Below are 72,089 nucleotides of genomic sequence, written 5' to 3' on the forward strand. Positions count from 1 at the left end.
TAATTATATATTCAAGATGGGAGACGCTGTCCTACAGGAAGCAACAACTGAAAGGGATTAAGGAGTTTATGTTGACAATGTTTTTACCTTTTTAGCAATGTGCAGAAGGAAATAAAATGTCAGATTATACTGTTAAAAATACTGAATAAAAAATCAAGGGAAGCCATGCTCAGACTATGTAACGCAGTAATGAGACAACATCTTGTATACTGTGTGCAGTTCTGGCCACCATGCTACAAGAAAGACATAGCAGCACTTGAAGCTGTGCAGATTTGAGCAATCAAGTGCATTCCAACACTTTAAGACAAGCCAGGCTGTGACATACTTGGAGAGTAAAACCTGCTTATTCTGAACTGAGGAGATCGTGTGGGTATCTCATCCAGGTTTTCAAAATTCTCAAAGGCATCAATAAAGCATATCCAGCAGAATATTAACAACTCACACGTGGGCATCATGGAAATTAAGCAGATTAGAATTCAAGACTGAAGCACTTCTTTAGGCAAAGGGTTATGTGAATTTGGAAGAAACTACCAAGATGTGGAGTTGAAGCTGAAACCTTGACAACCTTTAAGAAGTATCTGGATAGCATACAGTATTGGGACAGCTTAGCTATGAGCTATAAAAACGAGCTTGATGGACTAAATGTTAATTGATGACTTTCTAAAAAAAATGACAAACTAGAGGAGACCAAACTATAATTTGGAATTCTGTTACTAAATTCACTTTGTAGATCAAGGATTTTACAAGTAAAACGAAGAGGTTTTATTACATTATTATACTTACTTTTTGTATAACAAAACAGGATATCCTAAGTCTGTTTATTTTGCTATTCTTTTTTCTGGGACATTCTTCGATAAAGCACGCCAAAATTTTTGGAACATATATACAATTACATAAAACATAGATAGATAGATACTTTATTAATCCCAGGGGGAAATTCACGTTGTAACACATTCAATATTTTCACCACAAACATGCATACATTTAATATAATAACGGATATTTTTTTAACATTTTAAAAATAACCTATATGATACGCCTGAACTAGGAATACTCACAAACGTAGGCACACCGAGAAGACAGCAGTTTAGAGTGAACTAGCCTAATACGATCGTCATCGAGGTCTGAGAGAGAACTATGGCTACATCGCCTAGGCGGCACCATTTCATTTTACCCAAAATACGACTTCAAACACTCGAGAAATGGTTAAGTGAACTAATTAAATGGATTACTGGAAAAAATCCCCTAAGATTTAATAAGAAAACATATGTAAGAATATGATTTGGTACCGACATATTATTTTTTTTCCAAGTTAAAACAAATAGACAGAGGAATCAAGTTAAATAAAAACGTTTCGACATATTATTAGCAACCGAACAAACGCCCGTCCACAGCACGGAAATGATGTCAGAACAAAGCGTCCTTGCGCGCGCCATTTGAGCGTCATCACCCTTACACGTGATCTTTAACAGCTTCCGTCTGTTCACATGACAGGCGCCACTTCTCTTCTCTAATTTCCACAGCCGAGAAAATGGCTGCATTTTTGCAGTGGAGACGCTTTGTCTTTTTTGACAAAGAGGCGATAAAGGATCCTGCAGACAGTGGGAAGTCCTTCAGCTTACCACAAGGGATTTCCGCCAGTGACTCCGGTCGGGGGCATATCGTTTTTGGAGATATCCTTTTTTCTGATTGTCTGCATCATATTGCGGCGTAAGGCGCTATATATTGTTTCTTTTTGACAGGACGTGTAGTTAGCGTATTTCGAAGGCGGTTACGACGCACTACACAGAAGTGATGGCAAATGCTATTGATAATACAGCTAAATGTTTAACAGGCAGGAAAACGACTGTTGACTAAGGTATGCAATGAAGAAACCAAATTATATTTATGTAGAAAGTGGAACTCGTCATATTATTACGGAAAAAGTAAGGTATTAGTTGTCCAGAGAGTGCTATAAGGCAAACTTGATCTAACTGTTCCGGTTTACTTTAAAAGCTCAGGGAGTCATATACTAAATATTACGGGTAAAGCAGTTCCAGGTTCTTGTATGTCATTTGTAATAAATACATTGGCGTCTTTATTCAAACGTAGTAATTAGTAAAAGAGGGAAATAAACCAACAATAAAAAGGGGACAGCTTCTAGTTTAAATTGAGCATCTCGTTTGATCAGATGGCTGTGAGGGCTTATTGCTTAGTTGACGTTTTTATCCAAAGCGACTTACAGAAGAGGTCAACGTAAGCGAGCAAACATCAGTTTGGGTGAATATTTAGGAACAAGTGTGACACAGTACTAAAACTGACCATCACAAGTGAAGAAAAATACACGCTCATTACATTTTTTACTTTACAAGAACTTTGGTTAGACAGACATTCACCAAACAAGAAAGTCTCCAAAAGCTTAAACACTTTGAGAGAGAGACACCGTTTTGAATGGAGATGGGTAGCTGTTTCCACCAGCTAGGTGCTGAACATGGAAAGAGTCTGGAATGAGATTTGATGCTACGCAGTGGTGGCATCAGCTGACCTGAGCAGTGGAGAAGGAGCATAGGACCTCACAAATGTCTCCATATGTAAATAAAGTAGGTGCTGACCTATTGAGTGCTCTGAAGGCAAGCATCAAGGATATGAGCTTAATGTGTGCCGCCACAGAGAACAAATGCAGTGACATGTGCCTGCCTCTGCTGGTTGAACACCAGACGTGCTGCTGCATTTTGAATCAATTGATATGGCTTGGTGACACATGCCACTACCCCTTACCAGCAGAGAGCTGCAGTAGTCCAGATGTGACTTGGACCTGGAGCTGCACTGCATATTCTGTCAGATATGGTCTGATCTTGAGGATGTAATATGGTGGGATTTTCAAGAAAAAGAAACCATAACAAAATGGTCAGTGAAGAACAGATGGTCATCGATCATCAGTCCAAAGCTGTGTACAGACTTGGAAGGTGTTAGCAATAAGGAACTGAGCTGTACAGAGGTGGGGTGGGGCGCAGATTAGGTTACAATGTTTCCTCCTAACATCCAAAGACAGGCAAGAGCCTTAACTGTCATAAGAACATAAGACTAAGTTCCGTGGTCAAAGCATATACAAGTTCATTATCACTATATTATTATTATTCATAAACCGAAGAGAGCCTTGATGTATAATGGTTCTCCCTCTGAGGTCTAAGATCATGGTTTCAGTTTCCAGTGTATGTATGGAGTTTTAGTTTTTATAAGTATTTCCAAATCCTCAAACACAAGCAGATTAGATTAGTTTGTGAATCTAAATAGGCATGATAGGAGTCGGTGTCCAAGGTTGGTTTTCTTTCTTGGATCCAATGCCATTGTGATAAGCTTGCAACCTTGTGATGGAGTTATACTGTATATTGAGAGACAATGGGTTTGCCTTTGGTGAATGTTGTTTTTTCCTCTCCTCCTGGGACTGAATTATGACCTCTCAAAACCTTGGCCTAAGAAGCTAAGCTGAAGAAATGAGCAGCTATTATTGTTGTTTGGAGTGCAATAGGCTTACATGTTCATGATAAACTCTCCCATGTTCATTTTGACACATTTGCGCTAATTAGCAGGTTCATCTTTGACACAGACATTTCGGATTAGGAATGGTCAACCTGTACTAGCAAAAAATTGTTTTGCAAAAAACAATACAATAGAATGTACAGCCATGTTTGGTTTGTAGTCTGCTATTCAAGTTGCCATTAGCTGTATTGATTAATGGTAAAAAAAATGTTCATGCATTTACTGGTGTGCGCTTTGATATTTCAGTACTATATCTTGTCTACCTCTCCATGTGTGCTTAGTTTTTTTGAAACCGACAATATGATTCTTTTGAGCCAATGGCACTACCTAAATGGCATGGTGGTAAATTTTTTAGTTTTTTTGAAACCGACAATATGATTCTTTTGAGCCAATGGCACTACCTAAATGGCATGGTGGTAAATTTTTTAGTTTTTTTGAAACCGACAATATGATTCTTTTGAGCCAATGGCACTACCTAAATGGCATGGTGGTAAATTTTTGGTAAAAAAACACTGGGTATGAATCCTGGCATTGATATTTTCTGTGTTAAGTTTTAACAGTGCCTCTTTTTTTCCCCTCATCCTTAAGATGTGTGTGGTGATGTTAATCCTATGTGTGAGTGTGTGTGTGCGTGTGCGTGCGCATGTGTGTTTTTGTGTGAGAGAGTGCAAGTGCGTCTTAAACATGACTCATCCATTATATACTCTAGGCTCTGAATTTCCCTGTTGTTGGAATAAGCACATTTCAATTTGAATGGATTCAGAGTGTTGTGACAAAAATGTAAGTCTTTCGTCACTTGTGCGGTTGTGTTACTCTACCACCAGTCAAAACACTTCTTCTGGGCAGAGAAGAATTCAAATATGTCTTCATTTGGTTAGTGGCCTCAGAAAGTATAACTGGTGTTGTGCCTTTTTGTTGTCTCGATGTTGTAGTTTGAAGTTAGGTCTTTGGAGAGGTTATACATGCATCCATCCATATTTTAGTATGTATATCCAGTTCAGGTTAGGCATGTGGGCGGCTATCTTAGAAGGAATGGGAGCAAGGCCATTATAGGGTGTCTTTGTGCATTCACTGACTCAGACTGGGCCAATTGGTAATATCCATTTAACCTGACTGACACTTGTTTGAGAATGTAGTATGGTTAACCCATGCAGACAGTGGGATAAAATGCAAACTCCACACTGACACGGCCTGGGCTGTGATTAAAAACCCAAGACACTGAGAAGCAGTAGTGCTGACCTTTGTGATTGGAGTGTGTTTTGTATCTGAAATGCAGGGCAGCATTGATATGTTTCAGGTTGCCAGTGATGCTGCATGTAGACTGTTGGTTATCCTTGACCCCTATTACATATGTCTGGACAGATCTGGTTTCTGACTCGCTCTTCCCAGCTCTCCAACTTTCAAGCCTACAAGCTTCGAGTAACACATCTTTACCAGCTGAAGCAGCACAGTATCTTGGTGTCTGTGGGGCAGGACGATGAAGGCATCAACCCCCTGGTGAGCACATGGGAAAATAAGGGAGTTTCCTACATAGGCACCCTTGTAGATTGACACCTTGACAACAGGCCTAAGTACATCAGTATGAAGGTGAAGTATATAACAGACACCTCCTTAAGGCTCTTGAACATATTTTATATGAAAAATAATACTAAGTTCAAATGTATAGTCATGTGTACATAGTGCAGTGATAGTTTTATTTTTTGTCTCCTACAGATTAGTGACAGTAGCATAATTCCAGCAACAGACAATAAATACAACACCAAAATGTATTTAAAAGAAATACATATGCAGTTGTCAGTATGAGGAGACTTATAACTTCTGGATTTAAAAAACTGCCCTGAACCTTGTGGCATGAATGCTAATGGTCCTAAATAGAGGACTGGAAAAAAGGACTGTGTATCATGGCTGAGATCACTAATAATCCTGTTTGCCTTTCTAAGGCAATATATATACATGTATTGTATAACTATGTCCTGGACTAAAGGGAGCTGTGTGCCAGTAATATGCCTGACTTCACCACACTATCTACTGCTTTTTGGTAGGCTGAGCAGTTGCAGTAGAAGGATGTTATGTGGCCATTGAGGAGGGATTCCACTTGGTGAGCATAATTGGAGATATCTGGGAAATTCTTTGATGTCTGAGAAATTAAAGGTGTTGTGAGCCTTCTTGAGTATTGGTGAGATGTATTTTGCTCATTTCACGTCATCAGTGACTTCAAGAAATTTAAAGCTGTCTCCACAGTACCCCCCCAGTGTAGACAGGAGAATGGTCAGCCTCTTGCTTCCTGATGCCTATGATCAGCTCCTTATTTAGGTGACATTAATGGAAGAGTCTTGTCGTAGCATTCTGTGTCAGATGGAAGATCTCTGTAAGGTGTCAGATAGTTTTTGGTGATCTGTCCTATGGTGGTGAAGACCTCAGCAAATGTAATAAAGGAGTGCAGCAGTGGAATCTCAGCACACTATCCTGTGGAGTTCCTTTGTGAAGGATTATTGTGTGGACAGTGATACTACCAATCCACACATTATGTGTCCTGACAGTTATGAAGTCTAAAATTCAGCTGCAGAGAGTGTGTATATTAATGTTTTTGTTTAATTTTCAATTTCCTTCCCCTAACAGGTGAAAGTATGGAATTTGGACAAGCGAGATAGCAGCAGTCCTCTGTGCACCCGCATTTTTCCAGCCATTCCTGGAAACAAACCTACAGAAGTGTCCTGCCTTACTGTACATGAGAATCTCAGCTTCATGGCCATTGGTATGTCCTCCACGCAGGAAACATAAACTGCCTAGTGAACCTTCCTACTGGTTCTCACTGGGAAGAAGGGGAGAGATAATGCCTTCCTATTCTTATAGGCATACGGAGAGAGATTACAAATGATTGGGGACCAGCTGGGATGGCGTGTAGTGTTAGCCAAAAGTCCACATGAATAAGACTGTGGATGTTGTCATCCTTCAGAGCCTCTCTTAGGAAAATGGGATCAAAATTATTTAAGCAACAGAACTCCATCCTGTTCTGAATTGGTTCCAGACATGAATCTTGACTTCTGGTGACGTTGTTCTTTAAATCACACATGGGGTGGGAGATATGGGACCTCAGGGACCAAACTAGAAGTAATGTCAGAAGTCATTGTGTGACTCATCCTCTGTTCTGAGGGTGAAAGAATAGAGGCTGTTAGTGACTGCATTTCTGCAGGGTGTGCTGTCAACGAGCTTTTACTTCAGTAGTACCACGTGGATGTTCCGTATGCGTGTGCATGCATGTGTGCAATGAGATATATACTGTATATAGATACTTTTTTTTCAGAGGCAATTGGGGAATTGTTGTAAAATTGTGGAGAAGTTGCAGTGCATAAGAACATTCATATCATTTGAACTTTTTCACAAACTTTGTTTAGGCCCTTTTGTGCTATTGGGTAATACAAAACTCTGTAATCTGAAAAACAAATGTTGTGAATTTTCTGCCGAATTAAAAAATAAATTCCAAAACATTTGCCAATGACATTTTAGTGTAAATAGTACCCAATAATTATTTCTTTAGCATAAATATCTACACGTTTGAAACATCTGGATGCTGTTGTTTTTGTTCCTTCCTGAAGTAATGTGGGAACAGTTCATGAACATCACTCATCGATTCCTGATACTTATTAGTGAAGATTTGAGATTAAAATGAGCCTTTGCCTGATCCAGTGTAGAGCAATGACATTTTCGTCTGTAAGTTACTCCAGTATGGCTTTGATGTCTTATTTTGTGAAATTATCCTGTTGAAAGACATAGTTTCTGAGATCCCACATCTCTGGAAAAATACAGTTTTTTTTCTTCAATTGTTCCTCTAAATTGCGGTGTCCATTTTTCTTTTTATTTTCTGAGATCTGTTGAGCATGGTGTTTCCACTGCAGTACCTGAGTGTAGGGAGTAGTGTTGTGCTAAAGTTTGAAATATTAATTTTGGTTTTGCTGTAGCACAATTTTTTTTCTTCAGTCTCCCACATGCAATCAAGGGTCAAGAACTGATGTGAGCTTTTTTTTCAGCAATGTCTTTCAAAGTGCTAGTTTAATTTAAAGTCAGGATTCATGAAGCAAGTTGTTTTATGCATAGTCCCATCTGTCACTTAAAAACTACTCATTTAGAGTTAAGGGCCTGGTGGTGTCATCCTTGACTATCAAACCCTCCCATTTCCATCTCTACTAAAGTACAGTACAGTATTGCAGTGTTTTTCATCACAGCACATTATCAATACCTGGAGGACAAATACTGTATCTGGATTTTTTTTGCACAATTTATTATAATCTCTTCATTAGTGTGTTTTATTGGTATTACTTGCATAAAAGTGCATTGCTATTACAGTGCTTTCTCGCAGGTGGTATGCAGTGAACGTTTTGCACTGTAGCATTTTGGCTTTCCCAACGTGTTAAGGAGTTTTTAATATGAAACATGCAATATGTAAGGATTGTTATGTGAAAATCAAGTAACTCCAACGCATGACAAATTAGTATCTCTCCCCTCTGGATAACCAGTGAGTCTGAAGGCTAATGTCTGTTAAATGTATAAGTTTTTCATGTGTCTAGGCTAAGTTAATTAATATGGAACTGGTATTAGTATTTAAGAACTGATAAGTTTTCAACACATTTTGGTTGTGTTTGAAACATCAAGAATTTGTTTAGAAAATATTGGCCGCGTGTGTATTTATGTATATAAATTATGCATACACATACATATAAATGTGGATGTCTTTTAAAATTATGTTTAATAACAATACATTCTCTTGCTAAGTATTTCTTTTACTACAAGTTAAAGTTACAGTTAATTAACATGGAACTGGTATTAGTATTTAAGAACTGATAAGTCTTCAACACATTTTGGTTGTGTTTGAAACATCAAGAATTTGTTTAGAAAATATTGGCCGTGTGTGTATTTATGTATATAAATTATGCATACACATACATATAAATGTGGATGTCTTTTAAAATTATGTTTAATAACAATACTTTCTCTTGCTAAGTATTTCTTTTACTACAAGTTAAAGTTACAGTTGAGACCGCAGGTTTCCTATAAAATCATTTTTTAGAAGCAGTGTTCAGATATAGAAAACAAAATATCTTAACCAGCATACTGCTGAATTTATTGTAGGTTTTACAGATGGCAGTGTGGTCTTGACAAAGGGTGACATCACTCGGGACCGGCACAGCAAGACCCACACTTTGCATGAAGGCAACTGTCCAATCACAGGGCTTGCTTTTCGTCAATCGGGGAAGACCACACATCTGTTTGTTGCAACACTGGAGAAAGTGCTGGTAATGTAACCCAACTTTCATTTTTAATAAATAAAATATTTTTCCTACAATTTGAATGGTTAGAATTTTAGTTTCAAGTTTCTGGACATTTTAGATCTGACAGGATCATACTCATGGGAGAATAACATGTATGGTGCAGAAATTTGAGAGTATTTGGTTGAAGAGAGTAACACAGAAATGATAAAAGATTTAAAGCAACAAGACACTAAAAACTGACAAATTCCATCTTCGAAGTATAAACTATTAGGATGCTTATATCTGACAGATGAAGACTTATAGGTCACAATGCAGTATTTTATTCACATGTGAGCTAACAAGTTGTCAGAGTGTGAATTTACAAAATTTGGGAGAAAGATTCTACTAGATCTGTGTTGTCAGACACTAATAAGACAGGATCATTTTCAGACTACATGTTATACTTACTGTATGTGACAGGGATCACTGACTATAATAGAAAGGGATGACACACTGAGGTTACATTGCAGGTAAAGCGACATACTACCTATATCACATTGCATAAGACTCAGAGATGTAAAGCTGTGGGATATTGGGATTAATATGGACCATAATGCAGAATGTTAAACTGTGGGACCCTAAGAGTAAACTGAATGTACACAGAGTAGCCTGGTCTGATTGGATCACAAAACAGAATGTCAGAGATTCTGGTCTTATTGTATCAGACTAATAGAAAATACCTGCAGCACAAGAGAATGGAATGCATGAGGTAAAGCAGTATGATGCCATGATCAATGTGAATTCCACTCCTTGACATGTGGTAGCAGGATATTTTAAAATTTGACAGGGACATAAAGTTTAAAAGTTTTAGAGTGTCTTAACTTAATGAGGTAAATCTGCAAGGCACTGAGATCAGGGTCACTTTGCTTTGGGTACAGCTGTTGGATACTGCAGGCTATTACTACCATCAGACTTTAGATTAGACTCAATAAGTCCCCCAAGCATTAAGGCCAAAGGAAATAAGACAGGGATAAAGTGCAGAGCTATAGGATACTGGGATCTGGTAGGATAAGTGTCCAGCAGTCCGAGAATTTAAAGTTGTATGGTGCTAAGGGCGGACTATGAATTTAAGATACAGTACATTTGCATATACATAATAAGATGTAATTTGTCAGGCTCAGACTCCATGAGATTAAGATGCCAAACACACATCAGACTAGTCCCCCATTAACGAGTTAAAGGTACAGATCATCTGATGTTATCTGGTCCAGAGGTGGTGTGTTATTCTGCTAGGTGATACAGTAAGAAACAGTGTTATTGAAGGATGCAGGACATTTAGGTAATAGTATTATCTAAAGAATCATAATGCTGAAATTCTACAAATGTAACAACAAAGAATAGGGAGGTGTTTACATGAGACATACGATAAGGGACTACAAATGATAAAGCTCAGACCACTGAGAAGAGTTTGTTTTACAAACTGAGATATATTAGTGCAAGTTCCAATTCCAGGAACAGAAGTGGTAGAAATCACATTGATTGAGATTTGTTCAAGACGAAGAGAAAAGAAAGTTCGGCTGATGAGGGTTTTTTCCTCAGGTATTTATTTTATGAACAGACTTCTGGATGTATAACTAAAGAAAACTACAGTAAGAGATGATCACCCAACTACAGGACACTGAAAGCAGTACCATAATATGTAATAGTGAAGGAAGTAGTATGCTTGGTTATAACAGCATAAGATTCTAAGAGCCCAGTCTTTAACACACGGAGAGATGACAGGGTCCATCTGCTGCACTGGGAGTCTTATGACATTGCCAGCCTAGCATTAATGCTGCCTGCTTTGCTGCTTCATGTTTTTTTAGTTCTCAAAATGTGATTTGTCTTTTGTCACTATAGTGCTACACTCTGTCTGTAAAAGAGTATCCCTGCACTGAGCTGGATGTGCATGGCTGCGCTCTGCGCTGCACCTCGCTGACAGACCCCTCGCAGGATTCTCAGTTCATTGTTGCAGGGGACGAGTGTGTTTATCTTTACCAGCCTGATGAACGTGGACCATGCTTTGCATTTGAGGGGCAGAAACTCCTTGCTCATTGGCACCGTGGCTACCTTGTGCTACTAAGCCGTGACAAGAAATCTCCAAATAAGTAAGTGAGCAGTTGTACATAACCAGCAGAAGTATGAAATCCTGCATTTGTGGGGAAGACCTCTACTTTCATTCACATTTTAATTGTTGCATCTATAGGACTGTAAAAGAAAGATTTAAATCAGGTTTTTAAACTGTGCAGTTCTTCAGAAGAGACTGTTGGTGTCACAGTTTAGCTGTCCTAACTGACAGTGTTTCCCACTGAACATTTCCGCTGTCCTAACTGACAGTGTTTCCCACTGAACATTTCCTCTGAGTTTACAACAAACCCTTTTCTTTGCAGGTCACAATTTGGCAGCAGGGAAACTCTGTCATCAGAGAAGCAGATACTCAACATTTATGACCTTGACAATAAGTTCATTGCCTATAGTGGAACCTTTGAAGACATCATTGATGTTGTGGCTGAGTGGGGCTCTTTGCATATTCTGACACGGGATAATGGGCTGCTAGTGCTTCAGGAGAAGGACACACAGACAAAATTAGAGGTGAAGGGACACCTGGCTAATTTGGGTTTTAAAAATGCATGAAAGAGGGCCAAGCTACAGATGATTCAGCGATATAGTGCTGGCTGAAAACGCATTGAGGAATGTACAGTTTTGCTCATTATATGACGCTTTTCATTAATTTTTTTGTAAGCTGCACATGTCTTGTAAGACTTACACTAAACGTTGATAAATGAAAGTGAATTTATGTTTGTTACTGCCTTAGATGTTGTTCAAGAAGAACCTTTTTGTGATGGCAATTAACTTGGCAAAAAGCCAACATTTAGACACTGATGGTCTTTCCGAGATCTTCCGCCAGTATGGAGACCATCTGTATGTAAAGGGAGACCACGATGGCGCCATCCAGCAGTATATCCGGTGAGGACCCTTCAGCAAAATTGTCAGTTTGGGAATCATTAGTTGGTAGGACATGGCTCAGTTTTATTGACAACATCAGTTGAATTCAAAGCAGGTCTCACTGACCATTTATATCAATTTCAGTCGGGTATATCGCAGTGTACAAAGTCTCAGGGCCTCGGTGCCATGTCTTTGGTTTTCAAGCAGCTAGTCTTATTAGATTCCTGGATGTAGAATGGATTAATGAGGTTAGCTGCCTTTCATGGCCATAAAGCAGGCATGCTTGCTTTTGGTTATTTTATAGCATAACATTGTATTTGTTATTCTTAGTGTGTTTCTGTCCAGTTTGATCTTGCTATCTTTGTTCTGTAGTTAGTAACTGAATTATATTAGCCTCACCTTATTAGTCTCCCTGTTTTTTCTTCAGGACTATTGGAAAGCTGGAACCCTCCTATGTAATTAGAAAGTTCTTGGATGCCCAAAGAATTCACAACCTAACCGCCTACTTGCAAGCCTTGCACAGACAGTCCCTCGCTAATGCTGACCACACCACCCTGCTGCTGAATTGTTACACAAAGCTAAAGGACAGCACCAAGTTAGAGGAATTTATCAAGGTTTGTTAGAAAATGTTTAGATGTGGGCTGAAAGCATATATATACGTTAACATTTTTGTTTTCTCTGTTTTTTATAATTAATTATGTGTTTGTTTTACTGGCTGTTGTGTTTTATAGAAAGATGTTAGTCTTAGAAATAATTGAGGGCTGTGGCAATAATGCCCCCAAATTAAACAGTTTTGCTCAATGAACCACAACGACAGAAACTGAAAATGCCTTCCAGAATTATCTGTGATGTTAGTGATAATTCAGCATATGTTACTGTCACTATAACACTTCAGTTTCACCTCATATTATTCTCCCCCTCTCCCCCCCACTGTTTCTTCCTTTCCATGTAAGTGCTCTTGTTTGCAAAATGTACTAGTTCATTGTACAGCTGGTTCCTGACAATTAAATTGGCCATTCAACCTATAATGATAGTGATTGTTCTATAAACAATCACTAGTTACATTGGCTTCAATGTTTTAGATCACAGTTGCCAGTTTATTAGCCGTCTAAATTAACTAATTCATAAATCATAATCAGAGAGATTAAACACTGCTTACTATATTCAGATGTGATGCTTAGTCACGTGATGCAGGCCACTTATTTTTGGTGCTTTCACTGCCCTTCATTAAATCAGCAACAGCATTAGTGTTACTGTGAGAGAAATTTTGCAAGCTGTGCAATATATTTTGGGCATTTTCTTAGCTTGCCATGCTTTATACGTCCAGTAACACAGAATACTTACTGTGCCATATACTATAGCAGGGGTCCTCAGGTTTGGTCTTGGGTGGCTTCCCCTTTTTTGTCCCAACCTATTCTTTGTTTTTCATTGCCTCTTGTTTCCTTAACCAACTGCCAAGTAACAATGAAATGCAAATGACAAAGGAAGCAGAATTTCACCATCTAACAAAGTGTTTTTCAAGTTCTGCCCTCAAGGCCCACTGTGGCTGGAGGTTTTTATCTCAACCAATTTCTTCTTTTAATTAAACCAGCCTTAATAAAACGTATATTATTTCTCATTTTCTTTGCATTGGTGTAAGTTTACAAATGATAAAACTTTTGAAATTTTTATTGGGATGTAGCTAACATTTATGTATGTCATTATTTTGAAAATGGTACTGATACTCAACAGTTCTATAAATTTTCAAAAGACATATGGTACTGATATTCAAAAGTTCTGTGAATTTTCAAAAGACATACTTTCACCCTTGAGGGCTGCAAATGCAGTTTTCTGACAAGCACACAAAGCAATGGTTTCTCACATAAATGAACATAAAACATCTGTTTGTGTGTTATGGTCGACAGTTTGCGGTTTCTTGTGGCTTGAGCTGCTCACAGGCTGTCTTTGCAGGGTGGGGGTGGTTTTGGCAGTTGCAACATAATCTGGTTTGTACCTCTTGTCGTTGTAAGTGGTGGTCCGCCCAGGGGAACATTGCCGTAGTCGTGTCCGCTACACAAACGTGTTAAGCACCATGATTAGCTGATCCCGGTACCTCAGTTTCATTTTTGATCTCAATCTCCAGATCACTTGCATCAAAATCAGAACCTGATAAGTCAGAGTCTAATTCAGCAATAATATACAGAACGTCGTCCACAGGGTATTTTGCTTTGCGCATTCGCTTCGATCTCTCGCCAGATTTCAATGCCATTTTTGACGTTGTTTGCTCTTCATGACTCACGCGAGCGCAAGGAATCTTGGTCAAACCAACAAAGCTAACTTTCCTTCTAGCAAAGAGAGTCGAACTGAAACATAATGGTGGGTTTTGTCACAGTTTACATTTGAATACTGCCCTCAACCTCTCTAGTTGACAAACGTCGACGTCCACCGTGAAAGAGTTAAACTGCGAACACTGTGCTATAATTGTGGTTTACATTTGAGGCAAAAAATGCTAAATGTTTTGGCTTTAAATCTGTGATGAAACCTGGAATTTCTTACACCATGAACTATTGTATCTAATACCCACAAAAAATAAATAATGCTTTTAATAAAAGGGCTACTTTATTTAACTTGCTTGCTCTAGATTTCCTTTTTCCTTTCCTTTTTTAAGCAGTTTGGCTAGTTCTGTTTTATTGTGTTTGTTATATAAGGATAGATTTGAATTTTTATTTAACTCACTTATACATCCGAGTCATAGAACTTTCAGAACAGTCAATGCTTTGTAGTTGACAGGATGTTATCTAAAATCTTTTGTGATTTTAATAATTCTCTCTTTTTGTGACCATATGCTAGACAAGCGAGAGTGAGGTGCACTTCGACGTGGAGATTGCCATCAAGGTCCTACGCCAGGCTGGCTACTACCAGCATGCTGTGTTTTTGGCAGAGAGACATGACCAGCATGAGTGGTACCTTAAGATTCAGCTGGAAGACATCAAGGTCAGTAAAACCAAGGCAATGCTGGGAAAATGAAAACAAAATAAGTAGACGAGTGTTTCAGCATTCAAATTGGATTTTGAGCTGTGTCACCCTGCTGTTCTCATAGAAAGAATGCCTTTAATGATAATGTGAGGAGATTGATGACATAGTTTTCAATGCTCATGTTCAGCCAGACTTTCATTCTAGTAACCAATATTTTTTAAAGAAAGATTAGTGCCCTAACCTTAAACCCCTCCTAGTGTGTTTTAGCTCAGTCCCAACCATAAACTATAGGTGTGACCTAAAGCAATTCACTTCACCTACCAGTGCTTCTGCTGTAAAAGTGTGGAAATGAAAAACAAATTATGATTTCTATGTCACATTGGGTAAAAGTACTAACTGAATCAGACACATAAAAGCCTTTTTGTTTGTGCAGAATTACTATCATTAGTAACCAGTAATGGGCATATTTGAATTTATATGTTGTGACAGCTAAAGGATGGCACCAGGCATAGTATTTCGTGTTCAACAGCAGCACATAACATATTCAAACTGCTCTTGAACTCCTAGCAGTAGTAAATCTCTACAGTTGTTTCACAGACAGTGTTGCAGCACACCTGACAACATTAAATGACATTATAGTCGATGGTACCTACCAGTCACAACATCATCCATGACACACAGCTCACTGTCTGTTGCCAGTGTGTGTTAGTAGTTCAGGAGAGTGAGGGATTATAGAAAATTCTGTGCAATTTTGGGGTGTAGTTTTATGGCAGCACACCAGGTTTCTGACATATGACCATTTTAGATGCATAAAAACTTTCACTTATGATTAAGCCATTTCATTAATGAAGCAACAACACCATAAAAATCAACAATGCAAGGTTTTGTTTTGGATACAGTACATTTTAACCAGTGATGTAGCAGTGTTCTTGCAATTACTAATCGTATATTAGCAGAATAGTCTTTTAAGACAAAGGGGGGTGAAGAACAATACCGTGGCATATGCGGTCACAAATTAAATTAAATTGGTGCTTGTCTCTACACAGTGTGTTCTAAGAAGCTGCAGTACTGCACAGTTGGCACTGTTAAGGTGTGATTTAAATCAAAAGCACAGGGCAGGTATTCATAAGTTTCAGGTGTGGTACCCAGTGTTTCTGACTAAACTGCATTTTAGTTTTAGTCACATTTTAGTCATTTAACTATTGTTAGTTTTAGTCTAGTTTTAACTGACAAAAAGTCAATTCATTTTGGTCAAGAAAAAGTAAATTGGTTTTAGTCGAATAAAGTAAATCAGTCAAGCAGTCAAAGTTAGATATCTTATTTCACATACGAATATGCACAGAATATACTGTACCTCCAAACTATTATACTACCAGACACACTAAGGAGCCAAACCACATGTAGTGATTATTGAACATAAAGTTAAGAGTAGGTCAATAAAAGATTGACTCCAAAAGATCATGGTCAGATAATGGCAGCTCTGGTCTGTTATCACGGATTTCTGGCCTTCAACATGGCTTAGGTATGCTGCTATAAGATTTTTACCAAAAAATACGTATGACATAAGTGTTTTTACTACGTTCTTAAAATTTTAGGGGTAATGCTAATCAGTGTTGGCTTCTGTTCCTTTATTAGGACCGTGTAGGACACTGTTTTAAAAGTGAAATGGTTACAACTCACATCTGTGGCGGAGTGCATGTGATTGCGCTCTCAAAGTTGCACAAATCCGTGTCTTAAGTAACTCATAAAGGGATAAAATTGGCAATAACAAAAGCCTGTGTGTGTCTGTGTGTTGACTTCTTTTTTTTTTACTGTTTCATTAATAAGCATATTTTCCCCAGAGGAACATATAAATGATGGTAATCCATTGCTTGATTATTTTTTTTCATGCTGCAATACTTTGCTTGCTGTTTCTACTTCAGTATATGCTTTTGCTTTTTGGTCACTTGCTCTTTATTGGTTTAAAGTGTTTTTTTTTTATTTTTATATTTGATTTATTTTTTAATGGAATGTATGTAAATTTAGTGATTGGTTGCTTACTGTCCAAAAGAAGACAGTTAAAATATATTCATTGAATGTGTTGTGTGGATTGTTACATTATTTATATAATGTGGAAATTATAGAAATTTTGAGTAGAATTTTTATGTTGTTACAGAAATTGTAGTTGTAGCTCTAACCTCTGATCCAATGTTTCAGGCTCAGGCATTTTTGTTACTTTTCAAACGTGGGAGTGAAATGAAGTTGCACCAGCATTCTTGTAAAAGTCTGACTTGTGGTCACAGTGGAAGTGAAGATGCCAGTCGTTCATGGCTGACTTCAAAACTGGAAATGGTGGAAGTGTTAGTACTATCTATGCTGTGGAGGGACAGATAATGTAGAAATCTAGAGATGGTGAGGAGCAGATGATTTGTTGTCTCTTATAGAAACATGATTGTTTTCTGTGATTATGCCAGGCTGCTAGCGCTACGTTCAGAACTAAAACTGGTGATTTGTAGAAGGTACGTGAAATTGTCATTTGGATTATAAAAGAAAGAAATTGATCCTTTTTTCATGGCAAGTGATAGAGCTGTTTCTCAGCTATTGGTACTTTATTTTTCAGAGTGGTGTTATGCTTGTTAAAAACAGTAGCAGACTGTGGACACCAGTTTGCAATGTGGTAGACCTTTTCTAGGTGTACTTGTCCAAAGGTAAAGTTTAGTATGAAGGGACAACCATTTGTGTATGCAGGCGCATGTCATGTTTGCTGAAGTAATTAAGAGTCCTTAAGAGGAAGAGGAAAAAAAAACAAGACTCCTTTTTTCTACTATTCTCAGGACACTCTAACGTTACATTTTCATACAGTTCCATTAGAAAAACTAAACTTGAATAAAACATTTGATTTACTTATGGCCTCAAGACTAAGGTGTTTAACTCTAAACTGTAAGGGTGCAGGGGCAGCCCTTGGCACTGATTCACCATGTGACAGTGAGTAATTCACTTAACTGCCATTGCTGTAGTTCTACAAGTAAAAAAAACATTGTTTAAGTGGTAGTCAGCCAGAGTCGCACCTATGATGATTACTGTTTTGATTTTGATTTCTTATATTGTGGCGTATTCTGAAAATTGTGTTGAATCGTTTCTCTGTAGAACTATCAGGAGGCTTTGTGCTACATTGGTCGTTTGCCCTTTGATCAGGCAGAGAGCAACATGAAGCGCTATGGCAAGACATTAATGCACCATGCCCCTGAGGAGACCACTGACCTGTTGAAAGGGCTGTGCACCAACTACCAACCCAGTGGTGAAGGTGGCACTGTTTCTCTGGAAACACAAAGAAAGAAGGTGAGTTGGTGGTCTAGGAGCTAGTAATAAGGAATTTGGAAAGGGGAGTGTTGTTAAATAAAATGCAGAGAAAAGCCCAGCTCAGTGTTTCTGTCCTCATCATTACTTCCAAGTCAAATTGACAAGCTGTTTTGGATTGGGTGGATTCTTTGTCTTCAAAGTTGTTATTTTGTCTTTTCGTGCAGGCAAATTCTGAGGAGTTCATTCCCATTTTTGCCAATCATCCACGGGAACTGAGGGCCTTCCTGGAGCACATGATCCAGGTTGAGGCTGAGTCGCCACAGGGCGTGTATGACACACTGCTGGAACTTAGACTGCAGGACTGGGCACATGAGGAGGACATCAAGGTAGCTGCTTTCAACTAGGTTACAGATTTTGCCGCCACATGAAGAGGGGTCTACTAAGGGGTCTACTACTTACATTTTTTTTTCCTTCAGAAAAAGAAAGCTTTGCAGGAGGAAGCTTTATCATTGTTGAAAAGTGGATGCTACAGCACTGTATTTGACAAAGCACTTATACTATGCCAGATGCACAACTTCAAAGAGGGAGTTCTGTACTTGTACGAGCAGGGCCAATTGTGAGTACATACTCCCAGCCCAAAGTCATGTTCCCTATTCAAAACTGTATTTTAACATCTCTTCTGGAATCTGTTTTGTTAGGTACCAGCAGATCATGCACTACCATATGCAGAATGAGGACTACGGAAAGGTAGTGGAGGCCTGCCAGCGCTATGGAGACAAGGAGACATGTTTGTGGGAGCAAGCACTTGGATACTTTGCCCGCAAAGAGGAAGACTGCAAAGAGTATATTAGTGCTGTGCTGCAACACATTGACCGCTACAGTCTCATGCCACCTCTGCTGGGTGAGTCCAGCTAAGCAAAGGGACAAGTGTAGAGCTGTCTGTATTACTGTGTGGCCTAGTGAGTGATATGTTCAGCACCTGCCACAGCAGTCATAGATATTACTCTTTGGGGTGGTCACTTGCTCTGTCTTTATTTTTTGTCTCTCAGTGGTGCAGACGTTGGCCCATAATTCAACAGCCACACTTTCAGTCATTAAAGACTACCTTATCAATAAACTACACCAAGAAAGTGAACAGATAGAGGAAGATGAGCAAAAAATTCGAACATACCGGGAAGAGACTGCTCAACTCCGGCAAGAGATTCAGGAACTGCGTAGCAGGTGGGCATATCCAGTCCAGCTTATGTAAACAAATACACATAATGTAAACAGTATGTTATATTAGCTGCAGACCACATTTACTAAGGCTAGATACCCACCACATACTTTTAAGTCTAGGCTAGCAGGGTACATCTTTAATTGGAACAATTTCAGACAAGCTAACCAATACCTATAGCTGAACAGGGCTTATATCCTGATTGCTATCTATGAATACCCATAGAAGGTGTCCACTATATACAGTATATATGACTAAATTTGTTTGACTGTGTGTGTTTGTCAGAAATTATCAAAAATTCACTCTCTTTATCTTTGCTTTAAAAATATTTCAATTTATCTGTCTTTAGTGCAAAGATCTTTCAGAAGACTAAATGCAGTATGTGTAACAGCCCATTGGAGCTGCCATCAGTGCACTTCCTGTGCAGCCACTCCTTCCACCAGCACTGCTTTGAAAGCTACGCAGAAAGTGAGTCAGAGTGCCCTACTTGTGCACCTGACAACCGCAAGGTCCTGGACATGTTGAGGGCACAAGATCAAAAGAGGGATCAGCATGAACTCTTCCAGCGACAGGTGGGCCACAGACCATCACCGGACTGTTGTGTTTTATTTAGTTCTGATTGTCATGAGATGTCAAGCAAAATGACACCTTTTATTGTCTAACTAAAACATTACAATATGCAAGCTTTCAAGGCAACTCAGGCCCATTCTTCAGGCAAGATGTAATTACATTACATTGAAGAAGAGACCTGAGTTGCCTCAAAAGCTTTAATATTGTAATCTTTTTAGTTAGCCAATAAAAGGTAGTACTAGGGTGTTGTACCGTGTTAGCCATTATGAATGTAGAGAAAAGCCAAGCAAAATGACACCTTTTATTGGCTAACTAAAAAGATTACAATATGCAAGCTTTCGAGGCAACTCAGGCCCCTTCTCTGTGGGAAAGATATGAAATAATCTGTCCTCTTAAGAAGGCCTTTAGAGTTTCCCAGAGTGTTCCTGCAGAAACCTCTGTGGACGTGTTTGTCTCTAGGAAGAAGCTGATTTGTTTGGATATAAATTCTGTGCAGTTCTCGTCTGCCAATAAAAGAGGGTTAAGATGCCATCTACAAGGTGAGTGTGAGGGGCTTAATGATTTTAGCTCCAAAACTAGAGGGGCATGGTCAGAGATAACAATTGTGTCATATTTGCATGATTTAATTGTAGGCAGGAAATTATTATCTATAAAAAAATAATCAATTCTTGAGTAGCTATAATGCACTGGTGAGTAGAACGAATATGTTCTTGAGTTTGGTTAAGAAACCTCCAGGGGTCTGATAAGTTGTGATCATTTAAAAACTGTGTAATTGTCTTTGCAGTATTAGATGTCGTCCCCCCTGTCACAGGAGTCCTATCTAAGAGTGGATTTAGAACACAATTAAAGTCCCCAGCCATTATAATTTTATGAGTGTTCACATTGGGAATGGAAGCAAATAGATTTTGCATGAATTCCTTATCATCAACATTGGGTGCATAAACATTTATCAAAATCATTTTACTGTTATATAAGTTGCCCATGACCATCACATATCTCCCTTCAGAGTCCGATACTACATCTGATGTATACAAATGGAACTGTTCTGTGTATGAGAATTCCCACCCCTCTAGTTTTCTTTATAAAGCTAGAATGGAACATTTGGCCAGTCCAGTCTTTTTGTAGTCTGAACTGATCCTTGGTTAGTAAGTGGGTCTCCTGTAAAAATACTATTTTAGCGTTTAAGCCTGTTAGGTGAGAGCATACTTTCTTTCCCTTTAATTCGTGATTCAGGCCTTTCACATTCCAGCTCACAAAGTTAACTGTCCCATCATGGAGACATTGATTCTGAGTTTTTAATGTCATTTTATAGTTTTAATTGGTAATGAGGCAGTTTTAATCTTAGTTTCAAGATTCCCCATGAGTTATTGCATTTTAGCCTATTGTTGCATTGATATTTGTAATTATAAGGATTACAAGAATAGATTAGATATAACCTGCTAACTCAGGCCCCTTCTCACTACATCCATAATGGCTAACACGGTACAACAACCTAGTTCTGATTGTCATAAAGTGAACTCTGTCCCCTGTGATCCCAAATTGGATTAAACAGGTTTGGGAATGTCATGTTTTTCCTGATTTATATTCCAAAGTCACCATGCGAGGCAAACGTAAAGCAGTGTGTTTGAGAATCAGGGTCTCCAGATATTAATAAAAATTGATCCCATATAGATAGTTCAGAACACAAGTGAATGGGTTTCCATAAAATGCCTTGTAGCTGAGTAAATTAGATTTCTACCTTTGGTACCTTTTGACCAGACAAATCAATATGCAGATGAGCCTGTGACGTATGCTCATTGAAATCATATTCATAGAACAATTAGATCAATAATTTGCCCGTTTTACAAATTTTTACACTTGGAGGATTACATTTTTAAAAGAAAACTTTACCATGTAATAGTGATTGTAAGATTGACCAAGGAATTGGTATGGCAGTTTGTTTTGTAGAGGCTACACATTTTCCATGTGTTCAAGTGTAAATTAATTGTTTTACAAGTAACACTTCCATCGGCAAGCTTATCTGTGTGTGTCTTCTGATGGACTGGCATGCTGTTTGGGATCGGTGCCTGACTTCTACCAAATACTGCACTAATTGGATCTGACCCACCATAACCCCATTCCAAAATATAACCTCACAGAAAATAAATAGGTGAATGGCTGATGTACAGCTCCAGAGGAATACAGGGTTATGTAGTTCCATTAAAAATTAAAAGTGAATTGAAGCACTAAGTGATAAATTATAGAAGCTATTCATGAAACCCTAAGACTAGCCAGTGGTGTCACTTCATCTCATAAATAGAGGGGTGCTGTAAAGAGTTTGAAACCAGTAGGCCCCATGTTCAAATACTAGCTCATAAGAGCGTAAGAAATTTGACAAACAAGATGGAAGAGCATTCAATCCATCCAGCTCATTTGTCTAGCAAATAGCTAAGCTATCCTAGTATCTCATCCAAATATTGTACTTCTTAAAGGTTGTCAAGGTTTCTGCTTCAACTACATATTTCAGTAGTTAACTCGGCCTGTATGCTCTTCCTTACTTCAGGGTTTTCCATACGTCAGCTTCCAGTTGAGACAGAAATATTCAGTGTCCCTGAGTGTCTGCCTGGTTTAGCCATTGACTGTTTTTCTTATCTTGAGTCACCTTTTATTTAAGGTAATAACACACAGTCCACCCATCAGATCTGTCTGTTTTTGGAATTCTGTTCCATGTATCTAGTGTACCTTCTGTAGGCTGTTTTGGTACTAGACATCGGAAGACTCTAATGTTATATTTTTTACCCAGTTTTTAAATCTGCTATCTTCTTTTTGTTTTCTTCAGCTCAAATGCTCCAAAGATGGCTTTTCGGTGGTAGCAGACTATTTTGGTCGTGGAGTGTTTAACAAGCTGACTCTAATCACTGACCCTCCTACGGGCAAGTCTACTACCAGCTGTTTGGAGGCTGATCTAAACAGAGATCTTCTCATCCACACCAAGAGAACATCTTGAACTCCACAATATGTGAAGAGTGTGAAAGCTGTGGGACTTTTTTTGTGTAGGACTAATAGGGTGAGGTGCAGAAGCTCCACACAGCTGTCTGAAGTCACTTGAAGCACTTCATCTCTTTTCACTTGTTACACAGACATGTGCTACCAGACTGCATCTTGCCCAGTTTGATGATATTGCAGTCTGTTTAAAGCACAAAGAGAAGAAAGCAGAAACTGTATTTAATATGTCAGGCTGGTGTGACAAGCAAGCGAGTGACTGAATGACTGAAACTGGTTGTTCTGCTTTGTCCCTCGCATGCAACCTGAAGAAAAAGGAGTTCACTAGGTCTTTGCATCTTGTGTGCCTTAAGGCCCTTAATCTCAGTCAAACCCAATCAATTCATGTCTTCTCTCTCCTTCCCTTTTTCTTCCTCAAATCTCAGTGCTCATTCTTTTTTGATGATCTTGCTTGTCCTTCTCTTTGTCTCTCAAATGTCTAACATTAATAATGTCTTCTTTTAGGGTGACATTTGTATTGTCTGTGTTACATTGGTTTGTTGTTGTTACTTTTTGTCTTTCTCTCTCGTACATCAAAATATGATCTGAAATGTAAGAGCCCAACATTAGAAACATAAAGGGCAGACAGATTAAAATTAAAATACAATGCACACTAACAGAAGATATTTCAGTTATCTGTCTTTTTTCTCTTGCTCTGTCCTATGCCTAGTGCTGGTGTGCCCTATTTTTCTGTTTTATGTCAGTCATTTACTTTTCTGCTGTGTGCTGACTTTTTGTCTTTTGTCCTCTGCTGCCACAAGACCTGATTCTTTTAATGTCTTGCATTTCTAATGTCTGTCTTTCTGTATGTCTTGAATCAGTGTACTGTTGTCATCCATGTCTCTCTTTCTCTTGCATCTTTCACTGCATCAGGGGTCTACACAATCCATTCATAACTAAGGATTAAATTTGTACTTCCACTTTGTCCTCTGGTCTGACCCTTACAGATTTATTGTAAATATAATTTATATCTAAAGCAAATGTATTAAAAACTATTGGTCAAACTGCTTTGGACACCAGTAGATGTATTTTGTTTTTCATTTTGGCTCAAATGATGGTTTGTGTCTTGACTCTTAAGATTGGGTTGGGATTTTAGAAAATAGCAGGGTATGATGAGAAATTATGTGCTTTTAGTGTTGAAATAAGGAGGTACTTCCTTAAAGAGGATGTTGTGGAGGTATGATGCTGCCTTAATTGTTAAGAAATGGCTAGATAAGATGCTTGACTATTGTGCTACTAGTCCATAAACTGGCGTAATGAGAAAACATGGTCTGGTCTCATTTGTAACCTTTATGCTACCTGAGCTCAGTGTTTTTCTAGTTGTGACCATTTGGGACGCAGATATAGAGCTGGCATTGTTCTGTCTGAATAGCAAGAATAGAAAATCTACTTACCTACAGATGCCATGTATGCCCATAAATATTTTGACATCAGGAATCTTGATGTCTGTTCTAGTGTCTGCATTTTTTTTTTTTAAAACCAGCTTTTCTTTGCACATCTAATACTGCTCTCTGAGTAATATCATATCTCGACAGAGATTTTTGTGCGTGTCTTTCTGAACTCCATATGCAAGTTTTAACAAGTATTGATGCAGGTTTCTTTTTACAACACTGTTGGCCCATAGTGTGCTGCTGAGTAAAAAGTGTATATCTCCCAAAAATGAACATTTCTTGTATGTTTAGTTATCCTGCTGTGTTTGTAATGATGGCCGAGAACTTTTTTTTTTTTTTTTTAAATGGAGATCAGAGATAAGTATAATACATTGGGCTTCGGTGGGGTCAGTGGGAGACTATACTGAACAAAAGCAAACAATATAAAACGTTCATTTAAAAAAAAAAAAAAATCTCAGTTACTTGTGCCACATGATCCAGTTGCCTGTTACCCAGTCGTATGCTCACAGCATCCAAAATTCATGCATTTTTGGCTAAAATATTGTTTAGTAAATTGGAATAGTGCACGAATGTGAAGCATGTTCAGGTGAGAAATGAAAACGGGACTCTTAACCAATGAATGAGGAAGACCTGAGGATAAACTTTTTTTCTCTGCCATCACTACAAACAGCACAGGGTAAGTAAGAGAGAGAAGTGATATTTTTTCGGTGGTATATTCCTTTAAAACTCCCAAAAGATTTAATTTGATTCCTGGTTGTGTTAACTGTGTGTACTGTGCATATCTCTCTCCATGTCTGTATGGGTCTTCTTCCTACAACCCAAAGAAGTACATATTAGGTTTGGCAACTCTAAATTGAGCGAGTGTGGCAAGATTGTGTCCTGGGATGAACTGGCATCTGATGTCCTGGGCCCTCATGTATAAACAGTGCGTACGCACAGAAATGTTGCATACGAATGTTTCCACGCTCAAATCGCGATGTATAAAACCTAAACTTGGCGTAAAGCCACGCACATTTCCACGGTACCTCATACCCTGGCATATGCAATTTCTCCGCTTGGTTTTGCAGACTGGCGGCACCCAGCGTCGAAGCAGTGCTACTGTTCCTTTGTGGTTACCCTTTATTTCCTAGACCCACATTCCTGACACAGCTTTATAAATACACTGAAATTAACTGCATATTGTTTATTAGTGTAATGCATCTGATTGTAATTAAACTGTAGCAATATAATGGTCCAGGGAATAGCCATAGTATTCCAAATACCATAACTGCTTTAGCGTTGTTACTCTCACTGCATCTTGTTCTTCTTTCAGCTGCTCCCATTAAGGGTTGCCACAGCGGATCATCTTTTTCCATATTACTCTCACTGTACCACTCAGAGTATTTATATCACTGTATCTGAGTGGGGAATCACAGCAGCAGCTGATCGGAAAGAGAATTATCGGTATACAGTTTCAAGCACACACTACCTCAGCCACGGCAAAACGCGTCAGAGCCTTTCCTGTACGGACCTCGTGTTTCAGAAACAGTTTCATCCCAAGAACTATAAACGCACTCAATCAAGTGCTCCCTGTAGAACTGTTTATACTTATAAGTACAATTACCCCACTGTAAACTTGCACTACAGTTATAATATTGCACAACCTGCGCCACTTTTTAAAGCGTGTATGATGACGATATCATTGTTAAGATGAAATGCAGCAAAATATGTTGCTTATAGTATACAGATAAAACTTTAACTTCATTTAAATAATTAGTATTGTTAATAATTAAACATGTGAGGACACGGTGCCGCAGCACTAGCTAGTTCACGGGTAGCTCCTGCCTTGCGCTGTATTATTGCTGGTGCTGACGCGACACTGGAAGGATAGACGGATAGAATAATTAAACGTACTACGAAAATATTTCAATGTTCCTTAAAAGTTTTGAAGAATCGGCATTCTAAGCTTACAGATGGCTTAACGTCTATTACAGAGCTGATTGTGTGGCGATTGGGTATTTGGAGAAAGAAAAGTAAGGACAGGAACTGGAGGTTAGTACGTTTGAAAGAGACAGTACTTCTGTAATAAATTATTTGATCGAAGGTCGCGCATGGTGCAGCAAGCTTCTTGCGTGAGATATGAACAATCACTGCGCCACCGTGTTCCCATGTTTAATAACATGCTTTCATTCCTATCATCATGAAAAAGATATCACGTATACATCTCAGTATTTTAATTATTCAGAGAGCTGTAATATAACGAATGTAATGGATTCTGTGTCCTGTCAGAGAAAGAGAAAGAACAGAAGCACGTTGTGATTCACACATATAGAGCACATAGAAGATCAAACACAGAACAAAGCATTTAACGTGCTACTTTAGTTACGATGGGATTTGAGAAACTAGTAAAATAAACGATTTTAAGATGAAGTTTATGATGTTCTACTTTAATGACAAAATAAACTGTGATTAAAGTGGAAATTTCGAGATTAAAGTTGACATTTTGTGCTTTTTTCCCCACTGTGTGCCTATTTTTTTTCTCTGTACCCTAATAAGCTTTCATGTGACACTCAGACGGTCCGCTACAAGTCGCCTTTTCACGCCGACTTTGATATGTGACAACTTCTTTATTATTTCGGGCACTGTGCGACTTTGTGAACTTGAACTTTCGAGTTTCTCCGACACTATGTCACTCGATCAACTTTCTTTTGTTGATTATACCACTGTTTAAACCAATAAATAGTGCGTTTTTCCTTTGCCTCCACTTGGTATGCGCTGAAATTCTTATATTTTCCCCCGTGCTTTTCCCATTGTCTTTTCACAGAAGGCTATTTATATCAATTTGCATATTCAAAGAGGCATAATTCTGGGAGGAGTTGGGGTGGGACAGAAGGCGTGTGCACGTGCGTTACTTTTCACGCTGATCGGGATTTATGTATTGGAAGAACGTGAAAGTTTGCGTACGCACAGATTCTTGCATTTGGATTTTTCTGTGCGTACGCACAGTCCCGCTTTTGTGCTTACGCCATGTTATAGTGTGAGTTCTATGCACTGCGTTATACATGAGGCCCCTGGTCATCAGCAGTTAGTCTGGTGATGTGCACTTCATGAGCACTGTGACTTTTTAAAATGATTTTCCATAACAACTGAATTAAGCCAGTTTAAGAATGCCATATTTATGCAGTTAAGCTATGAATTTTTGACATGTCTGTGAAACTGAATTAGAAAGAAAACACTGGCAGATGTTTTTATATCTGCTGATGTACAAAAGGGCAACGAAGCCTAATTAAAAATGTCAAAAAGCTTTTTGTTAAAAAAAAAAATGTGTCAGGAATTAATGCAATATACAGTATCTTGCAGTCTTGAGGAGTAAAGTTTGAAACTCTTCTTATAATTGCAGCCCACTGTCTGCATTCTGGGGGAAAAAAATTCTAAGGGGGGGTGTTCATTTGTAACTGGAACAAAAACCAGCATCCATTGTTTGGCGACTCAGCTTTGGAATTGTTTTTAATTGTTCTAAAATTGAGCACTGTACTTACGAAACGTGCGACTTTTACTTCCTAGCTCACGTAAAGGTTATCAGTAATGACCTCACCTTGATTCTTCTGAGTGACATGAATTTGTAGAAGAAAAAAAAAAATCGCCTCATGTCTGCATATTACAACTATTGATGGAATGGCCAGCAGATTCGAAAAAACAGAAAAATACTACAAATTGGTAGGGAATCACAATAATTCAGAGACCATTATTTGCTTCCTATCTAAAGTTAACTATAAAGCCACAGAAGCAAGACCACTCGCCGAATAGCAAATACTAAACAACTGTTCTTTCTGGAAACGTCTTTTGCATGGTTCTTTTGGGAACCAAAAACATTTCAGCTATGGCATTGTTCTGACAACTTTATTTTTAAGACAGCAGGCTCATCTTTTCTGCATTTCCTTGAGTTTACCTTTTAGCGGGGGCTTAAAGATATTGAAGGTAATAATTTACAGCTAACCAACGGTTATTCTCCCAAAGATATGTATCTGCAAAAAGAACAATCTTTTCTTAATGTGTTTTATTTAAAATGTTGAAAAATATACATGAATTAACAGACAATCACATAAATCGTTAACTATTAACAATATAAGATGTAAGAACAATGCTATTGTATTCCATAGACGGGGACCTTCTTGGCAAGAAATTGTATTTTGTATGGGAAAAGCCTCCCGTCTAAGCCTCTAATACAATCCGCGCACCCCTCGGTCATCCCTAGCCAGCTTGGTTCTATTAGCGTAGACGTTGAAGAGAACTCTCGCGAGACTGAGAACAGCTAGGACCGTCCCTCTGCACCGGAGCGGTTCCCGTAGCGACGGCAAACACTAGCGAAATGATGGAGGATATTGAAGAGCTTCGTAGGCAGCAGCAGGTAGGAGTTTTCTTTAATTTTACAAGTAAAGAAGAGAAGGTACTTAGATTTGAAATGTAATAAAAGTAACAATGATCAGCGTTTTTGAGCAAAAATGATGTCGTTTACTGGTACCGCAGTTGAAGGCCTTGGAAAACCCGCTTTAGTGAAGCCGACACTGGTAAACAGACTCTTCGGTGCAGCATTCTTCTGACTTCGCGTCGTAGTTGTTGCCCTCATTTACAAACTTAACGCAATTTTTCTCCTATTAAGATAACTGATTAGTAATTTTGAGCTGTTTGTCTCCCCGCGTTCTCCCAGCTGCATTTAAATGAAGCATTTCATTTGAAGATTTTCATGAAAGTGACGTCGCGCTGGAAACGAATAATTCCCTTACCTGACTCACCTTTATGGGTCTGGGTGTGCAAATTCTTGCTCCGGAGAGTTGACTGGTCATCAAGCTAAGGTTATGTCCAAAGTTCCTCAAAGTTTAGAATACCTAACAGAAGGTGGCTAATTAAATCAATTCCATTGACTCTGCATCACTGCTCCGGATGTCCAGTTGCCTTTTTGTAAGTTACTGTGGCATATAGTGCGGCTCTCTGGAGGAAGATTTAATGTGCTAAAAAGCAAACGATTTTTAATTAAAAATGATATCACGGTTTCTCTGGATGGCTCTAAGAAAGTCTCTTCAGATACTCCAGCTGTGTTCAAAATATAGAATACACGCACAGTGCAAATTATTATTAACACCGGTACATCTGTTTATCCACGAAGTTATCTAATCAGCCAGTCCTGCTGCAGCAATGCATACATTTATGTAGATACAGGTCAGGAACTTCAGTTAATGCTCACGTCACAGCAGAAAAAATGTGATCTCATTAATTTCAATCATGCTCTGATTGTTCCTGCTAAATGGGTTAGTTTGAACATTTTTATAACAGGAGATCACTGAGGATTGTCATGCACAACCGTCTCTAGAGTTTACTCAGAATGGTACAACAAACATCCAGTGTGTGGCAGTTCTGTGGACAGAAACTACTTGTTGGTGAGAATGGTCAGACTGGTTCAAGCTGGCAGAAAGGCTACAGTACCTCACATAAAAACTCTGTACAACAGTGATGAGGTGAAAAGCATCTCAGGATGCACAACCGGTCAAACCTTGAGGCAGTTAGGCAACAACAGCAGAAGAACATGTCAGATCCTCCTCCTTTCAGCCAATAACTGACAGCTGAGACCACAGTGTGTACACACTTATCAAAACTGAACAGGTGAAGACTGGAAAAAGGAACTTTGTCTGATGAGTCTAGATTTCTGCTGAGGTACACATATGATAGCCTCAGAAGTTGGCACCAATAGCATGAATCCATGCACGTATTCTGCCTTGTGTCTACAGTCCAGTCTGGTGGTGGTGTTCTGATGGTGTGGGGAATGTTTTCTTGGTACAATTTGGGCCTGTTAGGCCACTCAAGTAATGATTCATTGGTGTTATTTGAGTATTTCTGTTTACCATATGCATCTTTTCATGGTACCAGTTTGCCAGTATTATAATGGCTACTTCCAGCAACATTAATGCACTTACACGTATGTCATAAAGCAAAAGTCATCTCAATATGGTTTCACGAACATGACAGTAGATTGTTTGTTCTTCAGTGGCCTTCCCGGGAGTCACAAATCGGAATCCAGTAGAACACCTTTGGGTTGTCTTAGAACAGGACAGTTGCCGAATGAATGTGCAGCTGATAAATCTAAATTGTGCAATACAATCATGTCAACTTCTGGACCAGAAGTTTAAATAAATGAAGAATTGCTGCTGATCTGAGAACAAAAGGAAGCCCTACCCAGTATTAGTATCGAGTTCTTAAGAATTTTCTTAGAGAGTGTATGCCTGTGGTGTGTGTGTGTGTGTATATATATATATAAAAAAACCTCAGCCCCAGAATTGGCGCATTTTGTAACCCTGAGCCAGTCATTGCCACTTCATTTTTATTACAGTTATTCACACTTGGTAAATTGTATTTTCTACGTCCTTTTGTTAGGCATAGTGTCCAGTTTTAAGACACTGACGTGTATTCAAAGCAGGTTCATTTCCCAGCAGAACCTCAATGGATGGTCTTGAATGTGTTGCTTCACTTGGCCAAGCCCCAAAAGTAGAAAATTGAGGTTTTTAAGTGGATCTGAGAGACAAGATGTCTAGTGGATAAGAAGGTAGACTTCACACTAATATATAGCTGCTGATTCTGGTTGCTTCAGTTGGAAGTGTTAATTTACCATGTCACTCTTCAGTAGTTTGCTTCATTTGCCAATCTTCCAGTTGTAAAGTATTTAAAACAGGTGAACTTTGTTTTGTTAGACACTGTGGAAAACACAATGTTTTAAACACCTTGGAATACTCTTAATCCATTAAGATATATATTTTTTGTGATTATACTGTACATTTTCTATTATAGGGTTGTAGGCTATGAAAAAATTAATTTATAATCTTCAGTCAACATGCCTTTGGATAGTAGAGTGAAATCCATTGCTTTTTTCCCCAGTATATTTCTCCATAGAGCTAACTTAAATAATCTGTTTGCACTAACTTTTTTTCAATTAATGAAAAAACAAAATTTAAAAAGTTGTTAATTCGTGCAAATATTAAAATCTCCAGATACAACTCAAAGAACCTTGATTACTGGTTTGGACTCAGAATTTGAGTATCTGTGCATTCCTACTAGGCCTGTTTACACGCAGCTTACTAAGATGGCATATTTTGATTATGGTGATTATCCAGTCTGGAGTGGTTCCCTTTTTTTACACCTCAGCCCTATGTCTCTGTGGCCTGTGCATTCAGATATAGAGCTCCTCAGTCTACCTTGATGCATCGCCCAGATTTCCCAGTGACAGCATAATTTTAGAAGATGCAAGGAGGTGTATAGTTTACATTTTCACAACGAGCTTAAGGCAGCATGGCGACTCAGTGGGCTTCAACTGCCTAAAGAAATAACAGTTGGATGTGTCCTACTGTTTGTGATGAGATTCTTGGATGTTGGGTAGTTTTGTCTGAACTGTAGTGCAGCACTTCCATAATTGTCTTGCTTGCATATTATAATACTTTTGCTGTACATCACAAGAAGCTTTCATTGAAAAATTGGAGCAAACCTCCTGTTGGAAGTCTTAGAAGGGCATTTATAATATATTAGATAGATACCCAAGGGGAAATTCACATATTAATATAATATTTTATGTTTTATATGTGTGCTCTATATGTAATGGGAAAATTACAAGTTATGAAGCAGTAGTGCCCAACCCAGCAGCTTTGAATGCAAGGCAGGAAATAGTCTGGGTAGGATGTATGCCAGTCATATGGCACACTCCCCAAAAGGAGCAAACTTGGTGCCCCCATTAACCTAATATGCACGTCTTTGGGATGTGGAGGTAACTGAAACAAGAACATGCATCTGTCCATCCATTAACTTAGCAAAGAAAATGTGCAAGGTCCACACAGGCATTACCTTGGCAGGGAATTGAACTATGATCTCAATTATATCAACTTACCACAACTTTAATTATTGTTCTAAATCAAAAAATATCAGGAAGGTCATTTGAATAAACTTTATGAATTGTATGTATCAGGCAGCAAGGGTTCTGTTATCTTATACATATGAGCTTTGCTAATATGAGTCAGAATAATTATGACGTTAAGTATCTTTGTGTTTAACAGACGAAGTTGATTGTGAACCAGCCATATGACGAAAGTCTGGAGGTGAATGATTCAGAGGAGGTTGCCAGCATTTACACACCTACACCAAGGCAGCCAGGTAAGGCCTTGAAGCTCATTCACTTAGCTGCCATGAGCTCAATAGGAACCACCAATTAGATCTAAATAAAATATCTTTTCCCACTATACTTCCTTCAGCAACAAGGCAAGCAATGCGGCAGCAACGGGCACTAGCCAACAATAGCAGTGATGATGAGGATACTGCAAAGGTACTGAACTACATTCAATTTTTTTTGGTTCTACAGCCACCTGATAACCAAATGTGACTCATTTTTGTTGTAAAGGTTAATGCAAGTTAATCTTAGAATTATAATACAAAAAACTAGGATTGTTGCTCTCTTTCAATGAAATCTGCAGTAGTGTAACCCAGAGTCCAGCTCTCCACTTGTCTTTTGTCTCTGTATAATCTTTAAATTACAGCCCATGTGGAGTCCCCAGCTACTTTCTTTAAAATAACTTCGGTGCTCATTCTAAAGTGTTCTGTAGCTTGTTTCTGGGAGCCGGAAGCAAATCTGCTTGACTTGTGTATGGCTGACTAATGAGACACAAAGACCTCGTGCTTTATTCAATGAGACAGAGTACAGTATGAATATTTGCTTTTGGTTTGCTGTTCAGGACAAAAAGAGAAGTTCTGTTCCTCCCGGACAGGGAAGATTCGGTGAAAATGAGGAGGAAGAGGAGGAAGAAGAGGAGGAAGAGGAGGAGGAAGAAGAGGATTCTGATGAAAGTGATTCAGATGAGGATGATGAAGACCGTGCAGCAGCACCTGAAGGGTAAGCTTGTGAGGTATATATGTGTGTGGGGCCTTGGGAACAGAAATGGGGTTTTTAGCACCAGTTTTACAACTGAACTTTCTCTTTTGATCTCAGAGCATATGATCCAGCGGACTACAGTCATCTGCAGGTATCTCCAGAGATTAAAGAACTCTTCCAGTTCATCACAAGGTGAGTGCATATCCAAGGAGGATTAGGAAGAGTCTGTCACAATGCCTCAAACATGAGTGAGGTGCCGAAGTCCAGTTTGCTTCATACTATACACTTTCTTTCACAGCTCAAATCAACCTGTGATTACCTCATGGTCATACATTATTGGTGTAGGCAATCACTGGTCAGAATTTGTGCATCCAAATTCGCAAATACTTACTTATTTATAACTCTATAAAGAGTTGGAAATCTGAGTGAGACAGATCTGGGCTATAAGGAGCATGGGGAAGAACAGTCCTTCTTATTTTTTAATTGATTTTTGTGTTTTCAAATACTTGTGTTGTCAAGTTTTATTGTGTTGAAGGACATTTTAATGAGGTTGAACTCTCCTTAAACACTTTTAGATAGATACTTTATTAATCCCCAAGGGGAAATTCACATACTCCAGCAGCAGCATACTAATAAAAAACAATATTAAATTAAAGAGTGATAAAAATGCAGGTATAACAGGCAGTAACTTTGTATAAAGTTAACATTTACTCCCCCGGGTGGAATTGAAGAGTTGCATAGTGTTGGGGAGGAATGATCTCCTCAGTCTGTCAGTGGAGCAGGACATTGACAGCAGTCTGTTGCTGATGCTGCTCCTCTGTCTGGAGATGATACTGTTCAGTGGATGCAGTAGATTCTCCATGATTGACAGGAGCCTGCTCTGCGCCTGCCTTCCTCACCAGTTTGTCCAGGCGTGAGGCGTCCCTCTTCTTTATGCTGCCTCCCCAGCACACCACCGCGTAGAAGAGGGCGCTCGCAACAATCGTCTGATAGAAGAGTTTGAATTCATGGTTGTCAGCTAATTATTTGATCACTTGGCAGTGTGTACAAAACATTATTTGTGCTCCTTTGTCCCAAAAAAAAAAAAACCAGTGCCCTTGCCTTTCTCTGCTGAAGGGGTAATGTTAATGGTGATGCCATTGCATTAACTGTTTTTGATCTCTGCTTCTAAGTGATAAATACATGTTACATCCTTGGCGATGCTCTTTGACATCTGTTGCATACTGAGACCTCAATTTTATGGTTTCTATAATCGTTGGTTCCCTCAGAGGAGTTCATCAGCATTTTGGAGCAACACAGAAGTGGGTGCTGTTGTTGCACACCCTGAGGCACATCAGTGAGTTCCCTTTGGCTCTTCTCAGAATAGGATTAGGTAGACTTTATTTTCCCCAGAGGAGTTCATGATGCCCAATGACTGACAGTGCTTTTATCAGAAGAATTTTCTCTGTTTATTTAGTTTTAACCACAGGTTAATATTTATTACTGATTCCTTCTTTGCCATAAGTTATTTGATAACAGCATACAGGGTTTAAGATGCACATCACCGTACAATGCTAAGAAATACAGCACTGCTGTAGCTACAGGGACATTTTAGATTAACTACAAAATAAATTGCTGACATTTCCTGTTAGTTCTGACCAAATTGTAAAAAGTACGGTAAAGTTGTTTTTGGGCAACTTCTGTATATTCGTGTGTGTGTACATAAATATATATATATATATATATATATATATATATATATATATATACCAGTAACGGCGCACTGCACATTACACTTGACTTGAACATTCATAGTTTTCGTATTCTTTCTCTGTACGTTTAGCATTCGTTTGCTCAGAGGTTGATGCCTTTGCTGCTTCGTGAACAGCTCTTCTTTTCTCCACCCTAGCAACCCACTTCTTCTCTTCTTTCGTCGCCATCTTTTCACGTTAAAACTGGTTAAGTCAGTGTTAGTGTTGCAATTAATACATTTTCCTTAATTTTTCAATTAAGCTGGCACTTAAGTCTTCAATCTGCTTCAAGAATGATTTAAGATATGAAGAGGTAGGGGAAGTGACGACGAAAGTGGTAGGGAAAGAGAACGGCGCCCGTATGCATGCGCCACACAGCCGCCATGCTGGCAGCTGCTGAGAGTTGATTCTACAATAAAATAAAAAGAGGAATAACCCTGGAGGTCATCACCCCGAAATTGGATAGTAGATGTCACGTAGTATATACAGTATGTACCAAATTTCAGGTCAATAGTTCAAATGGTTTGCGAGCTACAGGTGATTTAAAATCCTGGACAGACAAACAAACAGCCATGGTAGCATATTAAAAGAGAAGATATGTACAGTGCATCTGGAAAGTATTCACAACGCATCACTTTTTCCACATTTTGTTATGTTACAGCCTTATTCCAAAATGGATTATTCATTTTTTTCCTCAGAATTCTACACACAACATCCCATAATGACAACGTGAAAAAAGTTTACTTGAGGTTTTTGCAAATTTATTAAAAATAAAAAAACTGAGAAATCCCATGTACATAAGTATTCACAGCCTTTGCTCAATACTTTGTCGATGCACCTTTGGCAGCAATTCCAGCCTCAAGTCTTTTTGAATATGATGCCACAAGCTTGGCACACCTATCCTTGGCCAGTTTCGCCCATTCCTCTTTGCAGCACCCCTCAAGCTCCATTAGGTTGGATGGGAAGCGTCGGTGCACAGCCATTTTAAGATCTCTCCAGAGATGTTCAGTCGGATTCAAGTCTGGGCTCTGGTTGGGCCACTCAAGGACATTTACAGAGTTGTCCTGAAGCCACTCCTTTGAGATCTTCTCTGTGTGCTTAGGGTCGTTGTCCTGTTGAAAGATGAACCGTCGCCCCAGTCTGAGGGCAAGAGCGCTCTGGAGCAGGTTTTCATCCAGGATGTCTCTGTACATTGCTGCAGTCATCTTTCCCTTTCTCCTGACTAGTCACCCAGTCCCTGCCGCTGAAAAACATCCCCACAGCATGATGCTACCACCACCATGCTTCACTGTAGGGATTGTATTGGCCTGGTGATGAGCGGTGCCTGGTTTCCTCCAAACGTGATGCCTGGCATTCACACCAAAGAGTTCAATCTTTGTCCCATCAGACCAGAGAATTTTCTTTCTCATGGTCTGAGAGTCCTTCAGGTGCCTTTTGGCAAACTCTAGGCGGGCTGCCATGTGCCTTTTACTAAAGAGTGGCTTCCATCTGGCCACTCTACCATACAGGCCTGATTGGTGGATTGCTGCAGAGATGGTTGTCCTTCTAGAAGGTTCTCCTCTCTCCACAGAGGACCTCTGGAGCTCTGACAGAGTGACCATCGGGTTCTTGGTCACCTCCCTGACTAAGGCCCTTCTCCCCCGATCACTCAGTTTAGATGGCTGGCCAGCTCTAGGAAGAGTCCTGGTGGTTTCGAACTTCTTCCACTTATGGATGATGGAGGCCACTGTGTTCATCGGGACCTTCAAAGCAGCAGAAATTTTTCTGTAACCTTCCCCAGATTTGTGCCTCGAGACAATCCTGTCTCGGAGGTCTACAGACAATTCCTTTGACTTCATGCTTGGTTTGTGCTCTGACATGAACTGTCAAGTGTGGGACCTTATATAGACAGGTGTGTGCCTTTCCAAAGCATGTCCAATCAACTGAATTTACCACAGGCGGACTCCAATTAAGCTGCAGAAACATCTCAAGGATGATCAGGGGAAACAGGATGCACCTGAGCTCAATTTTGAGCTGCATGGCAAAGGCTGTGAATACTTACGTGCATGTGTTTTCTCAATTTTTGTATTTTTAATAATTTTGCATCATTATGGGGTGTTGTGTGTAGAATTCTGAGGGAAAAAAATTAATTGAATCCATTTTGGAATAAGGCTGTAACATAACAAAATGTGGAAAAAGTGATGCGCTGTGAATACTTTCCGGATGCACTGTATATATAAAATGTAGATTAATACACAAATATAGCTGCTAAAGTTGTATTCCTTGCACATTGCTCTTCTTCATAACAATAGTATGAATATGCTCTCAAATTACATTTGCCAAAAAGAGTTTAGCTGCAAGTCTTGTTAATAACTTTAAGGGCTAGATTAACAAAATCTTGTTTACATTAAGGGGAAGATGGTTAACCCTCTTGTTAAACATCAACAAGATTTTCCTAGGGTGTGTTGTCTGATTTTATCCGCAAGATGGCAGCAAAGACCACAAGATAAACTAAGTGCCGCTGAAACATCCCCAAGTGTGACCGGATGAGAGGGGGATCACCATTAGCTACTCTGATGTGTTTTGTTTTCAGACATTCTCATATCACAGTTGTCCTCCTGTAGTGAGTGAGCTTATTTCTGTTGGATATTGCAAGGATGTTAATTTCATACAAGTTGAAATGACCCCTTGTCTTTTGAGGTTTTACGCACTTCGACCCTCTGTCATATTTATATCCTCTTTCTCCACAATATCTCAAATTGTACTTAGTTTCCCTTAGTTAGTGAAGTGATGCACATAATATGTAACAAGGGAACTTAATAGCAACTATTTCATCATCAGTTGTTATCAATTACTTCAATTAGTTGTAGCTGTATATGTGTGTATGTGTATAAAACAGTTTTATTTTATATGCATACTTCTATTAACAATCACATTGTATTTCACAAATTTACTACTCTAGGATTGCTAAAAAGAAAGCACATAACCTGCAACGAAATCCAGAAAAAAAAAATACAGTGATGAACGCTGTTTATTTTGTATGTACTGTGTATACATTTTTTTTTAGTATATTTATACTGTGCGAGCAGTTGGGCACAATATCAAAGACCACACAGAAGATTCAAATAAAAATAGAAGTTGCTACTGGTGTTTGCTGTGTTCCAACATTGAACGCTGACTTCTGGTGGCACAGCTGTTTATATTTGGTCCTGGGAGGAAGAGGCAGGACTTCCAGGTTGCCCATGCAGGAAGTTGTTGTCAGTGCTCTTGTGAGTGATCGGTCCTGAAGGTATAGGAGAGATTGTTACCAACTGTGCCATCTCTCATTTGGAGGTGGTATTACTGTTTTCAGAGCCTTGTAGTGGTCCACAAAACGTTTGTGTCTGACAATTGCTATTCAGATTCCATGATGTGGTTCAGTGTACTCATCATACCTTCAAATGTAGAAGCATCCACCAGCACTTTAAGAGAAAAACACAAAAGTATTATTGAAAAATAAATAGCACATGCCAAAGGCTTGGTGGCAAACCAAAAGGAGAAAAAGAGAAACTCCAATGTATTCTGAGTTAATGGAAAAAAAAAAGAATGGTCCGGCATCTCTTGTATAATGCAAAAGGAAAATCCAGCAAACATAAGCCATCTGCCCATTTGTTACTTCCACCCCATTTGAAAAGTAACAAACACCTCTAAAGCATTGATGTATCAAGTAACCACCTGTTAGTGAACATTTTCCTATCAGAGTGGCTGTGGTCGTTTCTCTTTTTTTTTTTTTTTTTTTTTTTTTAATCCATTAACAGTGTTTTAACAACCTCAATGTCAACATGATAATGTACAACAAACAGAATGTACTTTTTTGTTTTATTTCTGCCTTAAACAGTCTAGCCAAGCTACCTGGAGACACGAGTGTACCCATGTATTGACAGTAGCAGTTGGTGATTTAGGGTGTTCTCGTTGGGTCTATACTTCAAAAAGTCTGTTCTTTTATTTCATTTAACTTGGTAATGTGTGTACAGTTAACCAAGGATGTGTGTAACGCACATTTTTGCACAGTTTTTCAGATTAAAAAATGCTGCACATTGTGTGGCACGAACATGATAGTAATATATGTGTATATAGCATTGATAAATGACGGTCTTTTTGTAGGCTTGAGTAATATTAGCAGGATTCATCTATTTTTCTGAACCCACTTATTCCATTACAGGGTTGCAGGAAGCTGGAGCTCTTCTCAGCAGCAGTGAGCACAGGGCAAGGAACCATTCTTGGATGGGATGCCAGTACATCGTTGGGCACTTTCAGGATTCAGTCAGGCTTAATTCTGTGTAGGGCCTTGCATGGCGATACTTTCTCAAAAATGCTACCATGGTGGCATCAACAGGCAGGTAGAGTGACTTGTTCAGGGTGAGCCAGTGGTATGTTCTAAGCAGCCAGACATTTTTAAATTAGATGAGTTTTTAAGTTAGTTGGTGTATTTCTATGCTCCAATCCCATGGAAAACTGTTATGGCAATGTTCTGGACTTTTTTAACCTCTTGCAGGGCGTGATGGTTTCTGCCTTTACACCCAGGGGCTGAACAAAGAGAATGCAGATTGACGAGTTGCACACCAGTTGTAGGATTGAAGCTATTTGTTTCTTTCTTAAATTCTAGGTACACCCCACAGTCCATTGAACTGGATCACAAGCTGAAGCCTTTCATCCCTGATTTCATTCCTGCTGTGGGTGACATTGATGCCTTCCTTAAGGTGAAAGCTTGTTTTTATCAGAGTCAGAAACTTGTGTATGTAATTACACATTTTCACACCTTCTCATCTTGCCATGGTGTTCTACATGATTTTTCTAAATTCCTGTGCTCAGGAATATGAGATAACTGCTGCCTGGCATGGGTTCCAATTTGATTACTTATGTAGTTCAGCTTTCACTACACTCAGCCTGGTCTGAATGAATTTTAAAGAACACTGGCGTAAACAGTTTTCCAGCTTGTGTGACTTTCAGTGTTTTTGACACACTTTTTTCTTTCCACATCACCCAATCAAAAAACACAGATATAATTTTAAGTAGGCTAGCTTCATAAAGTTTAGCTAAAGTCTGTAATAAACTGTTTTTTTTTTTTTAAAACACACTAAAAATAAATATTTATTGTAGATTTTGGTGTCCCTGAGCACATGTAACCGGTTTTCACTGCATGTGTAGTACTGTTGCACTTTGGCCTTGAATCCAGTTAACCTGAGAAGCTTCTGCATTGTGCTGTACAAACCACCATGAATGAGTAATGCAACCACAATTAATTCCTTTATCTGTTGATGTTTATTATTAACAGGCTGAACTGAAATGTTAAAAAAGAAAACATAAAAAAATGACTGTTCAAGCTCTACGGATACAATTCCTCCTGTTGACAAAAATCACATGGAAATGCAGTGGAATGCAAACATTAACATATAACCAAAATTAATATAAAATCATTCAAAACAATAACTGTAGACTGCGAAGATCATAGTACCATTACTGTCACATACAAAACAAAATGTAACACAAGCAATTTAAAATAATTTAATTAATCCTACCATACAGAGAATAACCGCATGCTTACCTCCTTTCATAGTAACACTGGGAGAGGCTCACACTAATGATGTAACATAACACAATTAAAGGAGTAGGGAAATATAACAGAAACCCAACAGGAAATCATACAACATAATGAATATTCATCAGGAATTGCTGAAGCCCCTAATAATTAAACTTAGTATATTAGACACCTGTTTCACACAGAGAACTCAAAATCTGAGATACACTGGACCCTTGACTTACGAACTCAATTTTTCCGCAATGGCTGGGTGTAACTCAAATTGGTTGTAAGTCAAGACTATTTTTCCCATAAGAAATAATGGAAATACCCATAATATGTTCCGAACCTCCCACAGCAACACTTACCTAACCTTTTCATAATAAAAAAGGGTTGTATAATGTGCATAATTTACCAAAAACACCAATATTTTTTCTAATGTACTAACCAAAAAGTGCATAGCCTACCAGAAACAACAATTTCATACTGTACTCACGATTTTAGTTGACATCTTTGGCTTGCAGGAAGTCGAGGAGGAGGAAAATGAAATTGAAGGTGGTTATTGTTTGGAAGGATAGCCCCCTTCCATAAGAACATCAGGACTCTGGCTCTCTGGTGTCCTTTCTCTCCTTGGGAGAGGCTATAGCCCACTAGGACCTGCTTCTGGCTGACTAGGTCTCAACTTTTTCGGAAATAAAAACTGGTCTAAGGTTGTCTGTTTCTGTCTTTTCTGTAGTTCTGTAGTATGACATGACATTGTCATTAAGCAAGTTAAAGCAACGATTATCTTTTTCTCTGTCTGGGTGGATCTTCTCTACAAATGTTTGTAGCTCTGTCCATTTTTCAGGATGTCCTTTATTTCTGACAAATCTTTTCTTTGTAAAATTGTCGAGATGATGGATTTCGACATGCTGTACATATTAGCGAGATCGGTGACATGAATGCCACTCTCATATTTCTGCACAATCTTCTTCTTCGTTTTGATTGTGATCGCTTCCTTTACCTTCATTAACTTCTCTTCCTTCCTTAGCTTCTTTTCTAGCTTTTTGGGGGCCATTTTGATAGCAATTATCAAAAATAAATTATATAAATCACTGCACTAACTGAAATTACGTCCACAAACATACGTATCTGGTCTCCGACTGGCGCTTACAAACGCTCTCGTCTGTTTGTTTGCAATCGCACAAGCAGATACATGTGACCGCATTTGGGTTGTAACTCAAAATGTTGGTCGTAATTCAAAACAAAAATTTTGTTGTAAATGTAAAGTTGTTCGCATGTCAGGCCGGTTGTATATCGAGGGTCGACTGTATACAGTAACACTAGTAATAATACTGTGTTGTGTGGTGGTTACTCACCTATCCTGAGATTTTTTTTCTTTTTTTAATTATTACCCTCCTCGCTTCACTCACTAATCCCCTGGGCCTGCACTGCATGCTAGCCTTTTTGCAGTTCTGCCACTCGCGTATGGGGATGCGGATGTACAATTTTAACAGATTTTTTATTTTCATGGGAATTGTTACATATGCATCAAAACAAAATATAACTTCCCGTGATTGAATTTCGTTTCTTTCTCTCTATTAAATTAAACTACTTTTTCGAATGTTTGGCTCTGAGATTTGTTAATTGTCTTTGCAAACGCTATTCTAACGGGAAACTGTTAACATTTTAATACAAATGGCATATCAAGATCTCCTTTGTTGTTTAATGTTAACTTTCTTGGATACATCCTTCTTTCTCCAGTAATTTGTGCATTCGAAGACCTGACGTTGTTAATGGTTGTAAGTCTACTTCAGGATATTGTAAGTTGTTGTCTTCATCATCCGCACGATCACCACCAACTCTCTCACAATAGTCTATTGATATACATTTAACCAATTTGCTGTGTAACAGATCGACATTTTTGGATGCATTTAACCAATTTGCTGTGTAACTGATTGTCATTTTTGGTGTTAAGTCGTTTGACTTGCTCGTTTCTTGGTGCTAGAGGACCGTGGTCTTGTTTGAAAATGTTTGAGAGGAGGGTGTGACTTGAAAAAATCTCAAGGCAAAAGTCTTGTCTCTCGGGACTTGAAAAAATCACTCTTCCGAAAAGTCTTGTTGCGTCGAAGGATTTTTTTTATGTAATAGATTTTTGTTATTCATTTTTGCACATATCAAATCTTTCTGTGCTGTCAGTAGATTACAGTAATCTAATGTAATAAACAACACTGAAGGTTTTTACGTAACATAACATCCATTTGTTGCCCTAATTGAAAACTGTGCATCAGGTGAACTAAATCAGTGATTAACAAATCATTTGAGAGTAAATTTAAGAGCCCTCCTTTACTTATAAGATTCTTGCTCTAGTTTAATTCTAAATATACACACCATGCCAAGATCGTTACAACTTCTAAAGATTTCCAGTGTTAAGACACCCTGACCAAGAATTATTGTGAGATAGAAACCAGAAAAAGAGATGAAGAATGTTGCTTGAATGTAGTCAGGACAGGCACGTGTTAAAACTTGGATACTGAAGGCACCAAACAACCAGGAGCAAAGGGACAAAATGAGAATTGTGAGTTAAAACCAAACCTAGCACTACGGCTTATTTAGAAACAAAGCTAACTGGTATGGGTTTTCAAGGCATTGTTTGTCCACTGAGAGAGAGTGCATTCCAGGAGCACCTCCATATTCATGTCATCACTTTTTTGACATCATTACTGCAGTGATTATAATAATGTGACACATCCAAAATGCATTTCATTAACAAAGAAAAGCAAGATGAAAAAAAAACTTTTTTTAAACTAATCAAAACTAAAATTAAGCCTTAGAAACAAAATCATTATAGCAACAAAAAAAAATCTTCAAAGAGAACTAAATAAACCTATAAGATAAGTTATAAATATCACATCCAGAAGACTGATCTTATGAATATGGCAAGAGACACTAATCCATTTAAAAGAACTTTACAGCTGGACATTCCATAGTATGATGGACCATTAACAAATGAAAGAAATTCCTTATTACTAATAATCTAACCAAGACGGAGCCACTGAGGCTACTCACTGATAGAGAAATCTTCAATGAAATCCCAATATATATATATATATATATAATATAGTATTTCTCAAACAAATTTGGATTATACCAATGGAGCATCTTAATAAATCATTGGCAAAGTTTAAGAGTTGCTTATCAAAAGGAGATTACTCAAAAAAACATTGAGAAAAAGAGGCAAAGAAGGAAGACGTTTCTGCTTTGAAAAATACTGAGGTTACCTAGAAGTGGAACAGGATTTTTTAGAACAATGTGCTGTTCATTGTCAAATCAGTTTGGAGTTATTCTGTCCTATGGCTAGGGCCTTTGAATAGATGAACCTCCTGCCATCTGTAAAACATGGCACTGGGGAGCATTACTCTTTTGGACTGTGTTATTTCAGGATTTAATAACCTGGGACCAGAAAGGTTGAGCACAATGTGAAATCATCATTCAAAAAGATGTATTTCAGCAGGACTCAAATCCAGCACACTTAAGCATGTGCTAAATAAAATGACTCAAAATGATGACGTACAATATTTCACAGTGGCCAGGATCTCAGTTTTTTTGAAATGTTATAGTCATACTTGAAGTTGTCTGGATGTACAAAAAAGTCAACAAACATATATATTTGAAATAGTTCCATTAGTTGAAAGAGAAGTAAGGTTCCTTCCCATTGATGGAAATGACTAATAAACAACTACAAGAAGTTGTTATATGATGTGTTCTTTTTTTTTTCTTCAGTCAAGTAGAGTAAAACCAGGTCTTGAAACCAGAAGTGTATGCATTACCCTTAGGAACTGCTTTTCTGTTGATTTTTGTTGAATAAATAGTCTTTGAATATTTTGACAAGATGAGACAAGAAAATATGTCTTAATGATTTTAGTGAAATGAGGATGAGGTATTAATTCATATATATTATATATTAGATGAGGCTTTCTCACAACAATGTAAATAAATGCATATATATATATATATATATTATATAAACAATAAAGTTGTATGTACAGATTTCAGAGATATTAAACCTTTGAGACCAATAGTTTTAGGAAAAGGCAAGCCAAAGTCAATTTTACTGTTGTCTCTCTAGGCCCTCCCTGGACATTTTACAATGTATTATGATGCAGACTGGTGTCCTTGATATTAGTAGAATATAAGGTCAAAGCCTAATTTTGGTTCTGTCACTGGCGATCATCATGTCTCCCATCCACTCAGAGATCTTGTTACAAGGTCAGAGGGGTAACTCGATCAAAGTGGCTGGGACATCAAATGCTGCATCTGAATAGTGCTGAGGTAATAAAGAGCCAATCAGAGTGAAGGAAACCATTATTAAAAAGTAATATTCATCACTATTCAGGTATCTGCTTTGTTAAAATGTCAATATTATATTAATCATTAATATAATTCTGTTTTACTTCATGTTTAAAATAAATGGTATTTTAATGTTAATGTTCAAAAATTTTATATGGTTTAATGTTAGTGCATTAAATTTGTAAATATTACTAAGTAGTCTTCTTCCCTAGTCTTGGCTACTTGCTGAAAATGCCTGTTTTAGTAGGGGGAAGGGGGAGTCTGGTTTGAATCTGCCATTTGCTTTTTTTGTTTTTTTTTCATTGAATAGGGCAAAGCATATATTCTCATTAAAGCATATTATACCTACGAGAAAAGAGAGCACTCCTTTGTGACATCTTGTCTTTTGCCTTCTTTCTCTCTCTCTCTGTAACTTTGTAGGTACCCCGTCCAGATGGCAAACCCGACAGCCTGGGTCTTCTTTTTCTTGATGAACCGTGCACAAAGCAGTCTGATCCAACAGTGTTGTCCTTGTGGCTAATGGAGAACTCTATGCAACACAACGTGACGGTAAAAACAAGTTTTTTGCTTTGTTTTGTGGTTGCTGCAGTAGTAATAGTAGTAGCTAAATGTATTGAACCACACTGTTGAACCAGGATGATGAGGAATTTCAGATTCCACATTGACTTGCACATGCTCCTTACTAGATTTCAAAATCTAGTAAGAAATGAAAATCTCTGAAAGCTGCCATACCTTTGCCTCTCTTGTGACCTGCACTGGTCATTGTGCAGCCCCAACCCACACCCCCCCACCCCCCCCAACAAAAAAAAAGAAGAAAAGACTTAATTGTGCTGCTTTGTGTTCCCTGTTTACGGACTGACGGTCTTTAGGTCAGAGATACTCATTTTTCAATAGGTCATAAATAGTGTATATCCGTAGATTGCTGTGGTTTACATTTACTTAGTTTTTCTGTTTTTCTTTCTCAATATTTAAAATGTTATGGAACAGTTAGTCATTACAGTCCCACTAACCCAAAATAGCCTCTAAATTTCTTTCTTTAGGATTTCTTTGTTTTGTCAGACTTGTTAATCATTCTTCACTTGTGCTTATATTACTCTCAGCAAGTCAAAGTGAAGAGCCTGGAAAAAGCAGAGAAAAACCCTAAAGTCATCGATAGCTGGATCGAGAACATGAGCAAGCTGTATCGATCAAAGCCTCCTGCTACAGTACACTATACCAGGTGAATGAACACAAAGTGAGGTTATTTGGTTTTGAACAGCCTGTCTGAGTTAAGGATTTGATGCTCTCATTTGCTGATCTTGTTGACAATGCCAGGCTTGGGCAACTGCTCTTGCAGCAGGGTGGCAGTCAGCAGAGGCAAAATTAGGACCCACATCTTTATATGGCTATATATCTGCTCATAATACTGCTATTTGCTTGGATGTGTGTCCCCATCTTACAAAAGGTGATGCTGGTGGTCCTGCTTTAACCCACCCACAATATTACAACAGACACATTTGTGAGTATTTCTTACGTCTGCTTATTTAGCTTTTGAGGCAACATATTTGCCTAGTTTGCATTAAGTAAATTTGCATTCAGACTAAAGGAGAGGTTAGATGGCCACTTGTAATAAAAAAGTGAGAAATTCCTTTAATTAATTGGAAGAGTTGGGGATGGTTGAAGAAGGTGATCAACTTTCAAAGTTTTAACAAATCCTTTCTCATTGTGTGTAAAATCTAGTCCCATCTGTAAACTATTTCTTTTCTGCCAGGCCCATGCCAGATATTGATGCACTTATGCAGGAGTGGCCGCCAGAGTTTGAGGAGCTTCTAGGGAAGGTAAGAGACTAAAACAGCACATTTTGTTTAAAATGCTTAACACATTGTTGCTTGCTTGCTTGGACAGGGTAGTCTCTGAAATACACAGGACATTGACCTGTTTCTACCTACTGCACATGTTATCTGAGAATTAATTTTTGCTTTAATAATGATCCACTGGCCAACAAGAATTTTGCTACTGGGATTCTTTCATCTGTACAAATTTCATTTGCTGACTCCAAATCTGAAAACCGTTTTCGTCCAGCACGTCCCATTTTGTAGTTATGATGTTCCAGGTCCTGGACAACTAGGGTTACTGGACAGTAAAGACGATGTGTTTCAGCATTTAAGAAATAAGTCTGGTCTCGAGAAAAGTGAAGCCAAAATTAAGGAAGGTGTTTTTATTGGCCCTAAAATCCATGAACTGATGCTTGACGATGAGTTCAAAAGGGAATTGAACCCAACTGAATCAGCACCCTCATTCGTGCAGGTTGTCCAGAATTTTCTTGACGGTCACAGAGCAGAGAATTATACTGAGCTTGTGAATAATATGCTGAAAGTATATTGGCTGACGGGAGCCTGAATGTCACTGAAGACGCATTTTTACATTCTCATCTCGACTTTTTTCCACCAAATCTAAGCAATGTCAGAGATGAGCATGGGGAAAGATTTCATCAAGATATAAAGGTGATGGAAAACTGGATATCGGGGGGAAAAATTCACTCCGAGCATGATGAGTGACTACTGTTGGTTCTTGCAAAGAGAGACTGATGTGCAGTACAAGCGCAAAAGCGAGTGCCTCCCAACATTTTTGGGCACGCTGACCTCACTTTTATATTGAGGTAAATTGACACAAATATGCTTTAACGTGTCTCTGGTATCGTCTTCTGGTTTGTTTTCATAATAAACACATCAAAACAATTTTGGTGGGACATAGTCCAAACTCCAGATATTGTGTTGATATATTATATTCATATTCAAAAGTGTAAAAACGTCAATGATGTGTATTTCAAAAACCTGACGTGCTAGCTTAATTCCAATTTCATATATGAAACCAGTGTGAAAAATTTAATAAATAGATGATCTGAAGTTCCCAGAAGCAAACAAAAAATATTTTTTTGTAGATCAGTGTAATAGAATGTGCTGTGCAGTGTTAGATTTCCCTTATATTGTTAGTTTGCTCTTACTCCTGGCTTACTTACTACAATTTTTTTTATTCACACTGTACTTGTTGAAACTTGTTTTGCCTTGCAGTGCACCACAATTGACAATCAATTTAATATTTCAACTGAAGACTGATGCTTTTTTATATGTTTTCCTTGGTGTGTCAGTGCTCATCATTATCAGCAAATGGTACGTTTTAAAGATAAAAAAAAAGATGGAAGAGAATTTTATAAAATGGGCTGGTGAACATGAATGTGCTTACAAAATACACTTTAGAATACCGTGCCTATAAAAAGTATTCACCTCCTTGGAAGTTTTCCTATTTTACTTTCCAGTGAATTTAATTTAGTTTATTTGATACTGGTCAACAGAAAAAGACTCTTTAATGTCAAAGTGAAAATAGGTCTCTGCAATGTGGTCTCAATTACTTACACCATTGAGCTCATAAGTATTCTCTCCCTTTAATATGACACATCAAAATCATCACTGGTTCAGCAAATCAATTTCAGAAGTCACATAATTAGTTCAAGGGAGATCACATGTCTGTAGACAAGTAGTTTCAGTTGATTGTAGTATAAATGTACCTTATCTGGAATGTCCAGTTTGTGGTGAGTATGTGTGATGGCTTAACCTACACAATGAAGACAAAAGAGCACTCCAGGCAACTCCATGAAAAGGGAATTGAAAAGCACAACTCAGAAGATGGAGATAGGAAAACAACCAAAGCATTAAATATGCAATTAAATAAATGACCAAGAAATGGAAAGAGCATGGCTCAACTGTAAATCTGTCTAGAGCAGGCTGCCCACAACAAATGATCGGCGAGTGAGGGAGGCCGCTAATAGACCTCTGAGAACCCTGAAGAAGTTACAAGGTAACATGGCTGAGACTACAAGAGACTGTGCAGATAGCATATGTTGCCCATGTGTTTCACCAATCATGGTCTAGAACTGATGCCAGATGAATACAATACAATACAATACAATACAGTTTATTTTTGTATAGCCCAAAATCACACAGGAAGTGCCGCAATGGGCTTTAACAGGCCCTGCCTCTTGACAGCCCCCCAGCCTTGACTCTCTAAGAAGACAAGGAAAAACTCCCAAAAAAAACCTAGTAGGGAAAAATGGAAGAAACCTTGGGAAAGGCAGTTCAGAGAGAGACTCCTTTCCAGGTAGATTGGGCGTGCAGTGGGTGTCAAAAGAAGGGGGTCAATACAATACAGTACAGTACACAGAACAATTTCTCAATATAGTAAGAAATAAAAAAAAATATATATAAATTTTAGAAGTACAGAGCAGAATTTAACAGTAGATGATATATCCCATAATAAGATTTGTATTTGTATAGAGTCCTGAAGACTCTATCCTTCAAGCTGCCTCCCCCATTTGGCCATTCCACAGCTGAAACAGTGCTGGGCCAGCCAATCCGATGAAAGGACCCCTCTCTCCCACGATTCCTGCGATCCTCCATCTGGGATGACTTTTCCTTAGGCAGGCAAAACAACTTGGCAGGTGGGCCGTGGCACCAAGTGCCACATTTGAGTACTGAATGATGAAGAAGGGTCTATGGTCTTATGAGACCAGAAATGAGCTTTTTGGTCATCAGACTAAATACAATGTTGCAAAACTGCAGATTATGAAAAACACCTCCTATGGGGTTTGCTTCTTTACGTCTGGTCCTGGAAACCTTTTGTGCTTAAAGGGTAAAATGAATGCAGCAAAATATGGGAATACTTTGGAGGAAAACCTGATGTAGTCTGCAGGAACCCTGCACCATGGGAGGAAATTTGTTTTTCAGCAAGACAGTTCTAAGCATTAAGCCAAACGTGCACAGGAATGGCCTAAAACCAGCATTGGGAATGTCTTGTAGTGAGCTGGTTAGAGTCCAGATCTCCATTCATTTGAGAACTTGTGGCTGGACATTTTAGAAGGCTTGTTCACACACGATTCCCATGCAACCTGAAAGAGCTGGATTAAAGAATCTTTTTCTGTTGATGGGTGTCAAAAAAGCCAAATTAAATCCACAGTGATTCAATGTTTTATAATAATCCAATGTGAAAACTTTCAAGAGGGTGAAGACTTTTTTTTTTATAGGCACTGTATCACCAAAAAAGAAAAACAAAATAAATCCCACCTCATATCTAATATGCCCTGGACCACGTATTCATACTGTACTGTACAGGAGAAAGCTGGAGCAGAAGTTGCAGAATAACAGCATGAAGGAAGTGTGGGATGGGATGAAGATCATCACTGGCTGCAGCTCGAAGCGGGGTACCACCATTGAGAGAGACGTGAAGAGAGCAAACCAAATGAACAACTTTTTTAACAGGTTTGACCACCCTAACCCACTCTCACTCTCACCTCGGAGTACTGCACCCTCCACACATCCTTCTGCTGATACCAGCATAGGAAAAACATCCCCACCCATAATAACAACAGCGCAAGTGAGCAGAGAGCTGAGGAGACTTCGTGCCAGCAAAGCAGCGGGTCCAGATGGAGTATCGCCACGACTGCTGAAGGTCTGTGCATCGGAGCTGGGGGGTCCTCTACAGCGCATCTTCAACCTGAGCCTGGAACAGGGGAGAGTCCCGAGGCTTTGGAAAACATCTTGTATCACCCCAGTCCCAAAGGTATCACGTCCTGGTGAGCTGAATGACTTTCGGCCTGTTGCTCTGACATCACATGTGATGAAGACCATGGAGAGGCTGCTGCTTCACCACCTGAGGCCACAGGTTCAACACGCCCTTGACCCTCTGCAGTTTGCATATCAGGAGAAGGTGGGAGCGGAAGATGCCATCATCTATATGCTACACCGATCCCTCTCCCATTTGGACAGAGGCAGTGGTGCTGTAAGAATTATGTTTCTAGACTTCTCTAGCGCCTTCAACACAATCCAACCTCTGCTCCTTAGGGACAAGCTGACAGAGATGGGATTAGATTCATACCTAGTGGCATGGATCGTGGACTATCTTAAAGACAGACCTCAGTATGTGCGTCTTGGGAACTGCACGTCTGACATTGTGGTCAGCAACACAGGAGCGCCACAAGGGACTGTACTTTCTCCGGTCCTGTTCAGCCTATATACATCGGACTTCCAATGCAACTCGGAGTCCTGCCATGTGCAAAAGTTCGCTGATGACACTGCTATCGTGGGCTGTATCAGGAATGGGCTGGAGGAGGAGTATAGGGACCTAATCAATGACTTTGTTAAATGGTCCGACTCAAACCACCTACACCTGAACACCAGCAAAACCAAGGAGCTGGTGGTGGATTTTAGGAGGCCCAGACCCCTCATAGACCCAGTGATCATCAAAGGTGACTGTGTGCAGATGGTGCAGACCTATAAATATCTGGGAGTGCAGCTGGATGATAAATTAGACTGGACTGCCAATACTGATGCGCTGTGCAAGAAAGGACAAAGCCGGTTATACTTCCTTAGAAGGCTGGCTTCCTTCAACATCTGCAATAAGATGCTGCAGATGTTCTATCAAACAGTTGTGGCGAGCGCCCTCTTCTACGCAGTGGTGTGCTGGGGAGGCAGCATTAAGAGGAAAGACGCCTCACGCCTGGACAAACTGGTGAGGAAGGCAGGCTCTATTGTTGGCATAGAGCTGGACAGTTTAACATCTGTGGCAGAGCGAAGGGCGCTCAGCAGGCTCCTATCAATTATGGAGAATCCACTGCATCCACTAAATAATGTCATCTCCAGACAGAAGAGCAGCTTCAGCGACAGACTGCTGTCACTGTCCTGCTCCACTGACAGACTGAGGAGATCGTTCCTCCCCCAAACTATGCGACTCTTTAATTCCACCAGGGGGGGTAAACGTTAACATTTAACATTATACAAAGTTATTGTCTGTTTTTTTTCACCTGTATTATTATCATTCTTTAATTTAATATTATTTATTGTATCAGTATGCTGCTGCTGAAGAATGTGAATTTCCCATTGGGATTAATAAAGTATCTATCTATCTATCTATCTATCTATCTATCTATCTATCTATCTATCTATCTATCTATCTATCTATCTATCTATCTATCTATCTATCTATCTATCTATCATATAGTGCCTTTCACATCTATCTATCTATCTATCTATCTATCTATCTATCTATCTATCTATCTATCTATCTATCTATCTATCTATAGTGCCTTCCATGTCTAATCTATCTATCTATCTATCTATCTATCTATCTATCTATCTATCTATCTATCTATCTATCTATCTATCTATCTATCTATCTATCTATCTATCTATCTATCTATCTATCTATCTATCTATCTATCTACCTACCTACCTACCTACCTTTCCTGTCTCTTATGCCATACTTTGTACTGTAGTTGAAGAATTTGCTGCCACTGGTAGCAAGGCAATCTATAGATGGAGTTGTTTGCACGCTAAATGGTGTTTGATCTGCCCATTTTCTTAAATGCAGAGCTCCCTGAAATTAAAGAAAATAAAATTTCACTTTCATCTCACCAGGTTATTACATTTATACTATGTACTTGCTAAATTATGTCACATGTTAAGGATGTCATTCATTTACATATTTCCTTGTAAATGCAGGAATCAATCATGCAAACATTAGTAAAGATTGCCCCTAAAAAGAAATGTCAGAATTGGAGTTTTAATCATGCAAAATAGACTTGTCTATTTATTATCTTTTACACAGAAACATACAATAGCTGTGCCAAATTTCAAATATCTGACCCATCTTAAAGTGCTTGAAAGGCCAAGATAATTATTATATATTTGTTTTTTTGAGGCTTCAGTCTTTAGGCACACTGTTGATAAGATTGTGAGTGGCTGACATACACAACAGATGACCACAAGTCATTTCTTTGCTGCTTATTTGATCTCATAAACGAACAATCAAAATAATTTTTTAACTATAAATCAAAAGATCAGCCCTCCGAAAAAAATCTTGAAATGCTTGTCTTTTGTGTGGGTGTGTATACAGAGTGCAAGCTTTTCATGTTCTTATTTCAGCTGTTCACTTGTCAAACGACTTGAGACCAGTGCTTGAGAAGCACAGAGTGCAGATAACATTGCAGATTGTCATTGGTCAGCGCAATGCTATTTTGTCAGTGCAAGGCTGCACATTATTTGTGGTTTGGAAGACATCAAAAGATGCATGTTGCGTAACAGAGTGATGGAAACAATAAAGAAGCAAGTGACTCACATGCGCCTTTAACCTTTCACGGTCTAAACATGTTGGCAGAGGCAATTTTGGTGTTGTCAATTCATTAATTTAGTTTTATATCCTCTGTAGAGATTTGGGTGGTAATAAAGAAATTTGAGCTTTACTTTTGCAGCAGAACACACCAAATCAAGCAAACCTACAACCAACCAATTCAGTCAGGCTTAACTTCACTCATGCATTAATTCTTTCTGTCTCCTGCAGGTAGACCTGCCAACAGCAGACCTCACTTGTGACCTGGGAGAGTATGTTGACATGATTTGTGGTGAGTGAGGACATGTCTTATATGCCTTCATTATAAAGAACCTGGGGCAATAGTTTGGTAACAAGAGCCACCTTACTACAGCAGACCGTGGCCAATACCAGTTAAATGTCCTGAAATGTTGACGGCATTTGCTCATTGACATCTGTCACAGTTTGTTCATTCTTGGGTCAACAGCATTCTCATGTGACAGTCCTAGGGAGGGGATGGCAGGAAATGCTTTATTAGTCTCTGGTACCCTGTGTTTTTTACCATCTTGTTTTAGAATGTGCCCTTTGTCTTGCTATACCATACCTCATCAGGTCTTTTATAATTTGGTTACACCATGCCCTATGCTTTTTCTCTTTCAAAAGGTTCTATAAGTGCCTTTTCTGGCTGCATGTAGAGTAATTCCCTTATTAGCTATTTGAGGCTTGTTTTTTGTCATCATCATCTAAATCTCTCATCATTGGGTGGTCAGTTACACTAATGCCAACTGTCTTGTGTATTGTGAAGTTTTGCAGGCTTGGTCTCATAAAGCCAGCTCATACTACATACTTCATTTTATAAAACCTGACAGTTGTACCAGGTTTATAACTAGGAAATGTCTGGTTTAAGCTGCCTACAAATATTAAGTCTATCTTTGACTCAGTCCTGACTGTTAAATCATTGGGATAGTCTAAATCAGTGAAGGGGGTAAAGAAACCTTTGGAAATGTATACCACTTTCACTGTTTTCTCTGTCTGCAGCTGTTTTGGACATTCCAGTGTACAAGAACCGTATTCAGTCACTCCATGTGCTCTTCACGTTGTACTCTGAGTTCAAGAACTCCCAGGTAACTGTGGACTTTGATCAGGACAGACAAACACTTTATCTGTCTGTTTGGCTTTCTCTCCATCTTAGTTCATGCATCTTCCTTCTCTCCTGGTGATAAGATTACCAGAGGACAAGTTTCTTTTTATTCTAAGAGACACCTGAGATGCAAAGCAAACCTTTGTGTTTCTTGATCTTTGACACACACACACATCTTTGCTTTCTTCTCTTATCTTCTCAGCACTTTAAAGCTCTCGCTGAGGGCAGAAAGACAGATTTCTCTTCGGCAACACGGTCAGGTACAGAGGACCCAGAGACTCTGACTTTCGACTGAAGCAGAGGCTGCGTGGAGTGGTTATGTGGACACAACACAGAAACTCATCATGTCATGTTGCGGAGAGGCAGGAGTGAGTTTGCTGACTCTCAGCAACCACATGTATCTGGAATCGAAAGCCTGAAGTTTGATTTGCTTATTTGTTTGTACAGATGTATATAAGATGGATTATGTTTTTTGCATTAAACCATTTTTTTATAGATATTGCCAGACAGACACTTGGAGCCGTTTGTCTTTTTTGTTATTTAAATTGTTTGGGGACTTATTGTCTATTCTTCCCTCCATCTCTCATGGTGCAAATCTCCTTTGCTCCTCTTTTATGTCGTACAGAGGAGTGCAGAGCCAGTTGATACACTTGTTTGCAGACTGAAATTTGAGTACACAAGAAGGATGCCATCTTCATCAAGTACATGCATACACAAATATTCAAAGTGGACTTTGGGAAAAGTAGATAGGAGATTGTAAGGGTGGGATGTGGATGTAATACATTTGTGCAGCCTTTCTGGATTTTGAAGGGAAAAGTTTTAAGATGAGTGGGGAGTGATGGGAACATTAAACATGGCCAGTGAAGACATTTGGAAAGAACTCTGGGGTGGGGGGTGACTGTGAAGTGGCTGTGCAGGGTTTAAATGACGGAATGAAAGAAGAGAGGACGATGTGTGCAGAGTTCAGAGAATGACCATTGCATTGAAGGGAGAAAGTCTTGTAATGATCTGGGATGAGAAAGGCAGAGAAGACCTCCGGTGCAAAGAGTTGGACTATGAGAGAAATGTGCTGCTCATATTTATTGCCACATACACAACAAATTAAATATCTTGAATTGCCTGTCTTAGTAGCATGCAACACAAGATGCTGGGTATGACAGGAGAAGAGTAAAGCCTCAGCCTCACACACTACGTGACTTTTCCAGTGATTTATTGTGGTAAGTTGGGGGCAGCTGTGGCATGCATACATGGCTGGCAGTCATGTAGTGTGAAATCACCAGCAAACTCAGTCATAGCGGTCTGCCACTTGCCCTGATAAAATCCATCCTTATGTTATTTTTTTTTTTTTATCTGCTTTGTTCTCAGCAGGGTTGCAAGGAAGCTATAGCCTATGCCAATCCACCTAACCTTTATGTCTTTGGACTGTGAGAGGAAACTAATGTGGACACAGAGAGAACATGCAAACTCCACGCAGGGAGGACTGGGGATCTGAACTCTAGAGACAGAATCAGTACTGCTGCAACATTGTGCCACCTGTGACAAAACCACACAGGTGATATTTTGTCATAAGGTGTAGGGGCAAGCCTGTTTGTGTGCAAGAGTAGATGATAATAATTCTTTGCATTTATATAGCGCTTTTCTCACTACTCAAAGCACTCAGCAATTGCAGGTTAAGGGGCTTGCTCAAGGGCCCAACAGAGCACAGTCCCAGTTGGCATTTACGGGATTCGAACCGGCAACCTTCCAATTGCCAGTGCAGATCTCTAGCCTCGGAGCCACCACTCTGCCTGCAAGGATAAGCAAGGAGCACTTCAAAGTACGGTGCATCCGCAAAGAATGAAATAAAATGGGTGTTTTGAACTGCACAAACAGGAGGCTGGTGTTTCTGATGTCTCTTGTTTGTCATGCCACAACAGAAAGGAAACAAGGACAAAGATGGACAGGCTGCAGTTGAACCTGCCATGTCTCAAATGCATTTGTACAGACACTGGCATATTAAACACTGGACAATGGAGCCAAAACAAATAGTGATTCTGACTAAAGGTCATAAGCATTAATCCAATAATGTGTGTATTTTCTGTTTCGTCAAAATTAATAAGGAGTTGGCATGGATATTGTGACTAACCCCCTCTACTGCAAACCCAATCAAAAGCACCTACAGTGGTCACAAGAGTGTCAGAAATGGACCCTGGATCTAATGGATGAAAGTTACCTGGTCTGATGAATCCCATTTTCTGTTGCATCACTTGAACGAGTGAGTGTTTGTGTGTGTTGTTTACCTGCAGAAAAGATGGCACCAGGATATACTGTGGGAAGAGGACAAGCTGGTGGATGAAGTGTCTGGGCAATCATGCGGATATTAATTTGATACACACCACCTACCTAAACATTACTGCAGACCAAATACACCCCTTCATGTCAGAGGTATTTCCAGGTCAAAGTGACATCTTTCAGCAGGACAGTGTGGCCTGGTATACTGCACATATTGTTCAGAAATGGACCTCGGTTGGCTTCTTCATTGAATACACTCCAAATTCTTCTTATCAGTGAAAGACAACTCCAGGATGCTAACTTTTCCAGTCATCTTGTGTTTGTGTTCTCTAGCCTGTTTTAACCCTTTTCTTGGCTTTGTCAGTTTCTGATATGGCTTTTTCTTTGAAACTCTACCTCAAAGGCTAACATCCCATGGTCCTCTTGTCTTTGTTGCAGATGCCACTTGTATTTCTTGTGTATTTAAGGAAGAAGCCAACAGAGAGGCCTGTAAGGCATTTGTTTCTCGCATGATACATTCTGAGGTCCTTCTCCTCTTATGCTGTTACCCCTTTAGGTGTTTCCCTGCTTTCTCTATCCTGGTCAAATCCAGGTTGTCCTCTACTCTCAAGAGAACAATTGACCCCTTTGTATTAAATCTTCAGTTTCTTGGATGCCTACCACAAGAAATAAACCTTCATTCTGTTGAGGTGGGAAAGAAAACACACAGTGACAGGTTTCTTGAGACAGCCGATTCATTTTTTGAGCCAAGAACTGATCTTTAGAAATGCCAGTGCCTTGCAACCCAAGTGAACAGAATAGCAGGCTACAACACAGCTAATGTAATTAAAAAGGTTTCTCTAATAACCGACTACCGTTTATACGTGACTAATTAAGAATGAGCTAAAGGAGTTGACCATTAGGTCACTGAAGGAATGGCTGCTAAAATGGGGCTTTGGTGTCCTATGTGAATAATTAATGAAAATCAGACATTTCAAGCAGTTACCAACACTAGTAATGTCATGGCTGTATTTTAAAATCAATTTAATTGATCAAAGTGTATCAATCAGACCTTTGACTGGTAGCATAAACATATACAGTATATACCATATATAAAATAATTAGGCTTCTAGGCTTAATTTAACTTAGACCTCACCATTAGCATTTGCAGTGCACCGTCTGTTGGAATGTATTTTATAATGGACATAGTGATAAAATGTGTTGCATTTGTTATTCCAACAGATGGTGCATCACAAGCATCTGTAGTAATAAAATGCATTACTACAAACGTTTATGATGTGCATTCAGTTGGAGTGGCAAATGCAGTGCACATGTCTCTGTTTATACACCATTTGGTATGGGATTCATAAAAGTGTTAATGTTTGTGATGTGCCATCTGTTGGCATGACAAATGCAATACATTTTAGTACAACAAATGTTTGTGATGCTTCATCTGTAGGAATGACAAATGCAGTTCATTTTATTACTGCAAATGTTTGTGATGCTTCATCTGTTGGAATAACAAATGCAATACATATGTCCTTGATGCCATTTGGTATGGGATTCATAAAGGAGTACTAATGTTTGTGATGCACCATTTGTTGGAATGACCAATGCAACGTACTGTATTACTACAAATGTTTGTCATGCGCCATCCGTTGGAATGAAAGAGTCATAGCAACCAGCCAGAAGCACAGACACTTGTTCCTTTTATTAAGGTGGATTATGTTCACATGTGCAGAGTACATTGCAATTCTTCTTTGTATGTTCTAGTCAGAATGCAACAAGTTGTCAGTATTGGGTTCTATAATCGGCGATTGTAAAACCATAACTTGAGGCTTTCGTCTTCCTCACTGCTCATAAACATACATACTACATGCATATACATACTCCTTAAACGTTGTCCCTGTAGGCAAGCTGATTTCTGTCTGTCGCAACTCTGTTGGGCGTATTTAGCATTTGTGATGCGCCATCAGCTGGAATGTGTTTTTTGTAATTCACGTACTTCTAAGATGCTTTTTAATTTTCATTTGAAGGACGCTGCTTTCCTTTTTGTTATGTCTAGTGATCTCTTCCAATAGGTTTCTCAACTCTGAGTCAATAACTTTCTAAACATTAAAAGTTAGTTTTATTGTATTTTTCTAAAGCAGCTCAGTGCTAGAGATAATTGCAATTAAAATTAATTTTGGTTTGTGGATTAATTCTTGGTGGGCACATAACCCATTGCGGAGTGTTACAGAAGTGACAAGTTTGCTTATTCAGTGCTGGAGTCTGTGATCGTCACTGTGGTCAAAGCTGCATTCTTCACCAGCAAGTCACGAATGAGCGAGTTACTTGTCAGAAAGGCGAGCACTTCCTGCATGTTGTGGTACGGTGCCCTGGTTAACTTGGGTCATTCTATCAAGTGGAAGTGGCTAAGCAACCGCTCTGGAAAGATCAGGAGTGAAATGAACAAACATGAACGATTATCCAAGTTCAAAAGCAAGCCACATGCACCTCTTTAAATGCGCTGCTTTGTTTGGGATGGGTACATGTTTAGGTCAAGGCCATAAATGGATGTTAAATTAAATCGAAAAGTGAGCCATAAACTAAACAACAAACTATATATGAGCAAGGCAGACATCCAACTACAGGAATGGCGCCTTCATGCACGTCTGCAATGGAGACGGGTGGATGGGGGGCTTTGTTCTTGAGGGGGTTAACAGCTGTATAGTCAACCAAAAAGAAAGAGGGGCTGCTGACTGTGCTGCAAAAAATGCCTGAAGCCACCAAGGAAGGCGACTAAGAAGTCTGAAGACCATTAGGTCCCCATCAGACCTTCTCTGTTTAAGACTGACGTTACTTTTAAAAGTAGCTTAGTTACATTACTCGTTCCTTACATGAAAAAGTATCCGAATCTGTGATATTGTTGCTTTTTATAAAATTGAATGTGTTAATTTTTTTTCTTTTGCATGAGGAACTGCACATTTGCATAGCCAGAATTTGTTATTACCTCCTAAGCCCATATATAAACCTTTATAAAACTGACCAAAAACATGGCCACATTTCATTAATTTTCTTGCATTTTATAATCCATTTAGACCGTCATGTACTTTGATGTATATAACCCCGCCAAAGTGAGACATTGAAGGTCTGTGGTGTGAACATTGACCGCTGTACCACCCGACCGCACTGCTTTTAACATATCTAGCAAACAGTGGCATAAAAACTAAACTGACACTTTATTTATAGGTTTCTATTACTAGATTGTGCACAACGCACTCTTCTCTGCTTGGTTTTGCGAGTGAGCCCTGCAAAGGACCACCGTCCACCATGTCTACTTCTCGCCATACGCTCAGTGATGCTACTGCGGTAATCGCTGGCTCCCTCTGACCCTAAACTAGGCAGATTAAATATACCCTCCGCACATTCAGATGATATGTATCCTTATTACATTTGTTCTGTTCTACTAATTGATCTTCCTCACCGGAGAGCCTGCATTGTCGATTCCTCCTGTATTGTCGAATTGTAATACCGTAGCACAAATCCGTGGTCATCTATCGAAAAATATTACTGCACACAGTTTCGGCAACTTTACAAGTTAAAAGAAGTCCCCCGCAAAATAAAGAGTAAGCAAATTGTGTGCGTCGATGACATTAACTATGAATGCATATAAGAGCTAAGTTAAGGTAAATGCTTAAAATTCACTTCTTTGCTTAATTTGAAATGAAGACCCTTGTATAGTATAAGTCCGTCATTTAACGTAATAAATGATTATGCCTTTATATGAAACTTGCTGTCCTCTGTGGCTCAGCCTGCATAGTAGTGAAACAGGACAAACTTTAAAAATCAATAAACAAACGGGTATCACTAGTGAAGCAGAGGCAAGGTACGGTCGGAAATGTGCCCGGAGGCTGGAACATAAGTGAGGAGGGCCCTGCCCGGCTCCCCTCTCCTGACGTCACAACCTCGGCCCACAGCCTCTGTCTTGGATTAGCGTGAATAAATCGGAACCGCAAGCGAATTATGATACTAAGTGCGATGACAGAAGTCGCAAAATCAACCGGAAACGATAAAGCAAATTATAAAAAGAAATCCGATCTAAATCTGTTAAGTAGTTCTCTCATGAAAAGCAAACAGACAGACAGACATACATTAGATTATATATATATACAGTATATATATGTAGGAGACGTGGTCACTCCTCCAAAAACCCCTCTTAAACGGTGATACAATGGGAAACAAATAGTTTTTTTTTTACCTCCTCTTTGCTTGATCAGCTGCTGTCTTGCCGCCTGATCTGCATCTCACACGGCGCATCGAATATTTAAAAGCCTGTACAGTAACTGTCCTTTTGTCTCAATGCCTTGTCTCTCTTCCCCCCAGACATCTTCTTTTCCTTTTGGGGTCCCCGCTCCTGAGGCGCGCCCCTATGAAGAGGAAGATTTTCTATTCTTTTAATTGAGAAACAGAACTGTCCCCTCTGACTACACACGGAGCTCGATTCACTCCTGAAAGAGACATGTTTGTTTGAAGTGTCTGAATAACGTTTCTGTCTCTAAAATCTCCTGTGTATCTGTGCAACTCTGTGACCCATGCGTGACAGCGTATGAGGATTTCACTTTCACCAAACAACAAAACTTTTAATTCTCGCGGATACGCCTCTTCATAGGGAAGAAACACTACTTTTCCCTAATGGCAACACGAATTAGATGATCTACAAGTCTCCGACTTAAAGTTTAAAGCTGAACAATATATTTGATCTCTTTTCGCCGTTCCATTATTTCATCGAGTAATAATTTCCGTTTGTTTGCGCTAATGCGATCTTTACTATCATTTTTTTGAGACTTTCGAATTTTCATACTTCCATTATCTCTAACCCGCTCTGCATGTGTACCGCACCAATGTTTTTTGAATTCTTTACGACATTCTACTTTGTCATGTACTCTTTGTCTTTTATTTCCGGCCCCAGCCATGGTTAAATCTCTTGGCACAAAGTCTTGTCTCGCGGGACATGAAAGTGTCTCTCTGAGAAAGTCACGTCTCGTACCAAGATTCTTTTATATTATAGAGATATATATACAGTGGAACCTTGGTTCACGAATGTCCCGGAACACGTAAAAATCAGTTTACGACCAAAAAAGTTTGTCAAACTTTTACATCTGTTCACAACTACACACTCGGTATACGAACAAACCAGTTTCCCTTTCGGTTCGTGCGCGCCGATGATTTCCGCACGTGTTCGATCTCTCCCTGTGCATTCCCTGTGCAGGGAGCAAGAGACAGACACACACACACACACGCACGCAAGACAGAGAGAGACACACACACATGAGAGAGAGGGCTGGCCGCATAAGGACTTGTTTTTAAAGGGACAGATTCCAGCATTGTTTTAACCTCGTATTTAATGAAGACTTTTTTCTACTTGATTTTAACCTCCACTTCACTTCTGTTTATTCGTAGCGTGCATTGTTGCAATGTTACTTTTCTTGGTGGTTTATTAAATTACGGATTTTTCAAATGTTCATTTTTTTCCCTGTGCTTAAAACTCGTTAAAAAAAAAAGTGTTTTTAGCGAGGGGTTCGTAGCGCTATAGCGCAAACTCTTGCAGTGTTAGTTTTCTCTGTTGTTCAAGGTTTTCTCAGTGTTATTCAATGTTTTTACATTTAGTTTACTATTATGCTGTATATTCTATGGTATGATTAACTATATTTGTGCTTAAAAATCTTTAAAAAAATATATTTACATACAGTTCGTACGGTCTGGAACGGATTAATTGCATTTACATACAATCCTATGGGGGAAATTACTTCGGGTCACGACTAAATCGGGTTACGACCAGAGTTTTGGAACAAATTATGGTCGTGAACCAAGGTTCCGCTGTATAGAGATATAGAGATGGAGACCCTTGTATGGCACAAGTCCGTCATTTATCATCATAAATGCTCATGCCTTTAGAGAGTCAGACAAATAACATTACAAATAACATACAAAAATACAAAATGACTCGTCAAGGCTTCCATTGATAAAAATGAACTTCGCAATAAAACCCCATAAACTTTACGTGAAATAAAGAGAAAAGGAAAAACAAAATCTATAAACAAACTGAGCAACAATAAAGAATGGCAAATCAATCTAACAATGTAATGAAAAGAATGAGGAAAACTGTGACAAGCCCCATTGTCTCTAGAAAACTATCAATTAGTTAAAATATCCTGACCATTAAAAATAAACAGATATGTACAAAAATACTTAAAATCCTCACAAAAGATAAAACAATTGAAATAATTAAATCCTGCTGTGTAGAAGTGAACATTTGTGGCACATGCATGTTTACTTCTTCACTGCAACTCCCAGTCAGCCCTCCATCTCTTCACGCTCCTGGCACCAGACCGTTTCTAGGCCAATTTATCCAGGTGGCTGAATTCATCTCTTAAAGACACAACACCCGTCTTGTTCACAAACTATGTGTTGTTATTTGGACCTTCCATATTTATCCATCCTACACTTGGATTGTCGATTTTTTATATACACGTAATACTTAAAGCTCGAACCTTTGCAGTAGCTGTATTTTGAAATTATTTTGGAAACCCTAAACAAACACAGCTACACTGCATTAGAAAGCAGAAAGACGCATGCATGAAACAAATCAGTTCTGATCACGTTTTGACTATTTGGGTAAGACAAGCAAAAGCAAATGAACTGAACAACAAGCTGAATTCGACAATATGAATAACAGCAACTAATCATAAACACGGAAAACACGTCGCAATTTCAACACTACAATGACACATCAGACAAAATCTGCCTCCACCGAGGAACCGCAGGTCACAAAGTCCAGGCAAACTGTGAAACGCTGCCAATCGCTCAAACACTCCAAAAAAAAAAGATCTAAAACTGCACACAAAAAGTCGAACATGTCGTTATAAACTCAGACATTGTGCTTCTATGGGCATGTTAACAAACATGAGAAAACGTGACGTAAGTGTGTTGTGAGCATGTGTAGTAATCCTAAACCGCACTGATCGATGGATACCGCGGTTCGATTGAACGCTTGAGCACATTCATGCACGATGGACTTTCAACGCCATTCCTCCACGGAGTAACGCAGTACTGTTTTTTTTGAGTGTCAGGAGTAAGCTTCAACAGTAACGCATATGTTTGAGTGGTGCCACTGTGGCTATAGATGTGCACGATGCAATCAGAAGGTTGCCGGTTTGAATCCCGTAAAACGCCATAAGTGATTCCACTCCACTGACCCCTTGAGCAAGGTCCCTAAATTGCAATTGCCCTGTCCTGGGTATGACGTTAATCTGCATCTACCCATGCAGGCTGGTCTTCCAACTTTCAGGGAAAACCTGGCAGTTGATGGCAAGATTGGCACTCCAGCCACTGTCACCTGTTGCACTGGGGTCCCAGTGCAGGAGGTGTGGCAGGTGCAGCAACATGCTATCAGCGCATGCTCCTGACCTTATCACCTCAAGAAAGTAAATATTGCTTTAGTAACTCGTGTGAGTACTAGCGCAGCAGATAATTGCATATTCCATAACTGTCCCCTGTCTTTTCCTTTTAGTCACAGGTATGTCACCTGCTGTCTTCCTTTCTTTCCTGCAGTATCCCTCTGTTGCCTCAAATCTTTCTTCTTTTAGACCTTTCTAAGCTTCAACTCAAACTCTCTGAACACAAGTTATTCTGTCTGGGTACCCTGGCAGCAGCCAAACGTATTATTGCTTCCCGGTGGCAGACAACTGGCACTCCACCTTCTACAACTTAATACATTTGGAGTTGTCTGCAGCGCGGATTAAAGGTGCTTCCAATAATGTCATTGAATCCTGGTCTGTTGTGCTTCAATTGTGTAAATCTCAGCTTGGAACTCCTTGACTTTTTTTCCTTGGCTCAGGCTTTTGGGTTACTTAGCATGCCATGTCCATTTATTGATCCATCCTGTCAACTTTTTTTTTTTTTGCTTAATAAAAACTTGATCACAAAAAAAAAGAATCGCTCAAATAGTGATACAAACATTAAAGTTGACAAGGATTTTCTTTAGGGTCCACTCTCTTCAAATAGAACACTGGCCATTCAAAAATTCAAGATGGCTGACATTTCTAGGGCGATAATATCATATTACAGCAAGGAATTGGCATAGGAAAATGTTTTGGGGCTCTAGACATAATTTTTTGAGCCATCAATACAAAAACGAAGTGTTATTATTTATTTATTTTTTTCACCATAGATGCTATCTGGGCTGTTATATCAAATATGGCACCCATGATGGCTGCCATAGAACAAACACAGATAAATATCTTCATAAGTAATAGACATGATAGAGTGATGATCTTTGGCTCTAGACCGAGATTTTGGGGGTTACAAATTGCAATAAAAATGTTACATTTCTTGTAAATATAAAATTTATGGGGTGAAATATATATATAATGGAGTGAATGTCATTGCACAGCCACACACTGGTGATGTCACTGCTGCAGACCTCAGAAGGGGCTTCGGTATCAGCTGATCTAACGTCACGTGGGTGCAGGTGGTGGTGGGGTTTAGTTTAGGGTCCCAAATGCTGTCTAATAGGCCGTATCAATTAGCTAGTGGCCTATTAGTAGATTTAGGTAGACAGCCGCGCCTAAATTGACGGGATGTGCCAACATGGAAGAGCAATAGAGTAACAGGCCTATACAGTCATATGAAAAAGTTTGGGAACCCCCCTCAGCCTGCATAATAATTGACTCTCCTTTCAACAAAAAAGATAACAGTGGTATGTCTTTCATTTCCTAGGAACATCTGAGTACTGCGGTGTTTTCTGAACAAAGATTTATAGGGAAGCAGTATTTAGTTGTTTGAAATTAAATCAAATGTGAAAAACTGACTGTGCACAAATGTGGGCCCCCTTGTAATTTTGCTGATTTGAATGCCTGTCACTGCTCAATGCTGATTACTTACAACACCAAATTGGTTGGATGAGCTCGTTAAGCCTTGAACTTCATAGACAGGTGTGTCCAGTCATGAGATATAAAGATATTTAAGGTGGTCAATTGCAAGTTGGGCTTCCCTTTGACTCTCCTCTGAAGAGGGACAGCATGGGATCCTCAAAGCAACGCTCAAAAGATCTGAACACAAAGATTGTTGAGTCTCATGGTTTAGGGGAAGGCTACAAAAAGCTCTCTCAGAAGTTTAAACTGTCAGTTTCAACTGTAAGGAATGTCATCAGGAAATGGAAGGCCACAGGCACAGTTGCTGTTAAACCCAGCAGGTCTGGCAGGCCAAGAAAAATACAGGAACGGCATATGAGCAGGATTGTGAGAATGGTTACAGACAACCCACAGATCACCTCCAAAGACCTGCAAGAACATCTTGCTGCAGATGGTGTATCTGTACATCTTTCTACAATTCAGCACAATTTGCACAAAGAACATCTGTATGACAAGGTGATGAGAAAGAAGCCCTTTCTGCACTCACGCCACAAACAGAGTCACTTGTTGTATGCAAATGTTCATTTAGAAAAGCCAGATTCATTTTGGAACAAAGTGCTTTGGACTGATGAGACAAAAATGGAGTTATTTGGTCAGAACAAAAAGCACTTTGCATGGCAGAAGAAGAACACGGCATTCCAAGAAAAACATCTGCTAACCTACTGTCAAATTTGGTGGAGGTTCCATCATGCTGTGGGGCTGTGTGGCTAGTTCAGGGACTGGGGCCCTTGTTAAAGTCGAGGGTCGGATGAATTCAACTCAATATCAATAAATTCTTCAGGATAATGTTCAAGCATCAGTCACAAAGTTGAAGTTGCGCAGGGGTTGGATATTCCAACAAGACAATGACCCAAAAACCAGTTCGAAATCTACAAAGGTATTCATGTAGAGGGAGAAGTACAATGTTCTGGAATGGCCGTCACAGTCCCCTGACTTGAATATCATCGAAAATCTATGGGATGATTTGACGCAGGCTGTCCATTAAATTGAACTGAACTGGAGAGATTTTGTATGAAGAATGGTCAGAAATACCTCCATCCAGAGTCCAGACACTCATCAAAGGCTATAGGAGGACAGCGTCTAGAGGCTGTTAGATTTGCAAAAGGAGGCTCAACTAAGTATTGATGTCATATCTGTGTTGGGTGCCCAAATGTATGCACCTGTCTAATTTTGTTATGATGCATATTGCATATTTTCTGTTAATCCAATAAACGTAATGTCACTGCTGAAATTCTACTGTTTCCATAAGGCATGTCAGATATTAAAAGGAAGTTGCTACTTTGAAAGCTCAGCCAATGAGAAACAATAATCCAAAGAATTAAGAGGGGTTCCCAAACTTTCTCATATGACTGTATTTATATTTATATAAATTATATATAATTATAATTATACATATATTTACTACTGTGGTGGGTTGGCACCCTGCCCGGGATTTGTTCCCTGCCTTGTGCCCTGTGTTGGCTGGGATTGGCTCCAGCAGACCCCTGTGACCCTGTGTTTGGATTCAGCGGGTTGGAAAATGGATTGATGGATATATTTACTATCATGGTGGCGCAGTGGTAGCGCTGCTGCCTCGCAGGTAGAAGACCCGGGTTCTCTTCCCAGGTCCTCCCTGCATGGAGTTTGCATGTTCTCCCCGTGACTGCATGGGTTTCCTCCGGGTGCTCCGGTTTCCTCCCACAGTTCGAAGACATGCAGGTTATGTGCATTGGTGATTCTAAATTTTCCCTAATATGTGTGTGTGTGTGTGTGTGTGTGTGTGTGTGTGCGCGTGTGTTTGTGTGTGTGTCCTGCGGTGGGCTGGCGCCCTGCCTGGAGTTTGTTTCCTGCATTGCACCCTGTGTTTGGTGGGATTGGCCCAAGCAGACCCCCGTGACCCTGTAGTTAGGATGTAGTGGGTAGGATAATGGATGGATGGATATATTTACTGTATTTTATATTTATATTTAGGTTTTCATGTAGTTATACAGATCCAGATGGTGTACAGACCACACAGGACCTAAATGGCACTGGATGAATGATCTGGCTAGGTGTAGGTCAGTTCCTGATTAAACCCATTGTAGTTGTATCCTGTACCTGAATGGGCAAAATTATACCCTGATTAAGGTGGTAAAAGGATAGACCCTCTGCTTTGATCAGACATTCAAACGACAAGCTGGCAAACAAAGCACGCATGTTAGCCAGTGGTTAGACTGCTTGAAGTAAATGTCAGAAAGATAAAATCAATGAATATCTAATATCACTCCTACGTTCTACATCATGATGGTTACACCATGCTTGCCACCTAGGTTCCACTTTTTCAAGAAATGAATGCATTGCCAATAAGTATGGATCTTGGCAGGATCGGATGGATGATGGTGGTGGTATAGAAGATACCATGAACTGCCGAATGTCATTTAATAACACGAAACTGGGGCGGGCAAGGAAGAGACACTCTACTGCTCCCAGCAAAGGAGGTTGTTGACAGGCAAACACAACTACATAGAACCAGCCATGATGGTGAAGCATGTTTTCGGTGTGTAAATGTGCCACCTGCTTCAGAACTCTGGTAAGTCACGACAATGAACCTAAACGAGAGACTATGTGAATGTGTGGGGAGCGTGTGCTGATAGCACATTGCCGCACCCACCACACAATGAAGCACCTGGATTGGGACCCAAGTGCAGCTGGTGACACCTCAGCACCACCCTGGAACAGTGTGAAGTTTTTTTAATGGTGGATGGTGTGCCAATCCTGTCACCAACCCCCAAGTTTTCCCTGAAAGTTGGAGAACCTGCAGGTTAATGTCATATACAGGACAAAGCAATTGCAGGTTAAGGGCCTTGCTCATGGGCCCAGGGGTGCAGAGTCATTTCTGGTGTTTATGGGGTTCCGACTGGCAACGTTCCGATATGCCGGAGCAGATCCCTAGCCTTAGAGCCAGCACTCCACACATTAATGTGCTCAAACTCTAAATGATGGAAAGCTCCAGGCAAAACTCTGTGGTGGAGATGCCATTGCACAGGTGCTCAAGTATCACTGGGCATGCCTTTCAGCCCTCTGTAACCGCGAAAGGGCCCGTCTGAGAAATCTTGAGAAAGAGAAGTACCAGGTGGAAGTGGAACAAGATGCCCGTCCGCTGGTATTTTCAGAATTAGTCACGTACATAATGGGAAGTAGTGTGACATCTGAAGGTGAAGCAGTCTTCAGACTTGCAGACATGAGCAACAGGAGGGTTAACTCTGCCACATTGAAGGACAAATGCTTGGCAGAGATGCCGGAGCTCGAGGCTCATTAACAAGGAAGGAGGAATGTCCGTCTGGCTTTTCAGAAAGGTGTAAGTTTGGCCCTGGTGCAGCTTGACCATCAGTCCAAGTTTTAATGGAACATTCCATGAAGGATTGCTTTGTCTCGGTAGAGTTCTGTATTTCTCGACTTCCCCCTTTTGTATTCTTTATTGTGTACCCTTTGTCAGAATGCCTTAAATCCTTTAGACGTACCACTGTTTCTAAGGTATTGAACTTTATAACTTCTCCCCACCTTCCTTTCTACATCTATAACCCCAGGCAATTACACAGAGTAAAAGACAAGCAGGAGTTAAGTTACACTTTAAATAATGTATTACAGTATTGATAATATTCATAAATAATAACAATAAGCAAAGTACAAGTGAATGTTAGCAACCATACAACCTGATAAATGCTGATGTGTAGTTCCAGGAGGCACACAGACTTGTCAGGTACTTTAAATGTCTCCAGTTAAGTCCTCATCTGTAGTGAGCTTTCTTCAGAACAAGCCACATGCCTGTCTTGATATGGCTGTGATCATCAGTGTGGTCTTCTTTTTACTCCATGGTGTGCAAGATGCTCCTTCATCATGGTGGTGTGAGGGAGAGAGAGGGGTAAAGCAACCAAATTGATAGATTCTCTGTCCAAACCCCTACAGCCAATGATACAGAATGACTTCTGGTTTAAAACTAAACAGCCAGCTTTAGACCAATAGAATTCTAGTGCGACACAATGGGTTTCACACCTGCCCCTGCCCACAAAATACCATCTGCTAAGATGAATCACTGGTCTTAAGCATTTCCCCTAAGTCTGCCATAATAATTCTTCAGTCAGTCCTAAAGAATGGGGGGCGGTGGTTAGTTAAACATGAAAGCTTCTCACCAATGAAATACTAATATTACATCCATCTATCCATCCTTTATCCAATCCGCTATATCCTAACTACAGGGTCACGGGGGTCTGCCGGAGCCAATCCCAGCCAACACAGGGCGCAAGGCAGGAAACAAACCCCGGGCAGGGCGCCAGCCCACCGCATTAATATTACATTGATTTGTCTAAGGTACAAATAAAGACATACAAAATATTTATCAGCTTACCTCTCTATATATAAAAAAAAATCCTGGAAAGGAAATTTCCAGGGCGACGATACTTGATCTTCTCGGAAGTTCTCGGAAGACATTTAAAAGACACGCGAGACAAAAAAGACTGGTCACGGAGCATCTCGCAGGGAACGTAAACATGAGACTTGGTGCCAAGAGATTGTCCCAGGGCCGTCTCGTGGGGACGTGGAACATGAGTTTCTTGAAAGACACGCCCTTCTTATCAAATAAGAGCACAGCCAGCGGTAGCACACACAGATCCTGTGCTCTCAGCAAAGAAGAAAGAGCAGCGCAGAGAAAAGAGACCTTTGGGAGAGAGAAAAGGCAGATAAAATTCTGAAAGCAGTGGAGTTATAAAGGCTTAAGCAAACGATGGCACAATAAACATGCAGAGAAAGGTACAGAATATTGTGGCACGCGGCTGGGAGTGACACCCAGCCGGGACGCCCAGGAAGACAGGAGGAGGGCGCATGCCTCCTCCAGAACACGAGGGGGCGTCCTCCCTGGTTGCTGTGGAGGCCACGGGTGCAGGGCTTGGAAGCCCAACCCTGTAGGGGCCCGTGGTCTCCACCAGGGGGCACCCCCATGCCTGAAGGACCTGGAACCCCAACACTTCCGCCACACTAGGAAGTGCTGTGGGGAAGAAGACTGGGAACACCCAGAGGGCTTCTGGGAGCATAGCCGGCACTTCCGCCACACAGGGGAGTGTCTAAGGAGTGTCGGGAATCACCTGGAGCCCATCCGGGTAATTATAAAAGGGGCTGCCTCCCTGCAAAGGAGGACTGGAATTGGGTGAGGAGTTGACAAGGTTTGTGTGCAGGAGAGTGGAGGCGGCCTGAACTTTGGGGGAGTTTGGTGCTTGACGCACTGGGTTGTGCACTTTATTGGACTGTAAAATATGTATAATAAACGTGTGGTGGACTGTACAATGGTGTCCGTCTGTCTGTGTCCGGGCAGCTTATCACAATATGAAAGCAGTAAAATTTGAAAGTATTGTAGCGTCCCAGCCAAGTTGAAGCCTTTTTTGTTTTAAGTCACTGTTAGGTCCGATTGATGGAGGGCGGAATACAGCACTTACACAGTTATGGACCATACGCTATGAGATTCTGTGGTCCCGCAACAGTTAAAGCAACGATTCCAAAGAAGAAAAAAAAAAAACTTTTAAAAATGTATATCCAATTAAACAAACACAGGGGTTGGTGAGCAAAGCGAGCAGGGGGCAGAACCCCCTAGTTTTACAAAATTTCACACCGCTATAAGGATGCATTAAGTATGCCGTACCAAGCAGTCTTTGTTACTTTGTGGGTATGGTTGAACATGGAGCTGACTGTGACGGTGCGGGTCTGGCTCCACGCTCTCTCTTCTCATTTGGGAGCCTCTTGAACCCGACACCGTTGACAGTCGTGACCGGGATGCACTGCACAAATGAGGATACCACGTGAAGCATGGGGAAGGCGCAAAAGAGTGCAGTGCTTTTATTAAAAACAAATCTCAAACAAATCAGTGTCCAATATATAAAAATCCATAATCCATCAAAAACAGGTGAAAAATTGGAGGTTAAAATCACAATCATTAAATGTTCTTCAAAATGAGGTTCAAATCCACTGGCAGGAACAGTCCTTTCTAAAAGCCCGGTGTTTTCTTCTTTTGACACTGGCGGCTTCTCTGCTTATCCCCGTACAGGCCTTGCAGCGGAGGAGTCACCTATCGACAGTCTCAGCTGACCTTCCACAGGTCCGCTTGCCTGCCGTCTCATGGCTCCCTCGCTGGCCCCCGACGGCCATAGCGCTTATGCTAGGGCTCCTCGATTCCCACCGCCTTCCTGGTCTTCCTCGGCGGGCTGCGCAAACTCCCGGTCACTCCTGCTCCTTGTAACAGATGAGCTGGAGTGACCACTTCCGACTGCCCCCTGAGTGTTGGCTATACACACCTTCCCAGGGGCTCTCCTTCCAGCTGCCTGCCTGCTGTCCCGCTCACTTGAGCCTGCACTGGTTCTTCTCACCTCTGTGGTGTAGCAGGTCCACAGCTCATGTCATAAAGGCCACTTTTTAAATAAATAATCGCCGCTTAGAAAAGGGGCGTGGTAGTGTCGCGGATCGGTTCCTGGGGAATTTGTGATGAGGGCGAACCTCACTTAAGTGCACTGGTCTGGTAAGGAGTCATGCGCATCCGTAATTGTTCCCGGGAGATGCTAATTGCCACATCTGATCGACGTCCCCGTGATAAACGGAAGCGCGAGGTGGCTAGGGGGAAAAGAAGAAGAAAGGAATGGAATGGAGGTTGCAGAAGAGGGAGGCAGGAATCAGGGAGAGGAAAGCCGGTGCAATGCCAGAGAGCGAGTGAGCGAGTGCAGGCTGGACAGTGAGTCCTAGTGGGGTGTTTGGCCGACACCTAGGGCAGTCGATTGTGGTCGCTCCCGCTGAGGCATTTTGAAGGGTGGGAGTGACCGAAAGAAGGATGGCTCACTGCGGAACACAGCGGGAGTCGGGAGGCTTGGGAGGTGGATTCCCCAGCATGAGCGTTCTGACCGTTGGGGGAATCCAAGTCTCGGTCTCGGGAGAGCAGAACTGAAGTCAGGGATCGGGAAGCCTCCAGACCAGAAGGCAGA

The 72,089-nt window shown here is 39.8% G+C and overlaps 2 protein-coding genes across 2 annotated transcripts; both read left to right on the forward strand.

The window, feature by feature from the left end:
- The first annotated feature begins 1,531 nt into the window (after positions 1-1,531).
- vps11 (VPS11 core subunit of CORVET and HOPS complexes) lies at positions 1,532-23,160 on the forward strand. The gene is made up of 16 exons (XM_028808450.2): positions 1,532-1,673; positions 4,868-5,016; positions 6,139-6,274; positions 8,647-8,810; positions 10,665-10,912; positions 11,195-11,396; positions 11,620-11,771; positions 12,178-12,364; positions 14,580-14,723; positions 17,832-18,023; positions 18,209-18,370; positions 18,461-18,600; positions 18,683-18,885; positions 19,034-19,205; positions 19,550-19,772; positions 22,589-23,160. Exons 1-16 carry the CDS (start codon positions 1,532-1,534, stop codon positions 22,754-22,756), a joined length of 2,784 nt encoding a protein of 927 aa, XP_028664283.1. The 3' UTR covers positions 22,757-23,160.
- A 5,290-nt stretch (positions 23,161-28,450) lies between these two features.
- Positions 28,451-54,424, forward strand: ift46 (intraflagellar transport 46 homolog (Chlamydomonas)). Its single transcript, XM_028808451.2, has 12 exons — positions 28,451-28,569; positions 32,252-32,348; positions 32,447-32,517; positions 32,924-33,081; positions 33,178-33,252; positions 39,415-39,508; positions 45,076-45,204; positions 45,756-45,874; positions 46,406-46,472; positions 53,023-53,083; positions 53,809-53,894; positions 54,114-54,424. The coding sequence occupies exons 1-12, from the start codon at positions 28,531-28,533 to the stop codon at positions 54,204-54,206; spliced, it is 1,089 nt and encodes a 362-aa protein (XP_028664284.1). The 5' UTR covers positions 28,451-28,530; the 3' UTR covers positions 54,207-54,424.
- Positions 54,425-72,089: the final 17,665 nt, after the last annotated feature.

Source organism: Erpetoichthys calabaricus, chromosome 9 (assembly GCF_900747795.2).
Source record: "Erpetoichthys calabaricus chromosome 9, fErpCal1.3, whole genome shotgun sequence".
Taxonomy (NCBI): domain Eukaryota; kingdom Metazoa; phylum Chordata; class Cladistia; order Polypteriformes; family Polypteridae; genus Erpetoichthys; species Erpetoichthys calabaricus.

Coding starts and splice junctions, on each gene's coding strand:
- vps11 (XM_028808450.2), top strand. CDS start 1,532: ATGGCTGCATTTTTGCAGTGGAGACGCTTTGTCTTTTTTGACAAAGAG. Junction 12,365..14,579: donor AGTTAGAGGAATTTATCAAG/GTTTGTTAGAAA, acceptor ACCATATGCTAG/ACAAGCGAGAGTGAGGTGCA. Junction 18,601..18,682: donor TTGTACGAGCAGGGCCAATT/GTGAGTACATAC, acceptor CTGTTTTGTTAG/GTACCAGCAGATCATGCACT.
- ift46 (XM_028808451.2), top strand. CDS start 28,531: ATGATGGAGGATATTGAAGAGCTTCGTAGGCAGCAGCAG. Junction 39,509..45,075: donor ACATTGATGCCTTCCTTAAG/GTGAAAGCTTGT, acceptor GTAACTTTGTAG/GTACCCCGTCCAGATGGCAA. Junction 53,895..54,113: donor CTGAGTTCAAGAACTCCCAG/GTAACTGTGGAC, acceptor TTATCTTCTCAG/CACTTTAAAGCTCTCGCTGA.